The 71,062-nt window shown below is 37.7% G+C and overlaps 4 protein-coding genes and 1 long non-coding RNA gene across 18 annotated transcripts; 1 reads left to right on the forward strand and 4 right to left on the reverse strand.

Annotated features, from left to right (window-relative positions):
* Positions 1-1,930: 1,930 nt before the first annotated feature.
* On the reverse strand, positions 1,931-17,779 carry uacaa (uveal autoantigen with coiled-coil domains and ankyrin repeats a). 4 transcript variants are annotated; one of them, XM_060877922.1, is made up of 18 exons: positions 17,463-17,779; positions 16,560-16,687; positions 14,308-14,396; positions 14,102-14,166; positions 13,504-13,561; positions 11,849-11,919; positions 11,248-11,354; positions 9,440-9,621; positions 8,527-8,561; positions 8,136-8,186; positions 7,877-7,942; positions 7,699-7,726; positions 7,578-7,618; positions 6,136-7,257; positions 4,900-5,040; positions 4,061-4,251; positions 2,607-2,672; positions 1,931-2,287 (listed from the first exon to the last, which is right to left on the reverse strand). In XM_060877922.1, the coding sequence occupies exons 1-18, from the start codon at positions 17,508-17,510 to the stop codon at positions 2,236-2,238; spliced, it is 2,541 nt and encodes an 846-aa protein (XP_060733905.1). In that variant the 5' UTR covers positions 17,511-17,779; the 3' UTR covers positions 1,931-2,235. The 4 variants fall into 4 exon arrangements, with proteins under 4 accessions (XP_060733905.1, XP_060733906.1, XP_060733907.1 ...); XM_060877923.1 differs by lacking the exon at positions 4,061-4,251; XM_060877924.1 differs by lacking the exons at positions 1,931-2,287; positions 2,607-2,672; positions 4,061-4,251 and adding an exon at positions 4,261-4,726.
* A 1,290-nt stretch (positions 17,780-19,069) lies between these two features.
* Positions 19,070-25,137, reverse strand: morf4l1 (mortality factor 4 like 1). 2 transcript variants are annotated; one of them, XM_060877927.1, is made up of 13 exons: positions 24,973-25,121; positions 24,103-24,160; positions 23,948-23,994; positions 23,777-23,844; positions 23,472-23,558; positions 23,102-23,182; positions 22,959-22,984; positions 22,742-22,830; positions 22,297-22,398; positions 21,952-22,040; positions 21,414-21,586; positions 20,816-20,900; positions 19,070-19,487 (listed from the first exon to the last, which is right to left on the reverse strand). In XM_060877927.1, the coding sequence occupies exons 6-13, from the start codon at positions 23,158-23,160 to the stop codon at positions 19,403-19,405; spliced, it is 708 nt and encodes a 235-aa protein (XP_060733910.1). In that variant the 5' UTR covers positions 23,161-23,182; positions 23,472-23,558; positions 23,777-23,844; positions 23,948-23,994; positions 24,103-24,160; positions 24,973-25,121; the 3' UTR covers positions 19,070-19,402. The 2 variants fall into 2 exon arrangements, with proteins under 2 accessions (XP_060733910.1, XP_060733909.1); XM_060877926.1 differs by lacking the exon at positions 24,103-24,160 and having other exon boundaries at positions 24,973-25,137.
* Positions 25,138-27,549: 2,412 nt separating this feature from the next.
* Positions 27,550-53,983, reverse strand: pias1b (protein inhibitor of activated STAT, 1b). 10 transcript variants are annotated; one of them, XM_060877933.1, is made up of 18 exons: positions 53,887-53,927; positions 46,383-46,461; positions 46,226-46,280; positions 38,216-38,280; positions 35,819-36,266; positions 34,841-34,870; positions 34,483-34,567; positions 34,196-34,243; positions 33,723-33,813; positions 33,330-33,464; positions 33,072-33,177; positions 32,881-32,954; positions 32,242-32,402; positions 32,029-32,159; positions 31,516-31,705; positions 31,134-31,273; positions 30,887-30,927; positions 27,550-30,504 (listed from the first exon to the last, which is right to left on the reverse strand). In XM_060877933.1, the coding sequence occupies exons 5-18, from the start codon at positions 36,261-36,263 to the stop codon at positions 30,223-30,225; spliced, it is 1,959 nt and encodes a 652-aa protein (XP_060733916.1). In that variant the 5' UTR covers positions 36,264-36,266; positions 38,216-38,280; positions 46,226-46,280; positions 46,383-46,461; positions 53,887-53,927; the 3' UTR covers positions 27,550-30,222. The 10 variants fall into 10 exon arrangements, with proteins under 10 accessions (XP_060733916.1, XP_060733919.1, XP_060733914.1 ...); XM_060877936.1 differs by lacking the exons at positions 46,226-46,280; positions 46,383-46,461 and having other exon boundaries at positions 53,887-53,935; XM_060877931.1 differs by lacking the exons at positions 38,216-38,280; positions 46,226-46,280; positions 53,887-53,927 and adding an exon at positions 51,978-51,997.
* Positions 37,193-49,392, forward strand: LOC132851227 (uncharacterized). Its single transcript, XR_009649018.1, has 4 exons — positions 37,193-37,278; positions 37,512-37,583; positions 49,080-49,152; positions 49,276-49,392. It is a non-coding gene; the product is annotated as an uncharacterized LOC132851227 (long non-coding RNA).
* A 4,914-nt stretch (positions 53,984-58,897) lies between the features above and the next one.
* On the reverse strand, positions 58,898-63,596 carry skor1b (SKI family transcriptional corepressor 1b). The gene is made up of 8 exons (XM_060878620.1): positions 61,869-63,596; positions 61,402-61,489; positions 61,195-61,308; positions 61,003-61,074; positions 60,305-60,379; positions 60,035-60,109; positions 59,321-59,386; positions 58,898-58,995 (listed from the first exon to the last, which is right to left on the reverse strand). The coding sequence occupies exons 1-8, from the start codon at positions 63,594-63,596 to the stop codon at positions 58,898-58,900; spliced, it is 2,316 nt and encodes a 771-aa protein (XP_060734603.1).
* Positions 63,597-71,062: the final 7,466 nt, after the last annotated feature.

Here is a 71,062-nt window from a genome sequence, read left to right on the forward strand (position 1 = left end):
TAACACTGATGTGCTTCTGGCCTTCTTCCATTTTTTGATTCTGTCAGCACTTCTGTGCAGGTCCTGTTGCATTGTGGTATAACGTAGTGTCCACTGGCTCCATACTGCAGAATATCAGCGGAAGCAGCAGGTCATCCTGGTATTTCTCACCTACTGTTTTATAAATGCAGAGAATTCAGACATACTACCATTTTGTTCTACTGCTTTTCACCTACTGTATAGCAGAAGGGTTAGATTCAGGATAAATAATAATTTCAAATAATGCCTTCAATTTAAGTTGTGTTTCTTTCATGTTGAAATGGCTCCTAATTATTTTATAGTTCTGTATAATATCAAGTTGGGTGTAATTAATGAGATAATTAACAGGTACAGATAGGAAAGACAGCTACAGTTGACACTGATCTTGCATCAGGGAGCCCAGGCTTCCCACTACTTGTATACAGCACGGATCCGTCACCATTTGCGTATATACCTTCATACAGTTTAATCTGAGAAAACCAAAGCATTTCACAAGTGTCTCAATATACAACATGAAATGTCTGGAATGGTACGAGTGTGCTTGGTTTATGTGGTTTAAATCAGAGGGAAAATTGACCGCCTTTAAAGTGATCCGATTACAGCACAAGTTATGACACTGAAGGGACAGGCCTTGAGTAACGGGTGGAGCCACATGCAGCCAACACTTGTTAGGAGGCTGTTAAATGCCATGTTATGATCTTTAAGAGCACTAAAGAATATGAGCAAAACCAAACCAAATGCAGCCATCTGCTTCTGGTTACGGCACTGGAAATCTGATTAAAGGCAAATCTCCAGGCACACTGAAAAGCGTTCACCATAATTACTGAGAACAGCTTTGACAGATCAGACCGCAAAGAACTAAACTAGAAACCAATGTTGTGGTTTGTGCTCCTTTTAAATATAAACCAGAACTCACAATAATGGCCAGAGCATGGAAGTGGATTTCAACTGAACAAATTGAGGTGAAGGGGTGGAGGAGGGGAATGTGGCTGGCTTGCCTTCAAAGTTAAATGGCATATTAAGTTTCTTTCTCCTGCAGAAAATCTCCAGCCTTGGGTGGAAAAAACATAGTAATGCCAAAAGGTTTTTTTCTTTCACAACATAATACTGCTTTCACCAACTGCAGCTGCAGTACAGCCACCCAGGCAGAGAAAGTGAAGAAAACCACGCTGGTCACAATAACTCTGTTCAGCCACAGAATGGAAAACACAAATGTAGGTGTGAGTGTGAGCACTGGGATTAGAGCTATACTTAAAAGAATCAATCTTATTAATAGAAATAAAAAAGCAGATGGATGACTGTACTGGGGTGAACATAAGGCTACAAGGCTTCATTTCTCAGGTTACAGCTTAAACGAAGGCCATATGGGGAAAGGTTCTGGAGAATGTCTAAGAGGGTTCAAAACACAGGACCATGATGGGGAAAAAATACTAGCATGACTCAGACGTGATATAGAAAATACTGCGCATATATAAGAGGGTAGGATTTATTGACTGTGCAAATATTGTCTTTCCTGGAAAAACTGGACATAATTCTAATAAATATTGCTATAAATTTGTTGTGTGATTCCAGACTACACCTCACATTCAGACACCAGACGAGGTCCACCTAACACACTCAACTAGTCCATGAAGGTTAGTTTAACTGCGAAGCAATCATACAAAATGAGAATTTTTTTTTTTTTTTTTGGAGTCCTCCATGTTTCCTCACCCAAAATTAGTTTGCAGTAGAAACCACAAGAGGTCAGTGCTGTTCCTCCAACAATAACAGCTTCTTGAACACCTGAATCAAAAACAAAAGCTCAAAGCTCTATAATATAATAAGATGTTTAAAAAAGAACTTTAAGGAAACAAACCTGAAGATAAAGGACTGAAGATTTTCTTTAGAAGAAGCCATAGAAGGCAAAAACATATAAATCAATCAATTTCTGTTTATTAAAGAACAGTTAGCAACCTGTACATATTATACATTATATAAAATAATTGTTATTTTATATATTTAAATAATATTTTATAAAAGGCACATACATAGCTTAAAATAGATTTCAAATCTACTTCCAATCCTAATTACATCAGAAATACACTTACACCTCTCTCTCTCACACACACACACACACACACACACACATGCATGCATGCACACACACACTCAGAAAGAGAGAGAATAATGTAGACAGTCCAACAGAAACAGACAATGATCAATGTACACACTCTTGTCTCATTTGGGCAATCTGAAGCAGTGCCAATCTGGCCTCTTCATCCATGTAGCCCTGAAAGAAAAGAAATATGTCACTAACTATATTTAAAACTGTTTTGATCAAGCATTTAACCCCTTCAGCTCCAAGCATATTGTTTAATGATTCACCTTCAAGCATACAGTATAATACACACATTAAATAGTAATACATATACATATAATAGTATTTAGAATGATTCTCGAAAATATTTAGTAACTACTGTGAATCTAAAGGTTGGGTGTGAAGAAAAAAAACACATATGGAATGATATAGTACAAGATTTAATTCTATAGTTCTTTAATTCTTTAATTACTTTAATTCTTATTTAATTCTAAGATTTAAATAATTTTACCTGTGCTGCACTGAGAAGACGTGAACGATAGATACCAAGAACCTGCCTGTAATGTCTTTCGGAGGTCTATTGAGAGAGAGAAAGCAAGAACATGTAAGGATGTTTTTAATAGAACAATAAGCTTTTCCTAAATACTTTCTGCATGATCAATGATATTAGACTCTGTTGACTCTACAGCAGAAATTTACAGATAAGGCAAGAAAGCTTGACCTTGGCATGTACACACAGGAGAAGGAAGTGTTTGTGAAGATCGAGAGCCGGTGAGGTTCTGTTAGTCAGAGTTACAGGGTTGAAACAAGGAAGAAACCCCACTAATGTCTGTTAGACAAATATGACTGTGACAAACAAATAAGAATGGGATTTTAGCGTGATCTCTGCCTGGACATCACAATTGTGACATTTAGCAAAAATGTAAACTTCTTAAAAACTCTTGCTTCTTCGTGTAAGAAAACAAGCATTCGTACATGAAATCAACAAGAGACAAAGTCAAGTTCTTCCTTGTATCGTAATAAGAAATAAAGATCCAGTGTAAGGAAGTAAGTGCAAGACGATATTTAAGTGGGTTTTTGTCAGTCGTTTCAGCTCAATAAGCACTTGAAAATGTAATTCAGTTCAAGGCATCTCAATTCTCAACAATATGCGGCAAAATCAAGGAAAAACACCAGTATGTGAGTAAAATAACAAAATGCTTGTTAGGTAGGAATTTGTGTGCCATCAATTAGTGAGGGTCTGTGTAGACATCAGGCTCATGTGTACATGTGGGTGTGAGGTGGCTTCCATTTTCTGCCACTTGAATAAATCTAAGCTACTTTTGAAACACTGCTATTTAGCAGACATCCTTATCCAGAGTGACTTACATTTTTATTTTCCAGTTTATACAACTGAGCAATGGGGGTTAAGGGCCTTGCTCAGGGGCCCAGCAGTGTCAGATTGATGGGCCAGGGTTTTGAACTCATGACCTACCGATCAGAAGTCCAACACATTAGCCATTAGGCTGCCACATCCCCCAGCTCATGCCCATCATTGTAAAGCAAAATAAAAGATGTACTGGCATGCAGCAACAAAATGCATGTGTGTATCAAAATGATTTCCTATTAAAAGAATGGTTTGTGTTGAGAGTGTAATGATTTTGATTGACAGATTATGTGAAAATTTGAAGCAATGATCTGACATTTAGTGTTTTGTATCGGAAAGGTCAAACAACTTTCAATCCTGTAAGAAATTACAGATTGTATGCACCCAGATTCCACTCCAAGATACACATCAGAACGTGCTCATTAACAAAAAGGCTTAAGTATCATAAGGTAATACATTTAGAACTCTAAATAAATAAACTTGTTTAAATTGTTAGCACGGTGGTTTAGTGGTTAGCACGTTCGCCTCACACCTCCAAGGTCGGGGTTCGATTCCCGGCTCCACCTTGTGTGTGTGGAGTTTGCATGTTTTCCCCGTACCTCGGGGGTTTCCTCCGGGTACTCCGGTTTCCTCCCCTGGTCCAAAGACATGCATGGTAGGTTGATTGGCATCTCTGGAAAAATGTCCGTAGTGTGTGATCGCGTGAGTGAATGAGAGAGTGTGTGTGCCCTGCGATGGGTTGGCACTCCGTCCAGGGTGTATCCTGCCCAATGACGCCTGAGATAGGCTCCTCGTGACCCGAGGTAGTTCGGATAAGCGGTAGAAGATGAATGAAAATTGTTAGTAACGGAGCGGCAGCAGGACACGAAGGACCGCTAATAAACAAAGGGTCTATGTGACCACTTATCATTACGTACAAATTACCATTTAAAGTGACCATTTGGGTGATAACAACTGTACAAAACCAAGCCAAGGTGTACGTGACCATGATTAACATTTAAAGACATCTGGCTAGATAACAATGTGTATCCCAGCCTTTTGGGAGACACTCAGTTCTTACGCTCAATACACATTTAAATCGAAACCTCATTTAAACCACAAAGAGAAAAAAACATTATAACATGCTTAAGCAGGATTTGTCGTGTGTTCTTACTGAATCCGATGTACCCAAAGTACTTCATGTATTTTGTCACTGCTACGCTGGTATAAACTTCTTCTTCATTAAGATCTTCGCCCTCATCATTTTATTTTCTTACATTTATTTTCTTACAATCCAAAGAGTCAGACCATTCATTAGTAAACACTACAGAAAGTGTGGATGTAAAATATTGTGGATGAAATTCAAACAATCAAAGCAGGATTAGTGCCTGTATGTGCTGAGAACAGAGCAGAAGAGAGGTTTTTTAAACTACCCGGTTTGCAAGAGAAGGTGACTGACCTCTAGCTGTTGCTGTAGGCTGTTAATATGTGCCTGCAGGATGGTGCAGTCTGAGTGCACAAGGTTACAGACACTGCTGGGAGTTGATGAGCTGTTCTGAGCTGCCCTCTGGCCTTCAGTCTCCACTATTATATCTGAATCCTGAAATGGAAAAACAGTTCGAGAAAGAAAAAAAAATTGGTAGGGCTCAGAAATGCTGCTATAGCTATTACAAATGTAACACACTGTCCAGTAAAATAGGAACACCTTCACACCCTGCCCCAGTCCAATCAGAAATCATGTGGTAGCAGTGTGATGCATGAAATCATGCAGATACAGGTCGAGTTTACTGTACACATCAGAATATAGAAAAAGCATCTAATTGTCTGTCTGAGTGTCTGGTTTATTTCAGAAATTTCTGCTCTATTGGGATTTGGATACATTGGGACAACAGATAGTGAGCAACAGTTCTGGGGTGGAAACAGCCTTGTTAATAAGAGGTCAGAGGAACAATAGCCAGACTGATCTGTGCATACAGGTAGTCTATAGTAACTCAAATGAGCACTGTTTACAACCATGAAGAAGAGCAGAAGAACATCTCAGAATTCACACCAAAACTTGATGCAGATAAGCTTCATTATAGCAAGACCGGAACAAGAATCTAAGGATTGTTCTGTTTGGGTGAGTCTCTGTCCATGATGGCCTCAGATTGTCTTTGTTGACTGAAAGAACTGGAACCTGATGTGTATATCACCTCACGGTTCGATGTTTTGTGTATGCTGAGATGCTTCTTCTCACCATGTAGAGTATTATATTGGCATTACAGGACTACATATTTACTGGCAGCTGGAACAAATCTGGCCCATTTTTCTCTGACAGAAGTCATTTTTATCAACAAGACATTTCCACCCTCAGAGCTCATAAACTGTTGTGTGTGAAAATCCCAGGATACCAGCAGTATCTGAAATACTCACACTAGCCCAACTGGAACCAACACAACCATGTAATGTTTAAGGTCACTGTGAACACATTTTCCCTTGTTCCAAATATTTGATATTAATATGAACTGAAGTTCTGTATCTGCATGATTTTTGCACTGTGCTGCTGCCACATGTTTGGCCTATTGGATAACTGTGCAGGTGTTAAAAGTGCAGGTGTACAGGTGTTACAGATAATGGAATTAGTGAATAATGAGTGAATACTGCTATTAGAAATATATATTTAAATATAAAAATGGTTTGAATTTGTTCTTCAAACCTTATTTTTTCCTTCAGTAGCATTTAATAGCATGTTCTCCTCCTTACAGTTGATAGAGGTGGTGGTAGAATTTTCCCCCAGAGTTCCCTCAGTCTGTGTGTCTTTATTGCTCTGTGATGTTTGCTCAGCCTGAGTCTGCTTTTGTGATTCAGCACAACTTGCCGTCTTGCTTTCCTCCTCCCTCTCCTTGCTCTTCTCCATCTCCGTTAGTGCCAGCCTAAGCTGAGCTACTTCATTCTCCTTCATCTCCAGCATTGCCACTGGCACAAACCGGGCCTGAAGGGCCTCCTGCAAGGTGTCCAGCTCTGTCTTCTGCTCATGTAGTTCTCTAATGAGACTCTGATTTTCCTCATTGGTTTTCTGCTGCCTCAGCAGTGCTTCCTGAACCTGGCTTTGTGCCTGTTGAAGTGCATTACTGAGTGAGCTTCTTACAGACTCATGCTCTTCTAGGCTGATGTAGCTCTTCCTATCCATCTCTCGCTGAAGGATCTCAATCGTAAGATCTGTCATGGTGGTTTTTGGAGAACAAGGCTTCCATTCCGAAGGGGTTTGTGTTTCCTTGCAAGCCATTTCATTTCTTTGAGCCTCCTGACCTGCCAACCTTGCCTGCAGTGCATTTGTGTCCTCTTTCTTCAGCAGCTCCTCAGTGAGTTTGTGTACCTCCTGCAGGAGCTTGTCATTCCTCTCTTTTTGCTCCTCAGCTTCTTTCTTGCTTTGGCCAAGCTCCTCGTGTGCTTGATGTAGCTCTGCTCTGGTCTCAAGCAGTTGCACTCTCAGCTCCTCCACTAGGTTCTCACGCATGGCTACCAAATGTCCCTGCATTTGCCTCACCCTGGCCTCCGACCCAGCCATTCTACGCTGCACCTCCCCCAGCGCCTCCTCCAGCTCCCAAGCGCGACTATGAGCCTGCTGTAATGCTCGCTCACTGCTCCTCCTCAGTTCCTCATAGTCCTGAGTGCGCATGACCAGAGCTGCATCCAACCTGAGCAGCTCGTCCTGGACAGCATTATGCCTCCTCCTCATCTCCCACAGCTCCCTCTTAAGGAGCTCAGTTTCACCAGCCAGCACCTCCTTTGATTTGAATGAGACAGGAGCTGCTGAATGAGGGGCATGATGTCGAACCTGAAACAGATTTTTTTCAGGAATTGATAATGCAGTAATTCGTCTGGTGAAATATTCTTTCAGCAGATCTCTTTGAGCAGACAAGAGCTTAACTTCAGATTACATACTCATAGCTGAAACTGTGTAACATGTCTAAGAGAAAATGTTATGATTTGCCCACATTACAGAAATTTGCTTCCTGATCCTAATCAAATTGACAGATAAAGGTAGAGAGGGTATATAAAACGGAGTGGCTGAAAGTCATGTTCATCATGTCATAATGAATACAAAGATTTTTAAATATAAAGAAGACACAGTAGAACTAAGAAAAAGAGACGTACTTGTGCATAATCCACATGATAACTCTGCAGGTTTTCTTTTCCTTGAAGACACAGAAATTGAAGTTCAAAACAGCAGGCTGACCATGTTGTACTGATTACAATACTATAGTCCTACTCTTACCAATGTCTGAGTGGCTGCCATATTCGTTCTGTAATTAAGATAACAGTCGTTAATGAAAGGTTAATGTAACTAAATGCTACAGAAAAAAATGTCTGCAGGTTTAGTGGAGAAAAACTGTCTGGCTGGGTGCCAGGCTTAATCTCCATCAGCCACCATTCACCTATAGCTAGTTACTCACTGTACGCTGCTGTGGTGAAACCGTGTTAGGAAAGCTGACACCTGAAAACTGGCCTTTATCAGGAGCCTTTGAATAGAAATTGATCATTCAGTCAGTGAAAGTGTATATTATATATCAATGATACTATAATCTATTACACTAACATTTGAAATGAACAAGCACACTGTCCATACAGTAAATAAATAGCAGATATGAGCAGAAGAAATTATAGGATCATATCTGAATCACTATTGTTGTCAAAAGGCAATATTCTGCTTACCTGCACACTCTTCTTCCTCACAAGTGCATGAGTTTCATTATTCACTGACCTCTGCAGAAAAAAACAAGTCATTCATTTTTTATTACTGATTTTTACATGGCAGAGAATGAACATCGCCTATTCGCACACAGCTGAACAAAACTGGGTTGCGTCTTCAACTGGATTATTATTAGAGGTTTGGAAGTCTAGGTTGCAGTAAGATTAATAGACAGAAGGATGAGAACCAGGAGAAGAGCTTTTGTTCAGATTCTGTTTGTGAACCAAAGCAAAACCAAGCTGCAGAAAGGCAGGTGTGACATGTCAAATATTCAGCTTGTAACACCAGTAAATCATTTAAAAGAAGACCTATTAATAACAATTCAGCCCTTGGGATTTCCCATTCCATTCTTACCTGCTGCTGTAACTTTGGACCGGTCTTAGAAGCCTCTAAAGCAAAATAAAAAAATAAAAAATTAAAAAATAAAAAAAAAAAAGGAAAGAGAGAGAGAAAAAAAGCAAGAGCAATATATTTATAATTCTATTATATTATTCAATAATCTTATAATATTGTTCAATATTTTAGTACAAGGTCTATAACAATTTCATATATGTTTTTCTTTATTTAACTGAGCAACAATACTGAGGGCTAGTTCCAGAGCCAGAGTCATAACACAAGTCTTGTCATTTGTGGCTGTGGTTCAATTACCTCCACTGAGGTTTTGTTTTATGGTGTTGTAAATTTCACAGCAGTCAGCACTTGAAAAATACATCAGAATACTGATTCAGAAGAGAAACTACTTTAATGTACTCAGTAGGGGCCTACAACCAAAAGCCAGTCAGCTGAAATATTGATCCATCTCACACGTTTTTCTTTACTAAGCTCATTCATAGACATGTGCCAACAACATCTAACAAAACACAACATGCGCCAACACACACACCCATAAAGTCTTAAGGAAAGCAGGGCGAGTAGTAGGAGTGAATACCACTTCTCGTCAAATTCATTTATTTTTAGCTTAAAGTGCTGATGCACTGTCATTCAGTGTGAAAACCAACACCGAAGGTCATTGTGCTTTAAAAATTCCTGGCTTTAGGATCAACTGAGTACAGTTTCTTGATGATGTGTCCATATATATATCACCTAGCTCTGATATATCTCAGCAATGACTCTAATCAACAAAAGAATGTATTGTAAGTGCTACATGTACAGCCATGTTTCAGAGGAAGAGAAACGGGATGGATTAGAACAATATTATTCTTGCCAGATCTTGCCAGGTACAACTTTTTCCCTATAGTTAAGCTGCTGCTTGCTTTAGATGACTCGCCTTTGCTGGCTGCATCCCACGCTTGTTTGATCATCACGATCAAGGCTTGGTCTCCACTAAGCCGGGCATAGTGGCATAAGTCATGGCCATGCAGGTCTACAGCAGTGACATCTGGCTTATGCTTCAGCAAGACCTCCACTACTTCACGATAACCATGCTCACAGGCCAAGATGAGGGCGGTCCTACACACGCACACACACAAACACACACAAGAGAGAACAGAACTTTATATATACAGATAATGTTATTGAGACCTTAATGCCCATATCAGATCTTCAGAGCACATTTTGGCACCATGACCCATGGCTCATCTCCATGGGTGTGTTTCAATCAGCTCCTTAGTTCAGTAGTACAGTTCAAGCACGGATCAGGGTATAACCCATTTTAATCGTTTTAATTGCTGTCTTGATCACAAAAAAACTAGGGAGAATCAATGCTCTCTGTGTTGTATTACTGGAAATTATGTCGTATTTTCTGAAGCTTCTCAGCTCAAAAAAAAAAAATAGCAGATGACCTTTCAGCCAACTTCATCTACAAATGTAGGTAACTTGTTATCATTGTTGTAATAGTTAGAAATGTGCCAAGGTTATGTAACAGAGCAATCAAAGTGTTTTTCATAATGTACCTTAAATGAAAAACAAAAAAAAGTCAGAAAGATATCATTCCTGCCTGTTGATAAATGCCAGTGGGGAAGTTTTATACAACTTGAGAATGTAGTCATGTCAATGGAAATTGAGTCCTTATTGTCCGATGTGTAGTTAACCATGGTCCTTACGAGTGCCTGAACTCATGTACATGAGCTAGTAATTCAAGACTAAGGGAGCAAGTGCGCTGATGGAGACACTCCCTTTAACTTTTATATAAATGTGCACAAAAGTTTATTCGTTGCCTCTATGCCTTTGAGTCCCTTATTTAAAGGCACACCAGACAATGCCCTGAACTTGACCTTATTTATACAGATTCTGCATGTACTGTAAACACACTAACATAAAATTGCAGTGTTGTTTTATCTACAGTTCTGTTTTTATTTTCTCTGAAGCACAATTCAACACTTCACCAGCTGCTTCGCCCTGAGTGTAAATCTAATAAAACTACTTCTTCATGTTGATTGAACTCTATACTGATGGATGACCTCACAACAAACAAGTCTTCTTAAATAAGTATTCTTAATTAGTCAAACAGGAAACACAGCTATTATGGAAGAAGAGCAAATATTGATATTTCTCTTAGGTTTGGCCACCTGCCAATTCTCACCCACTAGCCAGCTCTTCCTATAAAAGGAGAGAGAGAGAGAGAGAGAGAGAGAGAGAGAGAGAGAGAGAGAGAGAGAAAGTATACCACTCCTCCCACCAAGAGAACACAGGCAATTTTTCTGTTTTGATATGTGAGCATTATTTATCATTATTATGTATTGTACTTGCATTTAATAATACAATTGGTTTTATTTCCCAAAATATAAATAAATGTAATTTCAAACAGTGACTCAGACCAAGATAAAGCTTGTATTGTGTGAGCACGCAAAACCCTCTTGTTAAAAAAAAAAACACACCCTTAATCAACCCTTTTCTTGCCAATCCCATAACCGTTAACCTGCAATATTTACAGTATACTTCAAACCTCCCTATGTGCCAAATGTTCTGTATTGGCTGCAACACAGACTAAAGCTACTCTATACAGTACAGTCATGTCAGCAGTCATTTAATGAGTTTAACTCTGCATGAGTGTAATGAAACCCTGCAACCACGCCGATCCTTATAGAGGTCCATCATTCAGAATGTAAATAAGAACAGTATAAATAAAGAGCATACTTATTTTGCTTGTCTCGCAGATTGACAGAAGCTCCACAGTTTAAAAGTTGTTGACAAGCTCGGCTGTGACCCATCTGTGCTGCTATTATCAAAGGAGTACGATCATCCTGATGGAAATACAAAATATTTTGGATAGATTTTTGGCTTAAAACCAGCATTAATAAAATGTAATCATGTTTTTCTCACTAGCGAAGGATTTGTGTAAACACTGAAATCTTTATTTTTGTTTTTAAAAGCAATTAGCAATTTCAGCAGCGACTAACTACATAAAATAGATGCTACAAACAGAAGTGGATTCTTCCATCCTTATGTTAATTAATCATTAATAAATTTTACAGTGTATCGTCAGTGTAAGGATGGTAGCAAATGTAAATAGATTCAAGCAGCCATCTGCTATGACTACAAGTGTTTGATATTAAGGTGCGGCAATTATGGGAGATATACATAGAGCTTCAAGGACCGGGAAAGTCACGGTGCAAGTAAAGGGGAATTTTTATTCTTGCTAAGGAAAGGCCAAGGTTTGGTTTAATTATTGCTGAGTTAAGTTAGTTAGTGAAGTTAGTGAAATGCTTAACCAAGCATTTCCAAGCTTTGTATTTACCTTGTCGACAGAATTGACCGCTGCACCGCTGCCACACAGCATTTTGATTATTGTAGTGTGTCCTGCAAAAGCTGAAAAAAAAAAAACAAGCTAATATGAACATCATGTGGAGTTATACATCATGCTGAGTGTATATTTATGTTTATCATGATCATAATCATACAAATTGGTTACATAGAGAAGCATTGTCATGTGTTACTGCATCCATTGAGTGCCAAATTGTTTTGATGCTCAAACTGAGCAGGGTTTTGAATAACTGAAAATACAATTCTAACAAAAAACAAAACAAAATAACTATGAACACCAAATTTAAAGCCTGGCTCACACTGTGCGATTTTGGCCACAATTTGATTGTCTGAGACAAACTTCTGGGGTAAAATCTGTAGTCTTGGATCGCTGGTATGATGTGGTCATCGACAGCCGTTGCAATCATTTTTTAACTCAGATGACGTTCTGGCAGTGTCGGAAGATTTCAGGCACTTACCTGTGGTGTGGCATCTTCTACGATGAGCATCACACCAAGGACCAACAGGAGCGCCGACCCGGCTGATGTACAATTTTAATCTACTTCATTAAAGATGTTTTTCTCATCAAGGATTGTCATAAAATTAACGCTACAGATTCTTTTCATTTGCTTCTACCTGCCATTTTAGCAAGAGAATGTGGGTTTGAGACTTTGGGTTTGAGGTTTTTCATGAACAAGATTTCTTGTGTGTGTCCGATTTTGCACCATTTTCACCGTCGTACAGTCTGGAATGATGACAACTGAGATCCTACAGTGTGACATTGGATCATGTGTGTACAGTCTGACAAGCAAATCACAGTGTGAGCCAGACTTAACACTGTCAAAGAAATCTGTGAATATATCTCAAACACAAGACAGTGATTACTGCAGGAAATAAACCAAAATATCATCCCAGACTAAGCTAAATTTCATTTAAGAAAAATATTACTTAGCAAACCTTAATGTTTGATCCGGTCTGCTAAGGATTTGTTAACGGGGCAAGCATTCATTAATATCCTCACCCGGTGCCCACTGGAGAGAGAATATATGTTTTGCTGCTATTACACTAGATTAAATCTAGAAATCACATGGAGGACACATCAGAGCGCTGCTCACCTTCACAATTCATCAATTCCTTTAAAAATCTTTGTTCTATTTGTAAACTGATCTACAGGTATCAACATAACACATTCCTCATCTACACTTTTGTGACTACCTGTCAGCTGTCTAATAAATACATTTCTTTAAATAAAGCACCTTTTGGATGTGGCATACCTGCAGCAAATATGTGACTCAACATGGACTAGGACTTCATGGAATTCATGCCATGAAGAATTGAGGTTGTTCTGAGAGAACAGCAAGTCCTACCCTGTATTAGTCTGATTTATAGTTCTTAAAAGTGGCTGTTAAATGTGTAAAGATTTATACTGGACCTGGTCAAAGTCACAAGGTAATATTGTATAGAATTAGTTCATGTATATTATTTTTCATTGCATAATTGATCTGGAAAATATGAAATGTAGCATTTGCTGTCTTTAGTTTGATGCAGAAATAATGTTTGGGGAACAAATGAATGAATAAAAGAGGAAAACATAAACAAAGCTGATGTCGGAAACAAAGACATCCAAGAGATGTTAGATGTTCTGCTCACCTGCTTCGTGTAAAGCTGTCCTCCCATGCAGATCTGTGCTGTCTACAGGACTTTTACACTGCAACGAAGTGTAATTACACACTCATATCTTTTATTTTTTTTACACCACAATCGTAAAAATAACTTTCTTATTATTTAAAGACACCAACGATGATTAAAAACTCATTGTGTTTTTGCATTACAATAACATTTTTGTCATGCCACTTTTGTTTCTTTAGTCAAGGCTATCGTGTTTCACTCAGAAAGGAACACCAACGTTATCTTCCTTAACCCCAAAGTAGCTTTTTATGATTCCTTACTGTTTACAGTACACTGAAGAGGTAGCGTTGCTATGGTTCAAAAACCTGCTCTAACCTTGCCTCAGCTAAAGTATTTAATGTGAGGGAACAAAAGCAGAAAAGCACAAAGGCTGTACACAACCAAGAAGAACAATACAGCTGCCACTAGGTCTTGTTCAGGCTTTTGAAAGTACATTTTTAGCAGGACTGTTTTTATTAACAGCAAACACAGTACAACCATAACTTGTCATACCGAGGCAGTTAGATCACAGACCATTCTTCCTGCAATTGTTAGTGATTGAAAGCAAAAGTTGGTATACCTGCACCAGTCGCTGCACGCAGGCAGAATGCCCACCTCTTGAAGAAAGATGCAATGCTGTTTTACCTGCAGAATAAGATGTTATTGTTGTATCAGACATGCTCTACATATGCTTGGTCACATATTGCAGAGCCAGAATCAGTGCAGAAGTAAAACATATCATGTATCAAGTACAATGCTTCATTTAGAGTAAAGAATGACTCTTACCAGCAGCATCTGCTGTGCGTAGGTTGACACCGTGGGCAAGGAAAACATTGAGGCTATTTATAAGGCCATTGCTTGCTGCGAGGTGAAGCCTGTGTTGAAATGAAAATTCTTAGATTTAAATAGATTATATTCCTCATTTCATGGCAAATGATTTATTATCAGAAGGTTTCAAAGATTAATCAAGCCAAGAAAAAGACAAGGGCCAAAAAGGAGAACAAACAGAAAAGAGACAGAAAAGGCACTACGTGATACAGATTGGATCAGTCCTTATTTTAATATTTGTTTAAAAACAATCTAATACATTAATAATAACATATGTCCTTGTGTGAAATAACTTATTTTGGCATGAACAGGATACTCGGCTGTATTCCTCCGTATTGTGAGCTCAAAACAAGCTTGAGCTAGCTCAGCATTTTCACTTGATGAGAGCAGGGAGGTGGAGACGAGGGTGGATGAAACATGTTATCATCATTCACTCAGTCATTCCTTTTCAGCTATGTGATTAATTAGCTATAACATTATGTCCAACTTTAGCCTAGAGAGGGCTGAGGTGGATCAGGAGCATATTCTGGGCCCACTAGCATTGACAAATATCAGTACATCGCACTGCACAATTTTAGCAATTTTAGAGTAGCTACACCACCTAGCAGAATCATTTTTTGGGTGATTGGAATAAACAGACAACGTTGCAGCTTTGAGGAGGCAACCCTTCCTGTTGTGCCCCTATTACTTCATGTTATTATCAGTTATTATAATTAGTTTCCACAGCCAGGCATGTACTGTATGTTGGTGTAATCAAGAAAGGAGGTGGTCTAAAGCTTTTGCTGTTTGCTTCAAACATAATGAGGGACATGACCTAATTCTTAAAGCCTTAAAATATTCCATTCAGTTCAGCTTCAGGCCAGAATCTTGTAAAACAGGTTGAGCCTAGTAATGGCATTAAAATACTGCCTTGTCGTTGATGATTTAATACTAAAAAGTCAATGCTTAAGAACGCTAAGCTGATGATCTTACTGTTTTTACTGATCTTGTTTCCAAAAAGAAAGTGAGGTTATGTATTGTATAATATTCAAAACTTTACATTGTTTAAATATTTTCCGTTTAAAAAAAGGTGCCACCACAAACCACCAGAACATTTTTAATGCATCTTAGCACTGATTCTACAGGTCTCTGAATTTATAGGATTAAGATGAATAATCAGAAAACTCTGTACTTATTTGCGGTGACCGTCCATTTCAGAACACAAACCAATACCCAAACCATGCCAGCAAAATGCCCCTTACACCAAAACACAAACCAAACCTGTAATTTGTCACCTGTCTGTATTTTAACTAACTAAATCTGCTAAAATATTTGCTGTCTTGCTGTGTTCCATAACAGCAGGAAACAGTTTGGTCCAATTCCTCCCTATTTAAAGCACACAAAAGATATTCATTACAGTGATACGGAGTAGTGTCAGGTACATTCTCACAAAAAACTCAAAAATAATGTTTAAATAATGTTAAAGAAAAGATTTTTAGGATGACCCACCCTCATTAATATTCCAAGCACAGTCAACTATTTGTTACAGAGACTTACCTGAGGTTTTGCAGATGAAGATATAGTTTAATAGTTTTTTTTATTGTCCTTTAATTGTAAAAAGAAGCACTATAAAACTCTGTACGGTGATATAAGACAGGGGTATGAAATCATGTCATTAAAAAATGACATAAGAACGTTTTAGCTAAAAACAGATCTCAATAAAAGCATGCGTGCTGTAGAAAGAGACACTTCCAGGAACCTCAAAGGTATCAGTCACTGAGCATCACAGAGGATACATCAGAAGCTAAATTCATCACTATATACTCATTAGACTTTATCTGTAATTAAAGGCAAATGTTGGTGCCAAGAAATGAGTGAGTAAGACATGAGAGAAAGTGAAAATACAAATGGTTAGCATGCTTGCATCACTTAGCAGACAAACTTATCCAGAGTGATTTACAACTGAGGGTTAAGGGCCTTGCTCAGAGGCCCAGAAGTGGCAGCTTGGTGGACCTGGGGTTCAAACTCATGACCTTCCGATCAGTAGTCCAACAAGTTAACCACTGAGATACCACATCCCATCTACACAATGAAGTTAGTAGCACATGTATTTAAGTAGTGTTTAATTCATTATACTGGATGACTTCTGTGAAATTCATGGCAGCCAAAGTAAAGAAATCGACCGTCTTTTATTTGATTAAAGGAGCTTTAGATTTAAAGCTGACACTTACGAAGAACGGCCCTCGGCGTCCAGTTTAGTGGCGACTGCTCCTTTCCTGAGTGTGCTGGTGACTTTTTGCACATCATCATCCTCCACTGCTTTCAACAGACGCTCATCATACTTGTTCCAGTCTGTCGTCTGTAACGTCAGGTAAACATGACAGCTAGATACTAAAGCAACAACAGCAAATAATGACCTGTCTTGAATTCCATCCACGTGACTCATGTCCAGAGACATCAGATTTTTAGGGTTGAATTTTATGAGAATGGGATTTATAGGGGAAAAACCTTAAAACCACTATGCACCATGCATGTGGTGTTGTTAAGGGGATTAATCTTTAAATACCCAGAATATCATCAGCCTAGCAGAACAATTTAAGGCAAGTTTTAAGGGTAATAATCTGTATACACTTCAGGCACTGCTGATTTTTAACACTAACACCTTCTAAAACACTCAAATACATATAGGGATGAAATACATTTAAAGGTTTAATATGAGATGTGAGATTTTTCCAGAATTTTCGGTTGGTTTCTACAGTTTAACGGTTATACGGTTTAACGGTTATACGGTTTAACGGTTATACAGTTTAACGGTTATACAGTTTAACGGTCAGGTTTGAACCTGACAGGCTTTTGACAGCCACCTTGATTACAAACAAATGCAGCTACAGGCTTTTAATATACATATTTCTTTAAAACGGTATCTTCTAAAGAAAACAACAACAACAACAAAATCTTAGAGTTTTAAATAAAATATACCAATTCGTCACTTTTTGAGGAACCCACACCCAATGTTCCTTCTGAAACCCCACCTCAGGATGCTAGCCAGTAGCCAAAGCTATTTCCTAAACTCCTCTCAGTGCCTAAAAAAGTACCCGATAACACTGAACCTGTTCAAAAGAAATCTTACTCACGCTGTTTGACGCTTCGTATTTCTTCAGTCTCTGTTTCAGACTTTTCATGGCTGGAGAACAGTGCTAGCTATCAGAAGCACGTAGCCGAGTCAGTACACTTGTTGTACAGAAGTTGTACAGGATCAGCGCTTTTTCCTGTGTAGTCACTGAGACTCCGCCGCTCACACTGGCGTGTTTCCAACACACACCAACAGAGGAATACAATCCAGCGTGCAGGTTAAAGTCCCAGTGCGAAGGTCGCAGACTATACACATTTCACATGATCTCCATTCTTACATCTACTACACAAAACCATGTGCATGGAAATCTCGAGTTGGTGTGTGTCGTGTGATTATTACTGTTGCACTGAGTCATATCCTGTATTATTGGGGGATGTGGTAGGCAATTCCTTTCGCCCTGGCTTTAACCTAGTGGTTAAGTTGTTGGACTATTGATCAGAAGGTCGTCAGTTCGAATCCCAGCTCCACCAAAGCAGCCACTTCTGGGTTTCTTAGCAAAGCTCTTAACACTTAATTACTCAGTTGTATAAATTGTAAGTCACTGTGGATAAGCGTGTCTGGTAAATTAGATATTTTGGAGAACTTTGTAGAACAGCAGTGTCCAATCTTATCTGGAAAGGGCCGGTATGGTGCAGGTTTTCATTCCAACCAAGCAGAAGCCACACCAGAGTCTACTAAAAGCCAAGAACAACTGATTAAACAGGCGAATCAGGTGTGGCTTCTGTTGGGTTGGAATGAAAACCTGCACCAACAAAAGGCCCTTTCCGGATAAGATTGGACACCGCTGTTGTAGACCATGAAAAAAATATATATACCCGCATTATTGTCTCATTTTAAACAAATACTAGACATTCTGCTTCAGGTTGTTTAAATGTCTACAATGAGTTTTGTTTTGTTGAAGTTATTATATTATTAGTAGTAGTATTCATACTGTAGTTCTAATATTTCTGAAGTTTTCCCCTCACATAAAAGCAGTTTTGTTCAAGCCTGGCATTAGTTTACATCTGACATCATTTAAATGCACTATAACTTTGATATTGGTGGGTTGTGATGTTCAGCCCCAAGAACCATGGATGTAGACCACTTGAAGAAGGAGAGAGAGAGAAAAAATAAAAAGTATTTGTCTTAATATTTGAAGGATATTAATGTCTAGGTCTTTTGTCAAACTGTAACAACAGGTAAACACTACTGAAAAAAAAATTGTAAGTGTACACAGTATTGCTAAAAGTATGTGCAAAACATGAATCATGTATTAGCATGGGCTACAACAGCATAAAACCACATTGTCATCCATTCCTGTCAGCCAACAAAATAGGAGAGCCTCAGATTCCTCAGATTCTTCCAGTCAGCGCCACTGCCACACGATCAGATTATATAACTGGTGTTCCTAATAAAAGTGGACAGTGATTGTGTATACACACATTTCCAAAAGGGAAATTTGTAAAATGTGCCTTTAAAAAAAACCCCACCTCTTCCTGCATAAAATATTAAAGTGTGTATACACATCAGCTTACCTTCGTAAATAAATTCTAAGTAGACAAACACTAGCATTATTTAATAATCAAAGAAAACTGCCAAAGAACAGCAAAGAAAAATGACAGAGCCATATTAGAGAAGGACAATTTATTAATAAACATACTATATATATTTAAAAAAAAATTCTTTTGCAGTATTAACCTTGATTCTGCTTCTCTCACACAGTATCAGTGTATACAAACCAAAATATTTCAACACCTGGACAGTGAGCAGCATTCCGATAAGCCTTAGTATTAGTCCTGTTCAATGGGCTGCTATCAGTCTTGATTCACCTTCTAGTCAACCAAACTGTGCTAGGGCTTTCACTGGATTCTGGGGTTTCCTTTAGAAAGGGGTTTTAAAAAGAAACAAAAATAAAATTCCGTAATGAAACTTCAGCACCACAGATCATCGTTGGCTTTGTGCTCACACAGCCTTGCGGTGGTACTCTGGTGGTGCAACCTCGTAGTCACTGGCATTGAAAAGAGACGATGAATTCTTTACCAAATACCTGCAAACAAATGGATCATAATTACAACTATTTTTTATTTTTATTTTTTTAAACCACAGTGCTGTTTTCTCTCCTGAATGATATTCAACAGCAGCTCCTAAAGTAGATTGGTTCAATGCAAATCAAAGAACTAAATGAATACACTCAATTATATAAGTTATCAATTCTAATAAATAATATGCATAAAAACAGATTGCAGACTAGCCACAAACATGTGTTATTGCTGATAACTGTGAAAGTTTCTGTGAGGAGATGTTTATGCAAGTGGCGTTTTTGGAAGATAGTCTCCAGTGTCAGCGTTTTCAGTTTCAGAAACGGGAAATAGTCGACTTTGTGGTTACTTGCTAACGTGATTGATGGCAGAGTTTTCGTCTTAATTTCAAGATAGAGAACAAGTAGAACTTGATATCAAACATGTTGCCAGGAATGCCAACAAGTCTAGTCCTTCTTGTTACTAATTTGTATACATAAAATACCCTTGAAACAAAAAGGAATCATCTGCTGGATACACCAAAAATTCCATACAAATCCTACAAACCTTCAACCGCATTTTCTCAAGAGATTGTGTTAATGAGAATCACACAAGACACACACACACACAGATGACAACTTTATGCCACCTAGTGGTGGCAGCAAAAAACAAGACATGCAGTGTACCGTGTAGCCGTTATAAGTAAAAGCATGTAGATGTTTTACAGCATTAAATATAAAAGACTGGATGTTCTTTGACCTTAAATGAAGTGTATGTGAGTGTCCACAAAACTCCAGAAAGTATCAAAGACTAATTTTACTTTTCTGGCTAGTCATAACTTAGGCTTCAACTTATGACTGATTTGTAAATGCGTATATTTATTATTATTATTTGAACAGATTTTTATGAAACCCAGATGTGCCAAAATCATATGATGCAATATTTCTAAACCACTTGTCTGGCTTCAGTTGGACTTCCATACAAATCATACAAGTTACATTTTAACTCAGATTTATCATAATCTTGTTTGCTTTGTGCAAGACTCTGGCCACATCCTCACTGTAACTCTGGAGGCCAACACAGATCCAAGAGTTATAAATGAATCTCCCTAAAGCACCAGAGGGGATCTCTTTCCAACTCAATAGTCAACCCAGAAATCTGTGATCCAATTAAAGTAACAATGCACTCACAGTGATGTATTCTCCAATGGCCCTCTAACTCAATATTCAATTACATTGTCCCCGCATCCCATTCATCTCTGTACTGCAAGTTAATCTCATTTTTAGCCAAGACAAAACACTGCAAATACGCTAAATAGGACATCTTAAAAGCTTCAGTAGTATTAATATATACTTACTTTAAGAAATCTTGCAGGTAGCTGAGCAGCAGAGCGAGGCTCTTCTCATCAAGAGGTGTGTAAGCCAACATGGCCCCAATCCTCACTGTCAGGCACAGGGGTGCAAGGAGCATGTGAGTAAGGTGTAAACACTGGTTTACCTACTATCTAACTTGTACATGTACACAGGTTAAAATATATTAACTGGATGCTTATAAAAACCTCAAGCACAAGTAAAAATCATCATCATCCCTCTTTTAAGAAGCTCTTCCCTGTCCCTTTAAATCTTGATTTATGGTCATTGCTTAAACTGTGGTTTCCTGCATGTTTATAAGGGTCAAACCTAAGGAAAGCTGATGCTTTAATGCTTGTTATGGAAGAACAGTGAACTTTTTACACACACACCTCCCCAGAATGCCCCATATATGAACCATTATCGAACACTGGCTGAACCTCACATATATCCACAGATGCCTCAGCAGTAATATTTTTCATGGGAAAAGACTGGCCTTATGGGACTCTGTTCTCCTGATTATCACAGCAACTATAAATCAAAGATAAGGGTGGAACTGTTCTACAAAGCATCATCACAGTAAAGAATTTGGCTAATAATGCATACCAAAAAGCCGCAGCAGGTGTGGTGCCCCATAAATCTGTGACATTGACGTGTCTGGATGATTAGCCAGGATCTCTGCGTATTGTGGCCTCTCAAACTTGTAAAGGAGCTGCGTGCCCAACATAACGTTGAAGTACTCGCGGATGCCAGCAACCACTTCGTTCACAGCGTATTCCCTAAATAAAGACACCGTTACAAACTTCATCACAAACAAAAAACATCGGAACACAGTAAATTTTATACAAAAACTTATTATAATTCGGATCAATTTATTATATTAGATCAGATTTTAAGATTATATAAACGTAATTATGCCCTTCCATCCATTTCCAGGACAGGTTTCCAAGGAAAACACACTGGCTGTCACAAACTGCTCAAAATAGTAATAATTAAAACTTACCAGAAACATACATTTAATGAAAACTTCTCTAAGGACAAAGGCCAGGCCAGATTCCTATTATTGAGAACCACAAAGATGTGGCTATTCCATTAACTACACGCTAACTAACTTCATGCCTTTCCGTTTATTAATTGTGCATACTTGTTATCAGAGGTTCCTCTTGATTTCTTGTAACTTGCATAGTCCTCCAGGATCATGTCTACATTCTTCTTTCCAGGCAGGTGGAATAGCTACAGACATAATATCACAGTCGCAATCATAAAGTGAACATTTACAACAAAGCTTCATTTTACGGTTACATCATCTACAGAATCACTATGATTTATCTTTAGTCTCACACACAATATCTAATACAGATCTTCTAAGATCAGAAGGTAGGGAAATTATATAGTGAACTTGTAAGAAACTGTAGAATTGATATTGCAAGATATTGCTAATCGCCAGAGCAGCTTTGGGTAAAATGATTGAGAGGCTTTTAACCAGCACCTGCTTTTGTCTAGTGATCAGGTCCCAGTCATCAACCAGCCATGGCTTTAACTCCTCAGGAATCTTCACCTTTACTTCCACACGATTGATAAAGGTCTCCTCCTAAACCAAAACAGGTCCCATTAACAGCCAGTTTTACCTTGTGGATTGCCAAAACCGTTGAACTGTTACAGACAAAATCCCAAGGTTTTATTTATTTTAAATTTTCTCAAAAGTGGAAAACATTTACAGGGAAAAATTTCAAAAAGGTTTGCACACTCCACAACTCTATACTGCCTAAGACTGCCAAGATGTTTCTATTGTTTTGTAAAGAAACTACAAGGCTAATTCAAGTAGTGTTTAGCAATAAGAAATGACATTCCCTATTGATCACACACACAAAAATTATAATTGAATGACTCCACACAAGTATGTGACCTAGTAGACAAAATAGGACTTAACATACACTCTCTACGGTTGGGTCAACGCGTGCCCTCTTCTTGCGTGGAGGGTGAGGAAGTTCTCCAGTGCTGGTCCCTTCTCCAGCTCCTGGTGCTAGATGTGAACCAAAAAACATCAGTGAACTTTGTTACAAATCAATTAAATTATATACAGTAACTCCTTCAGAAATAAGTAGAAATGTTGACCAAAATATTATATATTTTATATTATATTATACTTACTTTTTTGTTTGTTCTTTTTTGTTTTCCTTAAAAAAAACAAAAAACATTTTAGTTAACTTTATTTGTATTACGTCTGAGCGGTTGATTATTTTAAAAATGCCACTTGGGCTAAGAGACAAAAAAAATCAAGTAAAACAACTCACACATCAACATTTTTTTGCTGCACAGCAGCTATTTTCTTGTTCGGTGCAACTCCCCTCATCCTTCCCTCAACATAATGGTCTCTAGAAAATAGACATTTAATTTAAACCCATGATCCCATGATTAAAACATAATCATGGCTTTAAAATGTATTTCAGAGCAACATCAAGAAAGACTTGTATTGTACAGAACCTTTCATTCACACTGTAAACAGAGTGCATAAGAACTCCTCAAAAAATACATGATATTTAAAAAAGCAAAATGATCATAAATCAGGAGACAAAAACAAAAGTTAAGCACGAACAAGTAAAACTGTACACACCAAGGGTTTTTTCCAACCTCATTGGTTGAGCAGCAACTAAGAGAACTCACTGATTTGCCTTTTGAAGCTCTTTCTGTTTCTGCAGATTGCTGTCCACATATTTGAGTACACGGCTTTCAGGAACCCATTCGTCCCAACTAACAAGAACAGGAGACATTCGTGAAACATTTATACTGAAAAAAAAAAATAAACCAAAAATATAAAAATCACCAGTGAATAAGTCTTTCAATCAGTTATATTAAAGCTGTAACAAAATTATAGCAGAAGTCAAAAAAATGTACACAATGCTTTTCTCCTTTTAACTGGAACATCAGAAATGGAGAAGCATTTTAAAATGCAAGTGTGATAGTCTTACTTCTTATTCCATCCACTATAATGAATGAAGTATTTGACTTGCTTGTCCTTGATACTGATTTTTACACACTGCAAAAAATAAAAAAACAAAATAAACATGACAAATGAGTGTCAGATGAACGATGCAAGAACTCAACAGCATGAAGACATCTTAAAAAACAGATTTGGGTACCTTAGCTTCGTATAGCAGCGGCCCATGAAAACACAGCACTCGTTCACCTGAAAAACAGAACAATGGAAGAAAAAAAAGGTAAGATTGCTATCGCCAGTTCACAAGCATGCAACATGATGGACTTTTATATAAAAACTAACTCTGGTTAAATCTACCTTCACTTGCTTGTCCATGGAACTAACCAACAGTCTTTAATTTATCTCAAATCTGTTTCTATATGAAGGAAATCACACAGAAAAGAGTAAAGTAAAAACGTTATGTTCTGCCTCAGTCATTTACAGGTAAAGCCAAGCTCATGTTTGTCTACAATAAAAAAAATTAAAAATCCTGAAAATTTAATACTGTGTGGCTGCAAAGCTTCTTGCTGGAACTATGATTCATTCAGATTCATTCAAAGAATCTGGATAAACATGATGGAAGGTAAGAAATATTGTATCTTCATGTGACAGATGGCTTGAGCTGAGATGCATTAAGAAAGAAAAAGGCATGAATTATTACAGACATTTCTCTCTTGATCAGAAAATTCCTCCATCGTTCAAATAAACCATGAGTTTTGGCCAAATAAAACGCGCATGCGCAGAACCTAGCATTTAGGCTAATTTGTTAGAAGAGCAAAATGAACATGCAGTGGCAAAATATATAACCCAGAATCAGCAATAGCGCAGAAACTAAAGTGACATTTCACTACCATGGATTTAAGCTAGTTAATAGCACCAGATACGTGTTATTATCGTGGCTAAGCGCGTAGCTAACTAGCCTTCACGAGCTAGCGAGCTAAACGTATCCTCATACAGACGCCAGCAGGCTTTTTGGTCATATTTTTTAGCGATTCCTAACAAGGCTGTGCGAGATCATACACACTTGTTGTTTCAGGTGAAACAGTAGTTTGTCAGCTCTGATATTTTCTCCCCCTCCGGCTTTGTGTACACTGGGACTCGTTTGTGCGCGCGCGCCATTGTGCGAGCTGCAGCGGCGCGCTCGTGAGCTCGTTTCCATGGTTCATAAAGCTATCAAACACATCTTACCTTCTTGAAATTTAGGTTTAGGGTCCTGTTTAGGCGCCATTCACAGCTTAAGCACTAAAAATAGCTGGAAAATCAAATCCAGGCATCGCCAGCTCCGAGTCCGTTCAGATACGGTGAAGGCGCCGCTCTACGTCTCCTCTCCTGACGCATTAATTTGGCGCCCGTGTCACGTGACTTCATCTCAAACGCACTGTTCCACCGTGCACGCGCTGTTTTCCCACCCGTATTCGATACAATCTCTTAAATACAACCGTTTTCCAATTCGCGGATTTTTTTCTAAACCGGAACCTATTATAGATTTGTTTTTAGGCTAACACTAATGTGATAAACCTTTATAAACACTGCATATAAATACATCAGTTAGTTGAATTCATGTTATATAAAGCGTATAGAATGTAAACACACACACATGTATATATATATATATATATATATATATAAATGTGTGTGTGTGTGTGTGTGTGTGTGTGTGTGTGTGTGTGTAAACATATACTGTACTCAATATTACATGTATTATGTATATATGAAAATATGTCCTGTATATGTAACATAAGATATAAAACATAACACAACGAGTCCAGTAGGTGGCGGTAGTGCGCCTAATAATGGTGTATTTTATTTCTGACTCCATAATGATAAATGAGGGTTCGGACCTGATGAAACAACCATTAACGTATCTGCTGGAGGTCATTTAAAGAAATGTAAATTAAATAAAATCAATAAAATCTAGTTTGTCTAACAATAATAGCTTATTATTATTATTATTATTATTATTATTATTATTATTATTACTACTATTATAACATAATATATGTTATAATAATAGTAATAATAATAATAATAATAATAATAATATTGTTGTTGTTGTATTACTATTATTATTATCATTATTATTACTACTATTATTATTGTTGTTATTGTTGTTATTATTATTGTTGTTGTTGTTGTTATTGTTAATATTATTATGATATAATTATATTAGTAGTAGTATTATTGCTATTATTATTATAATAATATAATTATATTATATAAAATAATTATAATATTAATATTATTAGTAATAGTAGTATTACTATTATTATTTTTGTTGTTTTTGCTGTTGTTTTTATTTATGGTAGTTGATTTTTTGCCTTCTGTATTATATATTTGTATATAATAGTGCTGTAATACTGTTGTTGCCTGCACTATTACTTATTCTCGCTGTCACACCTTTATGTATAAGTAAAAGTGTGATTTCTCATGGGATTTTTTTTTAGAATAAGTATATTTTTATTGCTGTTATTGTTGTTTAATAATTGCATGTCGGAGCTGAACCACTATCACAGAGAACCACTAGATGGTGCTCAACAGTATGAGACTGAAGGCTTGAGAGTGAGACAGTTGACTAGAGACAAGTGATATTTCTGAAATATTTATAACAAAAAATGCAAAGCTAAATACTGATAGCGTTGTTAGTCAAAAAATCTAACCATTAATTAATGTATATTTTTCTTACATACAATACAATGTGTCAGTTACTACAGAATCTGCATGTTGTACTTTATCTCCCTTTGCCAACTTCAACATCCTCAAAATCTTCTATAATGAAAACCGATGAAAGTACAGAACAAGGAACCTGAGCCCACTTCTCAATACTGAATCTGTCCTCCTCCTGTGAACCCTGCACTTCAGCTCGTGTTCCACAGGGCTTAAGTCACTGGACTGGGATGGCCAGAACAAAAGCTTGATTCTGTAAGCATTGAAGCATTTTGTGTGGAGCTGGGCACGTTTTGGATCGTTATCCTGATTGAAGATCAACCCTGTTATAACTTCATGGCAAATATAGACAGATTCTGGCAGAACCTCCTGGCATGTATCCTAATGTGGTTCCCAAAGGCCTCTGGAGCAAAAAGAGCTCCACATTTTCACAGATCCTCTCCCATACTTAACCCTGGAGCTGAGGCTAAGTATTGAGGCTTAGTAAGCTAAGTATTTGTTGACAGAAAAAAGAACAATTTTTTTTGCCACTCTAATCCTTCAAACTGTGCACTTGGGGAAATTGCAATTGTGAATAGTTCCAGGACTATCATTACGGTTCTGAATGCTTTAAACATACTAAATATTGTTTAAACAGCACAGCTTCTAACCCCCACTCACCCCTACACCATGTTGTATTATAGCACTTTATAGCCTGATTTACAAAGAACTCATTTCATTTGTGTATTCTATCCTTTTGCCGTCACCTCACATTTATACCTCAGTGGAACGTGATGGACGCATTTCTTTTTGGCGCATCTTTACCAAAGGGTGCCAATAATTCTGAAGCTGAAAAGAATCATAGACTATACATTCAGTGAGTGGCCTATTTACACCTGCTGCCCTGGAGGAACTGACAACCTCCGCTGCTGTGCCGATTTCCTGTGGTTTGGATGTTGGCCGTTACTTTAATCAAAGGTATTTGTTTCTTCAGTGGTTTGTGCATATATTTACTGAGGGTAACAAACCTGAAAACAACTTATCCCAAACGTAGATCCACAAACAGTGCCATGTAAAAAAAAAATAAGAGCATATATTTAGAATAAAGACAGAAATAGTACATAGTTGCATGTGTTTTATTACAGCTAAACCACTCTCTACATAAACAATTAACATTCATTAGGTAAACAATGTATCCCAAATCAAATAATAAATAATTTGATGTTTTGTACAAACTGATAGTGGCTTGATGTACATAATGATTTCTTTCATGAGAAAAAAAAAAGAAAAAAGAATTTAAGGCAGAGAGATCTCATGCACACCAGTCTTACCAGTACAGCTAAAATGGGCCAAGTTACTTCTCTAGTGGTAGGAAACCTGGAAACGGTTTGAATGTCAGTTGATTACAGCACGGTCTGCGTCATTTCTTTAGAAAAATAAGAAGAAAAATAAAGAAAAAAAAAAAAGACAGTGCTTCTACCAGAACCTAGATATGGACTGCTTCATTTTCAGGGCTTCAGTTCAGTGTAATCTAATGCCTCACCAATATTCATTTTCCAGTGCAGACTTTTCTCTTGAAGAACAATTCTCAGAATCAAGTCGTGGTCCCTCAGTGCACAGTATCCTTTTATTCAAATATTTATTCATTTCAGTTGAATTAGCATGTACTACATGTATAAATGTTGGCCTACAGGAAACAGATGGGTTTTGATGAAAGCTTACACATTTATACAGGTAGTAACCTCTGTGCATAAGAAGTCAGTGGATAAACACAAAAATTACACATTTCTCAAGGGGTCCTAACAATTCAGCCAGAGTTTGTCCACACTCAGCTGGCTTTCATCTTTAAGTGTTTAATTTGCAACGAAATCGTCAAACCTGACACCAGCATAGATTGTGGAGATGGAATTAACGTACAGAACAGACAGAAATCAATAAGACAGAACAAGGAACACATAAAAAAAAAAAATAACAGGATGCTTGTTACAATGCAAAGCATGTGGCAAGGGCTCTTAAATAATTCATACTGAAATAAATGCATGATGACAGTAAAGCATAATTGTCAAACAAATACTAAAAATATAGATTAAAAATAAATAAGTTCAGTTTTTAACAAAGAGGAGTGAGGGGTGGAGGCGGCAAGGATGACGTGGCTGTGACGTCACCAGGAAAAATAAAACATTTAAATAAAACTCAAAGATCACTTAAAAATGATACTTAAGCATTCTGACAAATAAAATCCTTCTTTCTACATGGAAACATGAAGCTGAACACCAGGAAGAAGAAACCTATTTTCTTTCTGCTAGGTTTCTGCATGTCAAAGAAAGATCTATAGGACCAAGCGATATGACAAGGCACACTTTTCCAAAAGGTTTGAAAAACAAACTCCAAGCCAATTAAAATAAATAATAAAATGAAAATGTCTGCACCAGAATTTAAAAAACGTTAATTTGGTTGAAAATAGGTCTAACGGTCCAGTTCTTTTGTATGTACATGTAGAATTTTTGACCCAATCATCCAAGTATATATTTAACCAATGTGTAAAAAAACAATATATTAAATCGTCAAAATGTTATTCTATACCTTTAAAGAGTTGATTATCACAGTCTTGAAAACTTGAAAGCTTCATGCAGAGCAAATGCAGGAAACAGCAGGTTCCAACACAGAATGCAATGGGCGTTAACCATTTCCTGCTCCCAGTGTCATCGCTCTTAAACTCTGATCTCTGCAATAGTGTTTTTCACTATAATCTGCACAGACAACAGTATCTAACATTATTTGGGTTTCTCAATTTCTGGTGCATGATGGTTTGAATCAAGATCTGATTTTATTGTTTTGTAATAACTGAAGGTGGACAAACCACTTGACCTCAATTAGTCTTCTGACAGAAAATCCGTAATTTAAAAGACAAACTCGGATGGCAGGTCCTGGACAACCTTCTGGAGCTACATGTCGTCGTCTACATATACTTCTTAGGTTAACTGCTTCACTTCATAAATGTATCGCACTATAGTACCAAACCTTCAATTACAATTCTCCTCAGTTGATAAATTCTTCATAGCAAACTATGAAGATTCAAATAATTAGCATACTAATTAAAATATTTAGTTTCATAAGTTGGGAGATGTGTGCAACATGATCTCTGCATAAATATCTGGGGGAAAAAAAAACCTCTTTCACATACTTTATTGATTGTTAGATGGAGGTAAATGCAAAGCTGGAATAAGAGGTGTCTGGCGTTCTGAGCGTGCCTCATGGCTAGATCCTGTAATGGCATCAGGAAATGATTTTATACAGCATACAAACTACATAACTTAAAAGCATCATAAATTACCTGCACAACAAAGTGTCGTTAAATAACATACTGACCCCTCAAAAAAGATCAAAATAACTGGGACTGAAGTGTGTAAGTGTTTGAGGTGAAATAAAATAGCAAAAAGAGTATAAAAGATACAGAATAAGTTTAAGTCAAGGGACAGCACATGGACAAGTGAAAAAACACCTTCAGTATTCACACAAAAAATATATGAACTGAAGTCACTCACTGGGCGGGCAGCGTCCTATTGTTTATATACAAAAGTAAAACTGAAAATAGATATTTCTTCTCTGTACAGCGTTTTCTTTTTCATCATCATCTTTTTTTACAAAGTTATTTGTCCTCTTTTTCACCACCCCTCTTTTCCTTCTGAATCATTCATCTCGAAATCCTCAGGAAGCGCACCAGGATTCTCTAGTCTCCCATGGATGGTGCAGAGAGCCCACGTCGACAGTCTTTGGGTTGCTGTGCCTGTGTGCTCAATCGAGCGAGATGACGTCGGGGATGGAGCCGTATATGACTGAGGCAGCTGTGTCCGACCGTGAACGAGAAACACTGCTGTGCCCATGGCTGTCCCGCAGGCTGCTACTGCTGCCTGCGCTGCCATTGGGTGGTGCCAGTGAACTGCTCGGCGCGGTGCCTGCTTGCTCAAGGTACAGCGGTGAGGAGTTATAGGGCAAGAAGCGGAGAAGCTCGTGATCATCTGATGTCGACGCCGAGGCAGATGCTGCAGCTGCTGCTGCCATCACCATGCTGTAATGCTGGTGGTGGAAAAACAGAAGAGTTTTAATGTTAGTGTAAGTTCTAAAACTTTCTAACTGGTTCAAAAGGACCTGCATGTCGGACATACAATCATAAGGCAATATGGTTAAAAAACGTTATTTAAAAAAATGTAGCATTTAACATTTAGGAACAGAGTCTCCATTGTCAGTGTTTGGGAAATATCAAATGCTATATATTTTTGTCTTATACAACATCTTATATAAACAATACAGACTAGACTGCGCAGAAAATACAGTACCCTGCAGTACAGTAAACCCTAGACACCTAGATGAACCATGCAAACAGAAAAATGGTCTCATTCATTTACATGTTCCCTTACAGATAAACTTTAGAGCACAAGTTAGGTGGTATGGGGCTTACCGGATGATTTTCCCCTGGTAAAAATGAAAAGAAATTCAGATCTGTGGAAAAACAAAGAACATAAACAACAGAAATCAGGCACAAGTATGATTAGCTATCAGGCCAAAACTACTGGAGTAAGTAAAGATTACTATATAATAAGGTAGAGCAACAGGGAAAATCACCAAGCAGTGTTTACTGCTCTTTTATAAAACTGGGAACACAAAAAGCCCCTAAGCCACATACACTCATGCATCTGGCCTCATACCTGACAGGTCACTGGGTGTGTGGTAATAGTGGCGGTAGTCCTGAATGAGAGGTGGTGGAGGGGGAATGTAGTTCGTCTCCACTGCTGGCATGCTTGGAGCTCGCGTCACTGGCGATGCCTGATGGTGAAGATTCAACACGCTGTTGGGAAAAATAAACAAATAAACGATAAACTGTAAAACTGAGTTGTACAAATAAAAAAGAAAATTAATAAATTAATTAATTAATAAACAGCTAGTTAAACAATAAACATATAAACAAATGTTAGTGCCTTGTATGGAGGGGAAAGGAAAAGTTTCACACAGTTTATATCCATGTCACCAGGCCATTAAACGCCTCATCATTCAGTAAAAGTAAACGTGTGTGCTGTAACAAAGACTAACCCTTTAGTGACAGGTGGTGAAGCAGGCGAGAGTGAAGGACAGGGCCGTTTAGGCGGAGGCTCTTCATCGTTATCATCATCTTCTGAGGAGCTGTCCAGTGTAAGGTCAATCACTTCCACTTTTTTACTGTTGCTACCGCTGGTGTGGGATGAGCTGTTTTTGTGCTCAGACAGCACTGGTCGACATGAACCTGCTCAAAACACAGCCCAAAGATAATCAACAAGCTTAACTTATATTCTAGTAATAAAAGTTAAGTAATAATATTTACTTGTACATGCGAGTACTTTGGTGCTGCACACTGAACTACATTGAGTTTTAATAATATTTATCTTAACATATTGTCCCAGATTGCTAAAAATGTTCATCTATTTAAAATCCACAGCACTTCAGAACTACTCCAGAAATGAACAGTTGCTGTTATAAATGAGTAAAGCAGCAAAGTCAATATACGTTTTAAGTGTTGCCATATTAACTCATGTGAAGGACAGGAAAGTGAGCGTTAGCAGGGCATACCCTCTAAGCCGTTGGAGGAAGCAGACACCTCCTGCACCACCTTTTTGGATATCATAGGTGCCCAGCTTCCATCCTCCTTAAACTGGATCTCATCACAGTCTACACAGCTGTTTAAGATCTCCATGAACAATCTGCACATAACAAAACAATCAGCTTCCTGAATAACCTGAGTAACTCATTACTAATATTTACAGCGCAATTTGCAACACTGACCCATCGATGATGAGGTGTTCATATGGGGCCTTCTTGTCACAGACTGGACAAACCCAGGTGGGTTTTTTTTCGTTCATTTGGATGTAGAGTGTAGCGTCAAAGCACTGCAGATGTGAGCACGTCAGCGCTCGGCACGGAACCATCAGCCGCATCTTCCCCAGCTGTCACGTGTATTCAGATACATACACAAATCATAACCAAATCAGACAAGCATTAGAGTGGGCAGTCATAGATTTATGCTCAAGGCTCTGGGTTACTAATCAAAAGGTCAGATTTTCAAGCCCCAGCACTGAAGGGCTTATAACCCTCTGTGCTCCAAGGGCACCATATCATAGCTGACACTGAACTCTGAGCCCATCTTCCTAACAAGTTGGGATATGGGTGACCAATAAATTCTTCTTCCATCATCAATTTGTTTCATAATGTTTAAGAACGTGTCAGTATTGTGTAGCTGTTGCACAATTAACGAACTATGTGCCACGTTAAAGATGTAAGGCAGAAACAGGGCTGTTTCAAATTCAAAATCAAAGTCAAGATATTTCTTCATAGCTTGTCCACCATATACTTAGTATTTACATTTTCTTTTTATAGATGCTTATCTGTGCATCATTATCACTACAACAAATAGAGCTCGCATACCGGACAGAGAAGGGAGACTCTCAGACTAGTGGTAGCGATCTCACTGTCAGGGTCAGCCGTCAGCTTCTCTTTGACTGTTGAAATGTAAGAGAGCAATTTATGATTAACGACTGAGCACAAGTAATACAAATACACCAAGCGTAGCATGTTCAGCCATATATCATTCAAAATATTTCCACTACTGGACTCACTGAGTGCTCTTGAGTGGTCTGGGTTCCTGATGCCTTTCGACCGTAGTCTCTGTAGCAATACTGAAGAAGACTGCTGTCGGACGAGGTACACTGCCATGGAATAACTCTAAAGAAACAAGAGCCGACACCTTTCTTGAGATGCAGATTCAGTGCAATATAAAAAAAAAAAAATCAATGAGATTTCTCTGTATCGATCATAGACTTGAATAAAGCGATGCTGACTGGTAGCACCAACGCTCTAGCTGTCTCACTGCTTACCCTGCCTATTTCTGATGTCCAAGATACCACAATAGTGTTGGGGACTGTTGTGGATAATCGGACCAGAGAGGTAATGTTGATGGGTCTGCTTGGTCTTTTTGGCTCTACTCCGTTTTTAGTTGGAGGAAGATAGCCCTAAAGACAATCAGAAAGATTAATAACTGCATGACAAAACACGAACAGAAGCAGTATATACCTGTTCATTTTTTTTTTATTAAAAGAATCTAATCAAGCATGTTATTCACTGGCTGAAGAGCCAATAGGTATTGCATTGAATCTCATCTGAAGTTCAATTAAGAGCATTTTGTTCCTGAACTTGTGAAGTGAAAGCTTGGCTTTCTTCACAACCAGATGAAATGTTTTTGTACATGATTTTGACAAGCATAGACTCACAGGGAGGTTACAGGGCTTTCCGTTCACTTTCACACAGAGGTTTGGTGGGAAATGGTCTTCCTGAGGACAACTCGTCTCTGATAAGCAAAACCTGCGAAAGATAAAGCAGATGTGAACTGTGGGTGTGAGATATGGGGCCAACTAAGAAATGTGTGGGAACGATCTTTACTGGCTCACAAAAACCTAAACAGCAAAAGCATAGGAAAGTAAAAACAATCTAAACAGTTAGGAACTAATAAGAAACAAGCTGTAGCTTTCATGTGCATTGTAAAACTGAGCAATGCGTGTTTGTTTCCTATCTCATTCTTCTCACTCGCCGTTTAGGAAATAGGGAAAATAATAAAATAATGCAATTTATAATAGTAATAATATTAATATAATAATTTCGAATAAAAAGGCTACTTTTAGAAATTGTCTTTTGTGTTTCACTATAGATGAAAAAAAGTGTTAGGGTTACGAATTTGTCATCATACCTTAACTGAACTTGTACTGAAAAGTCACATTTGGTCCCAGAAATGTCCCTAAGAAACAGACAAGGGAAGGAGTGAGAGAAAAAAAGAGGAGAGAAAAACAGCATGTTTGAAACTACTAAAATGTGTAGAATAGGTATTAACAAATAAATAAATAAACAAAAATTCTGCTTTCCTACCCAGATTTCCCATCCACATTAAATAGTATTTACTATTCATATCCCTTCTGATTTACAAACTTGAACTCTTATGGTTTCTAACCATGGTAAGCAAATCAACTTACTACTTACATTGAGCTGCTGATCTGTTGGACTTGCTGTGGCGTCAATGCAAATGCAAAACATGTTTCCTGAAACCTCTGATTGTTGTCCGAGGCTGGAAAAAAAAACAATAATAACAGTGTGCGGTGGAATTAGGCAAATAAATCATGAGAATAAAACTGAAATAGAAGTTGATGTGCGAGGGACACGTGTTTTTTTGTTTTTTTTTACACTTATGTGAGGCAGTATGTTGATATTTTGAAAGCTTTTTTTTGAAGAACAGTATTTCTGACCAAAATTACAAAGACAAGAACCAATTTACTATTTTTCTTCGGTGACATACCACTGAAAATGCAATTCAAACTGTACATGTTCAAAAAGAACTTACTCAATTTAATCTGCTTATAGTAAGGAAGAACTTGAAGAAAAGAGAGAGAAAGAAAATTATTCATTCATACATTCATTCATTAAAGACTAAAATGTTAAATGTTTATTCCGTTTTTCCGAACCATTTATTTGCAACCAAAAGGTGTGGCAAATGCATGTTTGTAAAAAGGTACCTTTTGAGATTATATCAGTGATGAGGGACTAGAAATATTACTGACATGTGGACAAAAATTATGCTGAACGTCTCAGCTGGAACTGCTTTTGTATTAGAACTTGTGCTGAAAATCTCTTACAAGGTTTTGTTTTGAGATACGCCATCATCGGCAGGGATTTAAGTTTACTAATTGAAGGCTTGTGCGTAGTTTTGTTTGTGCTGGGTATTTTGCCTAAATCTGCTGAACCACAGGAACGTCCATAAACTACATTCTCACATGCATGTAGTTTTAATTTGTTAAAAAGTTTAATTTACTTTTAATTTAAGACATATTTATGACCACAAAAAGATTATTTAATTCTGAGGTTTTACTTTGTAGTATTTTTACAGAATGAGACACAGAAATATAGAACACAGTTATAGAGCAAGAATTTAGGCCAGTTTCAGTTCATGTAATGTCATGAGGTCATGTAATGTCATGAGGTCATGTAATGTCATGAGGTCATGTAATGTCATGTAGTTAAGGTTATGCCACATCCAAATTGTTCATACTTTTAAAGCTCAAACATTCAATAAGGTATCTTTAATCCTCTTTTATTTCCAACATGCACATGAACTCTGGCTTACTAAATCTGATAGCTTGTGAGTGGACCCAAATATGTACAACACTGTTTTTTTCCAATGATACCGCATCCGCTAATTTTAGCACGAGAGCTATATATAGCCTCACTGGATTTTATCCAGTAATAAATCATACAGAGAGCACCTTGAAGTCATGGACACCAAGTAGAAAAATATAGAATGGGTGGGGGGGAAGTTACTTACCCAGGCTGGTGGGCTTGATCAGTTCATCCAGCACGTCATAGAAAGGAAGCCTTTGAAGCTTGACGTCTGGATGAACAGGATGCAGGGCAGAGGGAAGGTGTGGAAGGCCCAGCTCATGCTTGGGCCCCAGTAGAGAGACAGGCAGCAGAGGCGAAGGTGCGCCGTGGCTGTCAAACCCGAGTTGGGTGAGGCTAGCAGGCAAACCTGCAGAAGCTACACCTGTTGTAGAGTGGACCCCAGAGAGAGAGAGGTCTGTCGGGGACACCATTTTTGTGGGGAAGCGGCGGCGGTACAGCTCCCTGATCTTCATCTGTACAGCAGGGCTGCAGCCAGCTTTCAGCAAGTGGAGTGCTTTGGTCAATAGTTCGTGCTTTCTCCCGTGCTTATTGCGACCAGCGTATCCTAGGAGTACTTGCAGTTCAGAGACACGCAGGCTCATCACCATTTGCTGTTATGCCAAAGGAGGGAACAGAAAAAAATTAACTTAACGGTCACTGTGCTCTGAACTATTGCAGCAGAAAAATTTGTTTTTCTTCCAACTTATGATCATGATTTAAAATGTACAGTACTGTGCAGGTTTGAAAAATGCTGTAAAGAAAAATGATTTAAAGAATAGAAATGTTTAGTTAAATAGTGTGTAAATCAATAAACAAAATAGAAGGTAAATGAACAGAAGCAAATCCAAATCAAATCAATATTTGGTGTGGTGAGGATCTCTGCAGGTAGCTTGTTCCAAAAATCTTGGAGAACTAACCACAGATCTTCTGTGGATGTAGGCTGCCTCAAATCCTTATGTCTCTTTATGTAATCCCAGACAGACTCAGTGATGTTAGATGAGGACTCTGTGGGGGGCCAAATCATCACATCCAGGACTCCTTGTTCTTCTCTATGCTGAAAATACTTCTTAATTAGATTGGCTGTATGTTTGGGGTTGTTGTCCTGCTGCAGAATAAATTTAGGGCCAGACACCTCCCTGATGGTATTGCATGATGGAAAAATATCCGTCTGTATTTCTCAGTATTGAGGACACCATTACTCCTGACCAAATCTCCATCTCCCTTTGCAGAAATGCAGTCTGAAGCAAGGAGCCTCCACCATGCTTTACTGTTACCTGCAGACACTCTAGCCCTTCAGCAAACAAACTAACTGCCAACAAACTGCAAATATTTTGACTCATGAGTCCAGAGTCCCTGCTGCCATTTTCAGCAGCCCAGTTCCTATGGTTTTCATGCATAGTTGAGGTGTTAGCCTATGTTGGAGGTATACATTTTTGGCTGCATTTCTTTCATGAACACCATTTCTGTCCAGACTTCTCCGTAGAGGAGTGTACCTGGGACCCACTGGTATCTGAAAGTTCTTTACTGATGGCTCTGCTGAACATCTACCGATATCAAAGGGAAGTAAGCATGATGTGTCTCATCTGCTGCATTAAGTTTCCATGGCTGACCACTGTGTCTACGGTAACCAACATTGGCTGTTTCTTTGTACTTTTTTTGAGAGTACTTGTTGATGCCGTATAACTAGCCTGTGTATTGTTGCTGTGCTCAGTCTCAGGAACAGTTTGGCTGTTCCTCACTCTGTTTTAAGCCTCCTACACAAGTCTTTCTGTTCCAAGTCAGTGGCTGTGTTACAACCTACATGTGAAATTGATGATCATTAACATGTTTGGTATTGTTGATTAATCAGACACCAGAAGCTGATTCTACAAAGTCCCTGATTTTGTGCAAGTGTACAAAGTGTGCAAGACGTTGGTTTGAAGACAAAGGTTAGTCACACCAAATATTGCTTTGATTTAGATTTCTTCTGTTTGCTCACTTCGCTTTTTGTAAATTGATCAAATTAAACATTTTAAAAATTTGATCAAATTAAACATTTTAAACAAATTAAAAACATTTTTAAGCCTTCTTACTTTACAGCATTTCTTCACACCTTCCTAAAACTTTGCATGGTACTGTACATGCCAAAACTTGAAAACATCCAAACCAATTTACTGAAAGTTTTGTACTGTTCAAGGTTATTCATAAACCCAACAGACAGCTTATCTCAGTTTAACTTTCAGGACTATTACAATGCAGTATATATTCTAAACAAGTCATACAAGCACAAGGTCATGTTTAATAAATCTAGGAAAATGCAAACATAAGAAATTCCTTTTGCAGGAACTTCAAAGACAAGAAAAAACATTTAACCAAAAAATCACTAAAGCGCTTACACTTCTTTGGCATTTTAACTAAACTTCCTAACACCCAACATTTGGTTTCTATTAAAAGTGGCCCAGGAGCGAGGAGAGATTGTGAGATATTGGGGGAGGGGAAGACTGAATCTAAACTCGAACCAGTGAGCTTTCATAACAAAAGCAGTGAAACAAACCTCCAATGAAAACAAAAAACTACAGACCTTAGCAGCTCACATTTCTCCATCTTTGCGACCACTCTCTTCTTGCCAGTTTATTGCCAGCAGGACTATTCATGTAAACATGAACACAAACACATTTTTATTAAAACCTCCCATCCCCCACAAGCACAAACATGTTGTCTAATAAAGTGAGGCTACACTCAGACACTCCTCCTCTAATCAGAATCAGAATCAGGTTTATTGGCCAAGTGTGTTGACACACACAAGGAATTTGGTTCCAGCTGTTTGTGACTCTCAAAAGTACAGACATAAATAACACTAAACTATACAAGTCAATGCAGACGATGAGATACAATATAGACAGAATGAGTATTAAATATGAATATAGAATATGACTGATCAGTTATGTACATAAAGTGTGGGAGTGCAAATAACAATATTGTGCAATATTGTGTCCAGGGTGCGAAGGGTCGGTGGTGATTTTTCCTGCCCGGTTTCTGGCTCGTGACGTACGTCTTGGGGAGTGGGCAGGGGTGCACCAATTATTTTTTCTGCTGTTTTAACTATGCGTTTCAGTCTGTTCCTGTCCTGTTTTGTTGCTGCTCCAAACCAGATGGTGATGGACGTGCACAGGACAGATTCAATGACTGCAGTGCAGAACAGCATCAACAGGCTCCTGTGGCAGACCAAACTTCCTTAATTGGTGTAGAAAGTACATCCTCTGCTGGGCCTTTTTGATGATGGGGTTCATGTTGCACTCCCATTTCAGGTCTTGGGAAATGGTAATGCCTAGAAACTTAAAGGCCTCCACAGATGACACTGGGCTGTTGGATATTGTGAGGGTTAGTAGTGTTGAGGGGTCTTTCCTAAAGTCCACTATCATCTCCACCTCCACAGCGGGTGTTTAGCTCTAGACTGTTCTGACTGCACCATAGCACCTGCCGCTTCACCTCCTGCCGGTATGCAGACTGACGGTACACCATCTTGGATGAGACCGATGAGCGTAGTATCATCTGCAAATTTCAGGAGTTTAACAGTTTGGTCACTCAGTCATTAGTGCAGTGATTAGTGTAGAGGGAGAATAGCAGTGGGGAGAGGACACATCCCTGTGGGGCGCCAGTGCTGATTGACCAAATGCTGGAGGTGACACTTCCCAGTCTCACCTGTTGTTTCCTGTCTGTCAGGAAGCTGGTGATCCACTGACAGATGGAATGGGGTATAGTGAGCCTTAGGAGTTTGGAGTGGAGAATTTCCAGAATTATTGTATTAAAAGCCGAACTGAAGTCGACGAACAGAATCCGGGCGTATGTCCGTGGGCAGTCCAGGTGTTGCAGAATGTAGTGCAGTCCAATATTGACTGCGTCGTCCACTGATCTGTTTGCATGATAAACAAACTGTAGGGGATCCAGCATCTGTCCTGTTTCAGTCTTTAGGCGGGCCAATACCAGCTGTTCAAAGGTCTTCATGACAACAGATGTCAGAGGGCCTTTTTACACTTGGTCACTTCATGTGTTTTCTCTGATTCGATAGCTATCTGATTTGTTAAAACTGTTCCATTTACATTAGGCCTCATAAATGCGTCTCCGCGAATCGGATATCAATCCGATCTTTCTTCTCCCACCCAAAATGCAAATATATTTTTCCTCATTACCGGGCTAATTGAAATGGAACACGCTTTGGTGTCTGCGGTTTTCTGAATGCAATCAAAAAGAAGACGAAAAAACTTGTTACAACGGTTATGCTACAAAAAACAGCATTTACTGTTTGCTGCATTTTGCCTGGTGGCAGCAGTGCATTTTAAGTCCCAACGAGACACCTGGGTGAAAGATCACTTGCGAGTGACGTACTTCCATTTGGGAGGAGTATAGCACTGACGTATGTGGCTTGAACAACCACATCTGAAATGCGTCCCAGACCACCTCCTGATGTGGTTTGAACGATCGGATTTATATCCATCTTGAAAATGTTTCAGAGGGCATTTACACCTGGTCTTTTATAGCTATCTAATCACAGAAAACGCATGAAGTGGCCAGGTGTAAAAAGCCCCAGAGCGACAGGCCTGTAATCATTCAGTCCAGTGATGGAGGGTTTCTTGGGGACCGGGATGATTGTGGAGAGTTTAAAGCAGGAGGGGACTTTACACAGCTCCAGTGATCTGGTTGAAGATATGGGTGAAGATAGGAGCCAGTTGATCAGCACATGCTTTAAGTCTGTCTCTGATGCCCCTTTTCCACCAGAAAGAACCGGGTGCTGGTTCAGAGCTAGTGCTGGTTCAAATTTGGTTCCACTGGTGAACCTTCTAAGAACCGGTTTGCCTTTCCATCAGCTAGAGAGCCATCACAGAGCCGAGTCTGACGTCACTGTATACGTGTCATGTTTCCCAGCAACGTTAGCGCAGCAGCAGCAAACACAAACACATCAACAATGGCGGATGTTGCTTTACTGTTAATGCTCATGGCTTTGTGAACCTACATTGGCATCCAAACAAGGCGAATCCAATGTGTATACAGCTCCATGTAATCTGTATAAACAGAGGATATATTCAAGAAAGTACATAACATTATTTTATCATTAACAGAGAAAAAAGGTAGCCTTATCATGTAGCTACTTACTATCATGTGTGCTGATAATTGATCATATTGCGGTAAAGTAAAAGTGTATTAAACTTTGGTATACTTAAGGTACATTATCAAAGGCGCTAACAGTAACCCCGCCTGATCCCCGTCCCCAGGCCCTGACGCAAGCAGTTCTTAAGTCTAAACCAGCAACTTTTTGGTGCTACTTGCTAAAACACTTTTCCTGGTTCAGAGCCGGTGCTTTGGCTGTCGAAAAAGAAAGAACTGGTTCTAAATTAGGCTCTGGCTCCGAACCAGCACTCAAACTGCCTCGGTGAAAAAGGGCCATGAAAGAGACGATTTACATCCTCTTCACAAATTGTGAGTGCAACTTGATTGCTGGGAGGAGTTGTTAATGGGGTTCCCAGAGTTGTGATGTCAGTCAGTGGGCTGGGTTGGATGGGAGGTGTGAAGATGTTGTTCTCAAACCTGCATTAGAAGGTGTTTAGGTCGGCCGCCAGGTCTTGGTTTGCTTCAGTGGGAGGGGGGGTTCGACTCTTGTAGTTTGTGAGGTCTTGCAGGCTTTTCCACACTGATGCAGGGTTGTTATCTGAAAACCTGCTTTTCAGTTTTTTCAGAGTAGCTTCTTTTGGCTATTCTTATCTCCTTTGTCAGTAGGTTCCTGGCCTGCTTATACAGAGTATTGTCCTCCCCTCTGTAGGCATCTTCCTTTGCTTGTCGAAGTTTTTTTGAGTTTGGCTGTGAACCATGGCTTGTTGTTACTGTATTTGCAGAAGGTTTTGGTTGGCACACACACGTCTTCACAAAAACTGATGTAGGATGTCACGGTGTCAGTCAGTTCATCCAGGCTGTCAATTCCAGCCTCAAAGATACTCCAATCAGTGCAGTCAATAGTCTTGTAGTTCCTGCTTTGCCTCACTGGTCCATCTCTTCACTGTTTTTACTACAAGCTTAGTAGATTTTAGTTTCTGCCTGTATGTTGGAATAAGATGGACCAAGCAGTGATCAGAGTTCCCCATGGCTGCCCTGGGTATCCAGTGTATTTTTCTCCCTTGTGGGACAATTTATATGCTGTCTGTATTTTGGAAGTTCAAGTGTTAGTTTTGCCCTGTTAAAGTCTCGAAGGATAATAAAAAGAGAATCCAGATTATTTTGCTCCAAGCCAGATATTTGGTTTGCCAGGTTTTGCAGTGCATCACTCATATTGGCCTGCGGTGGGATGTAAACTCCGGTGGGAATGAATGAGGAGAATTCCCGCAGTGAATAAAAGGGTTTACAGTTTATGAACAGTGATTCCAGGTTTGGGCTGCAGTATTTATTCAGCACTGTGCATCTGTGCACCAACGTTCGTTAATGTAGAAGCAGATTCTGCCGCCTTTCATTTTACCTGATAGCTCCGTTACGCGATCCGCGCGGTGTAAGTGGAAGCCCGAGAGAGGTAATCCACTGTCCGGGATCGAGTGACTGAGCCAAGTTTCAGTAAAACAGAGAGCAGAGGAGAGTGAAAAGTCCTTGTTTGTTTCGTTGAGAAGAAACGGTTCGTCCATTTTGTTCGGCAATGAGCGGAGGTTCGCCAGGTGAATCAATGGGAAACGAAAGCAAGAGACACGGGTTACATGCCAATCTATTCCAGTCAGCTGAGGTGACTACAGTCCCAATGCAGAAGATACTCCATGTCTAATCAGTTCCTAACCACAGTACATCCCTTATAACTCATAGAAAGTACAAGAGTTCTCTAACTTCCCCTGGTGCACACACAAAAAAAAACCTACACAAAACTCTGACAAACTAACCGAAGACTCTTAAAATAAATTAAATAAATAAATAAAAAGTAATGTATTCGGATAATATTAATGCATATCTGCATTTGCTAACAAACAGAAGACGTCAAAAGATTTTACCAATATAATGAAGTTGCTTCGCCATTGCCTTAGATTAAGATTTGTATGTTTTAACATCTAAATGCCAATATGAATAAAAAAAACAAAACACCAAATCAGTCAAAACAGAACAGAAGTAAACCTAGCAGTGTCCCAATGGTTAATACAAATCAGATTTAGTCCTGCTGCCACACACCACCACGTATCAGATCCGCAGCACACCTCAAGACACAGACAGGTAAAAAAAACACCACTGCTTATTATTCATCAAAATCTGCAGTCTATTAGAAAGGTGTTGAGGCACCACTGGGCAGTACAAAAAATACAAAAATAAAAACACATTCAAACAAAAATCCATAGCTTTCTTATGACTGTGGCATGTTCCTGCAAACAGGAACCTCAGGGGTAACATGCCTCGTTTATTTTCCTGGAGACCATATAAGTGTCATAGATCATTAAACTGGTCACTGCAGGGTGATGCTAGTATACTATATACTCAAATTTACATTGGCAAATGCCAATCGCCCATATAACAGAATACACATTGGTGATTTATGCTTATTGATGCCAACAAAATGCCATAAAATGTAATGCTCACAGAGTTAAAAACCTCAAAAGTAACCAGTGAAAGATTTCTCATATAGAATTTGAATACATACTTATAGAATAAATACGGTTTAACCTTACAAAACTGAATATGTTACTGAACTGACAAATCTGTGTTGTAGTAGAGACATCAAAAGACTCAGGAGGCCATAAGTTAAAAAAAATAATCTGCTCTTATGAGTGAATGGAAAAAAGTCATTAGTCTGTTCAATCTACTCATCTGCTAACCTTGGCATTAATTAAAACAACTAAAAAAAGCATTTTATCCTAAGGTCCTGTTTAGACTATTTGGACTTTCATAGAAAAAAAAAGCTAGCGCAAAGGATTTTTGTGAAACAAAAGTTATAGGTGGGAAAATGGCTAAAACATCATGTTCCTGAGATGCTCTGAATCATAATGTCTTCCCTGTAAAAGTAAATGGCAGTAACTCCGTCAGAGCTGTCAGGATTGAAATAGTTTGAGTTTTTTAAATTACAAGTCATATCGCAGCTCAAATATATTCCTACAAATAGTATGGCCAAAGAACCGTTCCCAAATTTCCAGTACAACAGAGAACCACAGAAATCATTACATAGAAGGCTTTTCCCTTCAACTGTCTTTTTTGCCAGACAGCTGACAATAACTCCAGAGCTCCACAGACAATTATTCACAACCTTCAGAATAATCTTCAACATAGAAAACATTGCAGCGCAACCCATGTTATTAAATGTTCTTCCTCGAGTAGCTTACAGCAGAATTTTTTTGTCAGAAGGCATCTTAAGATAATACCAAAATAATATATTTCCTATAATGGAAGGAGATACTGAAGAAGCCACAAATGGTTTCTGGCTAGCTAGCTCAGAATGATTGATGTGTTCCTGTTAAAAGGCCTGTTTCAACCAGTGAATTTGGCTTTCCTTCTTACTTTTCATTTTCATATGACAGGCTCTCACATTTTAAGTCAGAAGTCATTCATAAAAAATCTCTCGCTTGCCATGTGCTCAGACGTTGCTGCTAACTGTACTGTAGTAACGTTTTCAGTGGTACTATACTTTACATGACAAACACAGTGATGTGATGCACACAGTGTAACCTCTCAGTGTTTAACTAGTTAATATTAGCACTGTCTGAACACTGACCAATCAGATTAGCAAACTAGAACTAACTAATAAATAATCATGAGCATGTTATAGTGCAGCTGACCAAGATCTCAGTGGAAACAAAAGACATCTTAAATTTAACCAGTCAGTGCATCAAAAATAACTGAAATGAGCTTGGCGACTAACAAATGTTCTAATGATGGATTAAGCTGCCTAAAGACACAGCATATGATCGACAGCTCAGAAACCTGTGGTGGCTGGTTTAGGGACAAACGCACGTATTACATATTCGAACACTGAAGTAAAAGACAAAAATATGAAAAAGATGTGCCACGTCTGACAGTAGGTATATTTCAATGCAACGATCACCTTGTGCAAGTTAGAGCTTGGACTTGCAGCTTAAGTTAATTTTTCAGCCAAAGTGAATGTCTATGTGTTTATTGTGTTTGTTTGATATGTCTCTATTGTGTTTGAGCATATGTTTAACACACAAATACCTGTACTGACCAAAAGATAAATATTAACATGCGTGGCCATATTGTTTATCCAGTGAGACTTTAGAATTTAGTGTCTAGTCCTGGATCTCCTCTCCTTTTCTGTGGCAGTCAAATGAAATAAATTTCATTTTAACCTGGTAGACTATGTGCATTGTGCGAACAGTTCTGATACAGTTTGGCAAACCAACATGTGTAGTCTGGAAGCTGGCTCCAGCTAGCTAATTTGTGGTTTGCTGATCACTATAGGAGGAATGGTTAATTGCAGTGGGAAAATAATACTTGAGAACGCTGAGGCTAAACAGCTGCGAAGTATTAGTATTAATTAGGAGCTCTTACTCCACACTGACTGAATTTCATCCCTGCATCATAGTTTGCTGACTGGATTTCCCAAGTACACACTAAAAATGAAAGAAATAGGTTTGCTTGGAAGATTTTAAATGTTTGGAAAGATTTCAACCAAACAAGCATGAAAAAAGTTGCAGGCAAATAAAGCATGTTCATAGTTGGGCTTCAGATACTGACACCTCAGTTTTATCATAAAGTCACATGGAATACTGTATAAATACTGAAAGGCTAACCTCAAAATACATTTGAGAAAAACAAAGGAACTGGAATTAACTTTACACTTTGACCCCAGTGTTTAAAAACAGCTACTGATCTTGTGTAATGTTTAGTCTTATGTTAGAGTTCAACATGGGCCCTTAAACCTAAACTGTAAAGTGACTTCATTTATAAATGTGTTGAAATTATTGTTTAATAAAGATTCATGAGCATTTAACAAATTTAAAGGCCAAACATTCTTCTCTGCTATTCTTGCTTAAATGATAATTAACCTGTAGTTCTTGTTATGTCTAATTGTAACTTAGAAACTGAAACTGTGCTGCAGCAGTCTGTGCTATTTTCACACACACGACAATATTGTTTCCCAGAAATATTGTAAAGCTGCTTACAGTAACAGTAAACAGTTCCATTGAACTGATGTGCCAGAAGAAATAAATTTTCTACTGTAGCTACAAATCTGAAAGCACAAAATCACACAACCACCACATTAGCAAAGCAAAACAAACATAATTCAATAAGGAATAAACAATACACTTAGTCCACGGTTCAAAACTTAACTCTGCTTTTTGAGCACGGTTTTCGGTTCAGATGGCCCAGGTTGTCTGCTTTTTTTTTTTTTATTCCATTCTTAGCCGTTTTAGTACATGTACTCTAAACGGCACAGTAAATTCAATTTAATAATCCAAACTTTTTGTTTTTTCCATAAAGAAAAGATCACTTAAATTTATAGGCATTCCTGGTGCATTTTATGAAATAAACTAAAGGTACATAAATAAAAATAAACGTAAATAAAGCATATATATATATATATATATATAGATAGATATAGATAGATATAGATATATACACTTACAAAAGAATAAGTGCATCTTATCCATGGCAGCTCAGAGCTGCTGGTAGCCCATATACTGGGGAAAACATGAATTCAAAAATTTCAATAAACATAAATATACTAATTTAAATTGGCATTAGGCATTAGTGAGGGACTGTTGCTTTTTGGATGATGTTACCTGCTCGACTCTCCTGCTTCCAGACAGTGATATAGCTGAGTGATGGCACCACAGATGTGCCGTCATGTTGGACGTGTTTCTGTAACATGTAAAACAGTGCTTGCAAACAGTCATTTTTTGTGTTTTCTGCTTTCTCTACTTGATTATACTTCACACTGAAACGTCCCCACTACAGATTTGAAAGACAGCGGTGTTTCCTCATATTGCCTCCCTTTACTGCTGAATGTGTGAAATCTGACACTTCACAATTTCCATAATTTTTGACCATAGTCATTAGATGTTTACTCACAGAAAAGCATTTCCTCATCCCAGAGCATAGACTCACAGTCACAAGCAGAGAGAGATTTTAGAGAGAAATATAATGCACTGAAACTATATGCAAAAAATTATTTTTTTGTATTGTATTTTTTTGTATTATACCATGGATGCCATTTCGAACGGTTCAATATTATATTAAGGATTCTATATTAAGGATTAAGGACTGTGGCATCCCTAATGTACAACACAACACAATTTAGGCAAACACAACAAAATGCTTCCTCACTACAACATCTGACCAATCAGATTTAAAATCATCTGTACAGTTGCATAAATTACGTTTAATCAGCAGTGTCACCAAATAATGATTGCATTCTTGCAAAAAAGGGTATATAATGTTTCATGAGGTTCTATTTGGGTCTCCATCTGAAACAAATGTCTGAAGAAACACAGAATTTCCACAGTTCTATTTATAATCTTCCATAAAAAGAGAAGCTGTACAACCAAACAAGTGTGAGCCTTGTGACATCAACATACATCTCCCACAACTATTTATCTTAAAGCCTCTGGTAACACATTCAGAATTTTCAAATAAAAATAGATTTAAGATATTAAAGATAGTTTAAAATACGAAAATTAACTGTAATCTGTAATAAGCAAGCCAGAGGAAATAAGTGGCAAGATATAATACTGAGAAGAAATATCCTCAGTATGGGTGTCAGCTGAATTATAAATCATTTCCTTTCAGTAGCTTTTAAGCAACTTATTTGAGCACCAGCAAAACTTCTGAATTCATTATAGAGTTAACAAATTCTTTCCTGGTGAAGCCAACAAATATTCAATAATGAGGACCAAGGCAACAGTAGTTTAAAGCCACTGCCATGGTCTCCAACTGTTACTATCCACCATCATAACTAAAAACAACAGTATATAGCAAGTTCAAGTTCATTTCTAGAGACAGGAAATTAGTGTGTTTGTGTGTGTCAGGTTAGTTATTGTTAATGACAGCAGCTTCACCACTTGTGAACGGACCTAGTGTTAAAAAAAGCAAGCAGGAACGATAAGACTACAGCTTCTGCCATCAACAAAGAGAAATTTAAGCTTCACTCAAAAAAGTACAAGTGTGTTACAATGCAGTATCACAAATCAGAGATACCTTTTATAGCATCACATCAATGATGCATGAACCTTTAAAACGAAAGCACAGAATGCTCCTTCTTGGGGAGTCAAATATACTAAACAGGTCATATTTTGGCATAATTTTATATCATTATTCCATTTAAAGAGCTTGAATTTTTGTTTTATTCTGCTGTAAAGTATACACAGCAATTTCATAGTTTAATGAGGGCTGTTACGTTAAGCCGGTATGATTTGGGTTTGGTTTTTGTTTTCTGTTGCTTCATTGTTAATCTTAAAGAAAACAAAACTGGCTGTGCTCTCTGAATGGGAGGGAGGCATATTCTCTCTCTCTCTCGTGTTAATCTCACACTACCAGAAACTGTGTGACAGTGTTATGTTAGACTGTGGTGCGGCAGTTGCAGTTTGTAAAAGTGCATTGGCTAGCTTTAGTGTCTTATCACATACCAGCTTTCCCTCTCCCTGGTTGACAGACATGATAGGGAAGACCTAACTAGATGCATGATGTATAAATGATTTCACCAACCAGACAACAGAGACCCTAGGTTTATTTTCAGAAGTAAATCACTCCTACAGCAAAGGAAAGTTTCAGATCCTAGATCAAGGTGTCAATTTAAACAAGCCAACCACAAAAACTGTGCATGAACTTAAATGAATGGATTGGAAAAAATAACATCAAATAGACTCGACAGCAGACATACAAATTGTCTAGATTAGTTACCTGCCAATAACTATTACATATTGGCAGTTCACATTTTTCTTCCATTCGTTATTTTCCATTATTAACATGCTAAATGCCGTATTTGTTTTGTTCCCAGAAACCTTACAGCGTTTGCACACTCAGTTCCTGATTTAAAAAGTTCCTTGATTTTTTTGTGGTCACTGGGAGTCACAACATTCTGACATACGAAAACAGTCAGATGAACAATTAAACAAGAGGAAGTAGCTCTAAGGGGATGTTATTTTCATATGTTAGTTTCCTTTCTACAAGAAAACAAGGCGGCAATAACACGCATACTTGACCTGAAGTCAAGTATTTTAGTTTTCTGATGAACCTGTTTCCAGAGTGACAGAACAAATCCGTCCTAAATGTTTTACAGGTATTAAACATGCAAAGGTTTGTAATACTGAATAGACAACCAAATGATCACAAGCAATCCCTGAACTGGCCAATAGTAAACAGCACGAGTTTGTCCATGTCCACTTACGCGTGTTGTCTAACGTGTTTTGCATGACCTAACCATTTTTCCATAAACATAGACAGTATTTAATTAAATAATTTTTTTCTATGCCAAACATCAGTTTTACAGAAAATGGAGCCAGTGAGAAATTATACATAGGAGCTTGAGATCTCTTCTGTACTCAACCCCTCCAGGTACACCTGCTTTATCCTTCCTGACTGCAGGAGACTTTGCTTCTTTTTACCACAAAAAGATTGAGAAAATATGCAAGACCTTCACTGACGATACACAACTTATCTTCTCTTTACCACCATCAGATACCACAGCTTCTGTTCGGAGCATGCCTGGCAGTCAGATCAATGTGGATGAGGGCTCATCAGTTGAAGCTCAATTCTAGCAAAACTGAACTGCTGATCTTCCCAGGTGATTCATCCCCAGGTCAGGATCTTGCAATATCCCTGCACAAGGATCTGATCTCCCCTTCGGTCACAGCTTGAAACCTTTTGGTATCCATGGACACTCAACTATCCTTTTCCTCACATGTTGCTAACGTGACATACTCATGTCAGTTCCTTCTCTACAACATCAGAAGGATTCAGCCATTTTTGTCCACACAGGCTGCTCAAGTACCTGTTCAGTCTCTTGTCATTTCAATACTGGATTACTGCAACACATTGCTGGCAGGTCTACCTATGAAAGTAATTCGTCCTCTGTAAATTATCCAAAATGCAGCTGCTTGTTTTCAATATGCCTAAATTCTCACACACTTCCCCTAGGGGTCCGGACAATCACTGGCTATCTTTAAACAACCTACTACTTCATGAAATACTTGAACTAGCACCTTCTCCCTGTTTGTTGTATGTGGGTATTAAAAAAAATAAATAAATACATACATACATAAATAAATAAAAAAAACTTTGAACAGTGTTTTAGGCTCATGGTATCTTTAAGTCTGTAACCTGTAACCAACCAACTGACCTGTGTAGTTGCTGTAGCCAAAAAATATACAGCACTGTGAGTCTGTCTGAAAATCACACTGGCCAGTAAAACTAGTCTAATGAATAAAGATGATGCTATAGAGATGAAAGAAACTGCTTCTCATAGCTTTGTTCATCGTCTCATCTCCTGTTGCTCTAGTCAACATGTGAGTTACAGTCAAGTCAACAGTAAGAAATATGTCTAGCTGCATCATACACAATACTTCAGGAATATAAAGATTTTTCTCCCCCTGCACATTCATCAATCCCATGCACACAGCAATTCGCCTACTGCAGGGCTATTAATGCCATACCTGTGGTATGCACTGTGCATTTTTCCATAACACCACAAATCATTTCTTGAATCCTGCACACAAATAATGTCAAAAAAGTATTTAAAAAAAAAAGTCCATATTGATGAGAATTTACATAAAGTATTTACATATTACATAAAGTTAGATTTAAAATTCCCTTGTGCTATTGTGCAAAGAAAATATACCACTGTAAATACAAATACACTGACTGTGCAGCGATTTAGGCTAAATAATAAAAAACTGTCTAAAAAGACACTCTCCCACAATCAATCCCCTTACTCACCCCCTGCCCACCACAGAAATATTCATTCCACAGGTTTCCGAGGATTACATCAATTCCAGTAAGTTTTGATATTACTTTGGTGAATATATTTTATCTATGGTATTATCTATTACAGTTTATTTAGCAATTACAAAATGTGTTTATACAGCCAGTAAATCAGACATGCTAAACGTAAGCTAGCACTATTTCATTGACAATTTTTGAGACTAGCTAGTTCAAGCTGTTATGCTCTTTCTTTTTTCTTTATATTTGATCAAATAAATCAGGCTTAAATGAACATAAGATTCTTTTTTCAAAAAGATAAATTGTAATTGTCCAAACATTTGACTAAACTATTGTATATACTAGTTTTTGTTTCAGCATGCATGCTAATTGAGATTTATTCATCTTGACTATTTCTATTCATTTGCATCAACTGTAAAATGTTTTTTATTCCAAAATATTCCAATTGTTCAACTAATTATTTATCTGTGCATAAGTGTTTTACAAGCTTTTTTCCAATCTTATTCTATGCAACTATGCCACGCACACCGTCTCATGTGTGGATACATTTCACCTCGGCCAGTGTTATAAAATGTCTTTTTGTTTTTAATCTGTCAGCTTGTCTCCAAATAAAATGTTTATGTTTGTATATTAAATTATTTATATAAATTTCCCCAAATTTATAATTAATTTCTATAAATTCCCAGTAAGTTTCCAACTTGGAATATTTCCAAAATTCCCCAGATGAAGTTCCTGGAAATTTACTGAAAATGTTCCACCCCTATGCAACCCTAGTCAATCAACATATTAATCTGGACTAGTGTGTGAACGCTTCAATATTAACCAACACCCAGGAAGCCCAACTCAATACTCAAATCTCACAGGCCCTTGACGTATAACTGCCCTCATTCATGTCATGGAAAAATAGAGAATGTTTCAGTTCTTTAGTATGGTATTAAATCTTTCAGGGCTAACATTAGAGAAGAACATTAGATCAGTTCACTTATATATTAAAGACAATCCCAAATTTCAGCCAGAAATGGTGCTACATATTAAACAGGCCAACTAACAGGCTTAGAATGAAGTGACAAATACAACAAAGTACCAATATATTTCTAATAGTGATGATAATTAGTAAATGATTAAAAATGATGTATTTTTGCTGTTCTTGTGAGGAACCCCTCTTAGCAGGCATGCAGGTTACAGATTAAACACATTAATGCTGCATAGTTATTGTTAACGACTTTCTATTTCTGTATTAGTAGTTAAATTGCTAAATTACAATTCCCTGGCAGAATCCATCTCCCCAGCAGGTACATGTCTGCTGCACTGTAGTCTATACCATACATCAAACATCAAATATTATGCCTAGTCTGTTACAGACATGTAAGCGCCACATGCATTTAAACACATTGAAGACAAATAGTAAAAGGATTATGTTGAAAATAAACTATAACGTTTACAGCATGCAGATTCAACTCCTTTCATATGAGGTTTCAAGATTACTGCTGCCAGTAAGCAGTTCCAAACTTCCCAGGTAATATACATCTCCCCTACACTCCTGACTTGACTTTTTAAAAAGGCTTTTTTATCAGTTCTGAAGGAATAAAAAGTTTACTGCCGTTTTGTGAATGCTAAGTTTGCAAGCAGCAGAAGAAAAAAAAAAACAACAATCACACAAGCCTAGTAAATGTGAGTTGGAGTCAAACAGTAAGGAGAACAAAAAACAGAAAAATAATAATAAATTTTCTATCGCAGTATCCATACTGCTTGGGCACTACAGACATTAGCAAACACTCGCACTCTGTCTCCATCTTACTTGTTTACTCTTACCTCCAAAGTTCTTTCATTAATCAGCCACTGATCTAATTAAAGTTTTATAGAGAAAAAAGTTGTTTAAATGTATTTGATTAGGAGGGAAAAGATAATGATTAAAGTCTGCACATTACAGCATTTAATCACTTTTATACTCATTGCTCATTACTGCAACATACTGATCTCTATAAGAAATTGTCTCATTCAGAAATAGGTAAACGCCACAAATTTGTTTATTTATTGCCTAATTGTTGTTTTGTTTGTGTTTTTACAGTAATGTACCACAAGTGAATGTAGATCAAAATACATTCTCTGTCTTCATTGTTAAATTGCTTTTAGATCAATCCTGCATATATACCATAAAAATGCATATGAATTTCAAATGCACACAGCTTTAAACCTGTGCGTAAACTCTCATCAAATCAAACTGAATTTTAACATTAACCTGAAGTTGAAAAAATGTCACCCAGACCTCATTTTCAAGTAAATCATTTCCAAAGACAAATAAAAAACTTAAGAGTGTGATCATGTGTGTTAGTGAAAAGTGCAACATGTGGGTGAGTTAATACATTAAACAATTAATATCATAACATCTTAGGTCAAGTATTTATTAGCTGTCTATCACACACTGATCAGTAATTACATATTGTAAAACTGACAGCAATAATAATAATTTAAATATTACATGCTCAAAGTCTGAGCTAAATTCTCGCACAAACCACACAAGCTGATCAAACATTTTTCCAGAACACACTTAATCACACCAACCAAAACATATCTCTGCAGACACATTTAAACATTATGTATGCGAGTATTTGTTTTCACAACACACAAGAGAGCTCATGGTGAGCACTTCGTCAGCAGATCCACCATGGCAGGCTGAGTTAGCCGTCAGGATTTAAACACAAATAGGTTCGAGTCTCTCGGTTATGAAAGTAAACAAACACCTGAATCACTTTTGTTTTCAATTAGTTTGGATCGTTTCAACATTTAAACCGTAGCCCAGTGTTTCGCTGCAATACATTATGTCGAGATACAGACAGTTAATAATGTACAGCTCGCTAGCCGGCTGGAAAAGACACACACAGAGTAACCAAGCTAACCCAGCTAAGCTAACCCAGCTAAGCTAACTACAGCCTGCTGCTCATAATTATACACAGTTTCAACCACAATACTACAGCGTCGCAGATTTAAAAAAGTGGAACAAAATAATTTACTCTGAATCTACAACCCATGTCACGTCTATAGCAAGGTTTCGGCTGAGGTTTAGCATCCAGTTTGGCTAATTAAAACAGAAGAGGAAGCTGTTAGCTAGCTGCGATGAGACTAACTAGCTCCGTTAGCTCTCAGCCACCCAGGTGACACAAACCAAGTCTGAACATCACAACAATAACAACCTTCCTCCATCCTGCAACAAAGCCGCCGATGTAGTTAGACCGCTTAAGACACATTTGGCACACCGCCTCATATAAACAGAACACACCCAAACACTACTACGCGGTCAAGAATACTTCAATTAGAGATGATATCAATAGTAAATTTTTGGCTACGCTTTACCTTCAATTCCGCACTCTCCGCCATCTTGTTTCTCTGGCGCATGCGCGGTAGGCCCTCGGCACGTGAGCGAGCCGCGTTACTAATAACGTTCCTCAGATTCAAAATTAGCGCCCAGTTTTTCAACCGAACCATCGGTTTACAGATAGGACAGATCTGTGCAGCCGAACTAATGAGAACGGGTTATTTATCGGAGTAAGAAACACCCAATTAAACAAAGGGATGAGAAGAGCGTGATAAAAGAAACACCTAATGAAAAACACCATGATCCCTAGTGAAGGGACAAGCTACAAGCTATCAAAACAAAACACAAGCTAGCTGCTAATAAATACTAAAATAAATCTCAAAAGAGGTTTTCTCTGTGTTTTATTCCATTTTAAGAAAATAATAAATAAAAAAAAATTAAATCAGTTAGAAAATCTCCAACAATAATTAATTAATTTGGTCAGCAAAAAAAATTAAAAGGGAGAATAACTAAAATAACTTAGCAGCTGTTAAACAGGGTCTTTCAGATAATGGTGGATTTTCAGCAGGGATTTCAGGTCATTTGTGCTTACATTAGAACATATTAGCTCAATAATAATCTGGATTTGGGCAATTATTAAGTCATTTTAGTGGCTTTTATTGTCATTTCAACCATATTTAGCTGTTGCAGTACACAGTAAAATGAGACCTTTCTCCAGGACCATAATGCTACATAAACACAGAGCTAAGGAGTTAAAGGTGGGGTCTCCGTTGTTTGAGAAATGCTTCAGAAAATTGCGTTGGGCCGCCAAACAAAACAAAAACAAAACTAACCTGTAGCCAATGAGCAGAAAGGGGCGTGTCTTGTCAATATGGGCGGAGAGAGTGTTCAGTGCGCATGTGTGACATTAGCAGAAAGCAGTTTTAACATTGACATGGCGGATAAAAACAAAGAAAGAAAGTGAAGAAAGGCTTACGATAAGGCAAGAAGTAGGACCCGTGTTAATATAGGATCAGCTTTCCAGCACTGGAGAGAACTGAAGGAGCGGGAAGGCCTGCGATGGGACGCAGAGGTTGCTTTTTTCCTTCTCGATAGGTGAGTAACGTTGGTTTTGCTTTGTTTCACAGAACTAATATATGCAGTCATTTGCATGATTATGCTTGTGTGTCATTTTTGCTTGTTTGTTTATCTGCAATCGTTGTTCTTCCCTTCAGCTATGATAAAGACACATTTCTTTCCATTAGTTGCCTGGATTATGCATGTATGTGTAGGCGGATCTATCAATACAGGGGGTGGGACCCATTCGGGTTAGAGGCATGTTTGTTTTGGTGATTTCAAATGTCAACATTGGCTTTCAAACAACGGAGACCCCACCTTTAAGTAAGTTAGTTGAGGACTTAATTGCTGCATTATCTGTCTAGATATTGTTGTTTAAGCTATAATAAAAACCTTTTGTTTTTCTCATGCCTTTTTCACTTTTTCTGCCTGTAAAGTAAGATACTGCAAACTCAATCCCTAAAAGCTTTAAGCTCTACAGCTCAAATGAAAAACAGCTCAAATTGCATTTGTACTGGCAGTTGTTTCTACAATATAATATTACTCAACAGCCATCCATCTTATCCTACACAGGGTCACTGGGAGACTGGAGAGTGTCCCATGCCCCCGATAAACAATTATGATATTTATTTTTTCACATTATAGAAACTATGGCACATATTGCAGGTAATTCTTATATATACAATAAGTTAAAAGTGTTATCATTAATTTTCTCACACGATAATTCTATGGTTTTGAACCCAATACAGTGGAAACATGGTAGTCTTTTTAATGTTTGCATGTAAGTATCAGCTTATGTCAACCTTGTAGCTGCTTACATCAAATTATAGTCCAGTATACTTAACACATCCAGGCCATAGCCTGTAAAGAACCAGCATCACAAACCTGAAAGTGAAGGTACACCATATGCATATTATTATGGCAAGTGTACGTTGTTTTACTCTTCATTTAGCCAACTCTGGAAAGTTTTTTTGTTTGTTATTTATACCACTTTAGGCTGCTTAAAATGATTTGCAGTCAAGTTTCACTTCCAGCATAAAATACATTACATTTGGCAGACATTCTTATCCAGACAGAACGACTTTCATCTTATCTCTTTCCTACAACTGAGCAATCGAGGGCACAAGGAATTTAAATCATAACCATCTGATCAGCAGACTAGCGTCTTAAACAGTGAGCTACCTAAAATAAATAAATAAATAAAATTACATAAAATAATTATTTAAGCCATTGGAGCTTCATAAAATTTCCACTCACTTTTTTTTTATTACTGCTTTAGATTTTTTCAATTTAATTAACCAAACAAGTCCAATTATATTAAGTAAATAACCCTAACATCCAAAATCCCATGCCATCTTCCCATGGCTATTATAATCTTGCTTATATTATAATCATTCTCATTCTAAAAACTGTATATACTATGGTTAAAGATATTTGTGTGCGTATATGTGTGTTTGTGTATGTTATGCAGGTCTCTCAAGTTTTGAAGACAGGCAAGAGTGACATATTTTAAATATGTCAAAATAAATTATGACATAAAACATTCCAAAACTTAATATTTGAATTAAACAAAACATATCAAATTATACAATGTAGTGCTGGTGGTTAGTAGCCTTATTTGTCTGAGATTTAATTTATGATAAATTCATTATTTTATAAAATGGCATAAAGCCGGGGCCCCCTGGCACCATCTCAGGGCCCCCAGTTTGAGAACCACCGGCCTAGACTACATGTTCTGAGCAGGTGTTGTCAGTGAACAGGCTGTAAAACTGTTGGCTAAGTTACAGACACTCATGAAAAACTGATGCTGATTATCTTGGAAACATCTCTAACAGCAGTCAAAATGTCATTGTTTGTGTCAGACAAGTTGTGAATTTGTTGTAACATTACAACAGGAGATCATGACTTACTCTCTGCTCAAAGTGATGCTCGCAGCTCCAGTGGTTTTCTCTGTGGGTGAACGAGGATGATGCTGAACAATTCCAGGATATGTTTTTTTTTCATTGGTTGTTGCGTTAAATCTTACCCAGATAGTGCTATTTTCTGATTGGCTATTGTGTAGCTTCTTTTTTTTGATTGGCTGATAAGTGTCAGGTTCGACTAAGAACTCCAGGGGAGACGCGCTTGATTCCTGCACGTTTCCATAGAGACAGCGGTGCGGACTGATACATTTTGGGCGCTGCGGCTTATTAAATATATGATAAATAGTACGTTTTTCTGCGTGACAAATACAATGTTTGGCGGGAGAGCGTGATAAAAGACCCAAATGCGTGACTGTCACTCTCAATGCGTGACACTTGATAGCCCTGGTTATGTATTGTGTCTAGCAGAATCGTCTAGATTATTGCCTTCTCATTTATTTCTTAATGGATTGTACTAGTATATATTTAGTAGACCTCTAAAGTCAGTTGTTTAACTTACTTGTGCATTGAGTAGTATAATGTGTTGTTTTTGTTCTTTAAACTGCTCCCTGTATGGGATTGGTCGACACAGTGGATCATCCGGTCCACAGATTTGATCTGGCGCAGGAAGGCCAGGGATCCTGCTGCTGGATGGATGACTCGATCACCACTGGTTTGGAAAAAGAATCCATAAGATGGCGCTATGAGACCAACTATTACAAACGATTTCCTTCATTGAAACGCAGACCAAAGGTTTATAAACAAGGAATGTTAGTCTTTTGCAGCAACACAGATACCAAAAGAAACAAAGAGAACTGAATCTAGTATATTTATTTATGTGTTAGTATGTATATAAGTTTAATGAGTTTCTATCAATTAAGATCTACTAGTTCTGTTAGGTGATCCTCACATCTTCAGTTCAATTCAATTCAATTCAAGATTTATATTAGACTTAAGTTGTTTGTATTTATCCCCAATGAGCCTGAGCCTGTGGTGACTGAGGTGACTGTGGCAAGGAAAAACTCCTTTAGATGGAAAGGAAGAAACCTTGAGAGGAATCAGACTCAAAAGGGAACCCATCCTCATTTGGGATATTTAACACATAAGCAGCAGACAGACTACTTGGGTATCTGCATGTAGATATATTCAGAATAGTTCTACACATATACTGAGTATGAAGGAGGGTGTAATATTGTGCTAGTTTTCTGCGGTTGTGCTTTCACTTTGTCATCTGACTACTGTGTATGCAATGATCTTTAAATGAAAACACTATTGTTCTAATGACTTATAGAGTATTGCTTATTATTATCCACATGCATTTATAAATGATCATTATTTAAGTTCTGAAAATGTGTGTTCATGTGTGTGTCAAAATTTGCATACTATGTCCATGTCTTAAAATTTCAATAATATGTTAATGTCCATGAACTTAATTTGCTGTTTCATACTTTAAAACAGTCTTATGTTCCGTTACACACAACTCTTTCTACAAGATTGCTATATATTCTCACAGCAAGTAATAAGACAATAGTCTTCATATAGTTTAACAAGATATTTTAATACACATTTTAGTCATCAGGTTTGCCATCAGCGCTGTCTATTTAAAGTGCTTTACATCAATTGTACATTGTTTACATATGAGAACAAACAACATTGATGAACAACATGGGTTAAATAAAACTGGTAAAAATACCTTAATAAATTAGCGTAGGATCTAACATAAGAAAGTGCCCTAACAGTTCACCAACAGAAAGAGTATCACAATAAATAAAATATATTACATACTATATGCATTGCACAAAGCCACCTATTACGATTTTTTTCTTAACAGTTTATAAGTTTTTCAGTGAAACATGTCAGAGTTTTTTATTGAGCTAGATTTTATAGAAATGATACAGTTCATACAATAATCCTTTTTTATTTTGTAATAATTACAGTTTGAGAGCTAGGATACTACCATACACAATTGCTCATTGCAGGACTGAGGAATTCTGTTGGTTGTGAATGTTGTTTTTAAGGGTATATCACTGTCCATGTCTTGACACTGTCCATGTCTTGAGCAGTCAAATTTGTGAAGGACAAGCTGAAGGCATCATGGTGGTAGTAGAGGAGGCTTGAATGTACAGGTCCCAGAGCAATGACGAGGGGTCAGCATCTTACACGAGAAATGATGAAGTGCGTCGTGAGCTTCTGGGAAAAAAGGGTATGGATCGCTTAAAACAACAATGTCTGTGTGCACACACGTGTGTGTGTGTGTGTATGTGTGTGTGTGTGTCAGAGACAGAGAGTGGACAGAAGGTCAAAGGGGATGTAGGCCATAAAGAAATACTCCCCTCATAAAGTCTTATGTTATGATGCAAGCAAAACCTTCTAAGCTAAATATAAAATATAAATATCTGTGAGCTGAGGGCAAATGTCTGCAAAAGTACAAAAACTGTACATAAGTACTTCATCAAGCAAGATGTTTCCTGTATGCCTAGCTTGATTTTTATTATTTGCTAGAATCACTGATTACCTTTTAACTTCTGTTGAATAGCATAATGAGCCTTTCTTTCATGGTCCAACTCCCTGCACAATGTGTCTGAGCAGGAGGGACAAGGAATGACTCAGATATGAAAGACTAATATCCTACCTCATCTACTCATCTTCAGATTCAGCTATTCAGATTCATGGGTTTTATAATACTGAGACAATGCAGGAAAACAGCTTATAACCTAAGGATCTGCAGTAGGAGTTCCCTTAAACTGGACACCTTTCTCACCTCACTGTAATATTAAACAAAGTAAAAACAAAAAGGAAACACCCTAATGGCTTCTTAGGTAAACTCTAAACCTCAGGAGGTTCAAAACATAATTATCAAGAACAAAGTAATCAAGATTATACATTTGAATTCCTCTAAATTTCCTGTGATGTAGTAAATACACATTAAATTTAAGAAAAGGACAGTAATTACTGTAAATAATCATTTTAGTAAACTTAACCAAATGAACTTGTATTTTATTTGTAAGACATTGTATATGGATTTGAAAAAACTGCTGGTCATTTGTTGGTCATTTGTTGGTACTTTTAACTGTTGGTAACTTAAACACCTTTATTAATTTATTAATTGTGTTAGTTTATTATTACAATTTTGTTAATATATCTATGTCTCTTTTGTGCATGTGCTGTAAAATATTTTTAAAAAATTATTGCATGTGAGTTAATATATTTTGGAAAATTAGGACCTTACCTCGAACTATCTGCAGTTGCTGGACCATTTCTTCTCGGTATGACAGCTCTCTTTTCATTTGGTCTTGAAAGTTGTCTGGGAAGCAATCATTAATTTACAGAAATTAACATTATTTTTGTTGGCTAAATGGGAAAAGTCTAATCATACCACACTGTAACTCTTGCATAACTGTCCACATAAAGGCTTGAGGATGAGGATAACATAACTGAGCCTTAATAAAGAAAAGGAAATTCAAAAGAATAAATACATTACATGCCTATGAGAAAATACCTTTCAAACTTTGGAATTCCCGTTCCAGCTTCTTTCTCAGCTCCACTTGTTCCACTAGCTGTTTTTGGAGCTCTTCTGTTGAAGAAAAAAATTTGAACAGTTTTTTCAACAACACAGTTATTACAAGATGGTTATTTAAAAGCAGTGTGTAAAGTCTCAGGATAAATAATCCTGGATAAATAATTAAGCAGTTCTTATGAGAATATATAATAATAATAATAATAATAATAATAATAATAATAATAATAATATTATATATATATATATATATATATATATATATATATATATATATATATATATATATATATATATATATATATATATAAATAATTATGGATATATTTTAGTACAATATGAATTCTAGCCCATTAAGCTCCATTAACGAAGCAAGCTTTTCCTTTCTATAGTTCCTTTTGGCTGTATTTCTAAAAATGACACAAAGGTGCAACCGTGTAACCGTTTATTACATCTAAAAATGCAGACTATAGTCGGCTAAAATTTACAATCTTCTGCTAGTTCGTTAGATACCATTTGCAATTTATATAACAAATACAATACATCCCTGTTTATCACTGTTTAAGACTCAACTACTATATTTTCAGTAAAGAAAATGTTAATTAGCGAGCACGTACGAATTATTATTATTATTATTATTATTATTATTATTATTATTATTATTATTATTATTATTATACCTTTCGCCATGTTTTCGATGTTTATTTCAATCCGTGACACTCTGCCTGCTTCACTGCGCATAGCTTCCATATCTGGACACAGAGAAAATAACATTTGATGTTGTTGTTGTTGTTATTATTATTATTATTATTATTATTATTATTATTATTATTATTATTATTAACACTAATCTTTGACATAACGAATCTGACCTTCGGGTTCTCTCGAGCCTCCTTCGGGAGCGCTAGTTTGTTCGTGCAATGTTTTCGGTGCAGTTATTTCCTCTACTGTGGATGACGGCTCCTCCTCGTGCGCATCTTTAACTGCTGGAAACAAACAAAGTAAATAATAAAAAAAAAAATCTCCGTACAAAGCGAAAGGCTGTAGACAGGATGAGACGAACTGAAAGAGGAGCCTACCACTGGAGTCTCGCTGATAAGAGGTTGTCGAGCCGAAACATGGCGCACTCATCTGATACAGGGGCGCAATCCTTTCATGTGCATACACCTGTAGAATTAACCAGGCAATTAGTCGTAATTATTTTCAATTACACTCTTTTTTGCACCCCTCTTGAGACTGCAAAAAAAGCAGACTATTTTCATAAAGTCCCACTGATGAACCCAATGTGCATAATCACTATTTAGAGAAAATGAAGGATCCACAATTGAAGAACAATAGCCATGACCTCTCACCAAAGTATGTTGAATTACTCAGAGATTCAGAAACAATTAAATAATAAATAATAAATTCAGAGACAATTACAATTCTCACCGTATTAACATTACAATGAATGTTCATTTTAAATGGAAGGCTGATGCATTGTGGATAGATTTGCACTGCGAATGGCAGTTTAATACACAGATATTTTAATAAACTTTATACTCACTTCAAAGCGCGTTGCGGGTTTGTGGCTCTCCAACAGCGGCTTGTTCTGCTTCTCTGCTTCACTCGTGTGTGTTGTGTGTGGATCAGACATTCGGCTGTTTTCCTCCCCTTGGCTTTTCCCTCCCTCGCCGTGCACGTGAACAGATAAAGTGGCTGGAGGGCTGTGATGGTCGTCCACTGAAAGTTGAAGGCGTTCTTCATCTTCCTGTACTTTGTGAGACTCCACGTCCACATCCGGGTCCTCTGCGCTGTCGTCCACGTCCGGAGATGCAGACCTGTAACTTGAACTTTCGCTAAGGAAATCAGGTGACAGGTAACCGGGCCTGGTTCCCGAATACGAGCCTCTGTTGACGTAGAGTTTTGCTATACTTTCTGTGTCCTTAACTACAGGCCTGAAGGCCGACACATAGCTCGGTTTTCTTGGCAGGCTTTCCGTGGGTCTGGTCTCATCACCGGATTTGTCCTCGTCATTGCGGCTGGACTGCGTGCTGGAGCAGCGCTCGTTCTCTATCAGGCTGTCTTTGGGCGTGCTGGCGCTTCTCTCACTCGCCTCTGATGCATCGAATTCGTGCTGCCGTGCGCAAAGGACCTCGGGAGGCGGTTTCGGTGGCGCGTGGTGATAAGGAGCCATAGGCAGGCCACCTGCCGTGGGCCAAAACATGGGAAATGAAGGGTAAGCAGTATCCTTCGTGCCTGGCCAGAATACACCAGGCAAGTTAGTTTTGTTCTGATCCCCTACCACACCGTCGTCTTTCTTTTGACACAGTCCGAATGCCTGGAAGCCGTAAGGATGAGGAAAGAGGGGTGGCGGAATCTTCTGCAGCATCCCAAAACTCTTGCTAGGTACCGGGATTACAGGGTAACTGCGGATGCCACTCGGTATGGGCACGGAGGCTCTGTCGTCTTCACAGCGAAGGGTTTTAAGCGGGACCTCGGATGAACTCCGCTGGACTTGATTCACTGGGCCTTGTGATTTCAGTGGGGACGAACTTTCAGACCCATGTCCAGGTAGTGTCCGCTTCCGGCTGCCTCCGTTAAACATGGCCTTCACGTCCTCCCAAGCGTGGGTCACATCTTCCGAAGAGCTTTTTTCCGTCAGCTTTAGGTGCCGTCTCCATGAGTTGAAGTTTGCTGCGTCGGGCTGCATGTATTTGGACTCGGGCGTGCGATGAGAATGAAATATAAATTTGTTTGGTGAAAAATACATGTTACAGAACGAACACTTTATGCATTTCGCTCTCGAGCTGTTGTACCGGGCCGGTATAAAGCTGCCACGGCAGCCCCACGCGCACTCGTGTGACACGTCGAAAGCGAAATTTTCGGGCAGTTTGGGCGGGTTGTGTTCGCCAAGGAAGGACTTGCAGAGGCGCTCTGCTTCGCGCTTGGTGATCATTCCGCAGCGCCGTGAGGAGATGGGCATGGCGCCTGCGCGCCTAAGGATCTCCAGCTGTACTGGCGTGCACTGCACACAGGTGATGCCCAAAGCCACACGTCGGTTGTGGATTTCGTTATAGCTATAGTTCTTCAATAGGGTGTTGGAGATCTGGGCCAGACACAGTCGTTCTTGGCCATCGATGACCAAAGAAACGATGGGTATTCCGTACAGAGAGGTCTCGCTGACTTGATTGGGTTTGAGTGAAGTGCCGGTGTAGGACTGCAGCTCCTGCTTCGAGTTTGGTGAACAGGTGGAATCTCTTCCGGCTGATATCTGGCTCGATATAGATTCCATTCCTGGAAATCTACGGACACCAAATACTTGTTACAAAAGGGAAGGGTTAAAACACATAAGCCTAATATCATTAACAAGTGTGAAAAAAGTGTGAAATAAGTGTGATTTTTTTTTCCAGATTACTTTCAATTAAAAACACAATTTAAACTTATTGCCTAAGAAACAACTTTGCCTCAAAAATCGTTAACAAACACGATAAAATATCTGTTCAAACGAGGTACAATTAATTAAAATAATCAAAACCACCAACAACAATAACAATAATAATAATAATAATAATAATAATAATAATAATCATCATCATCATTGAATAGTTTTAAGAGCCACGACACTAAAACATAAATGAGTTAATAAGCAGAAAAACAGCTGTTCCTCAAAAAATACATACAAAAACAAATAAAAAGATAAAGTAAAAATAACAAGCAACTTTAATAAACTATAGTAACACTGAAGTTTAAGCACACAAAATGTTTGTAGACTATATATTGGGCATTTAATGTTCATCAGCAGCACATCCATAGGCTTCATTAATTCAAATGAAAAGAATCTGGGTGAAGAGATTATATTACTGAGAGATTATTCTTACTGAACTCGGTTTTGATGTATTAAATTGCATACGTCCCATAATAGGTGTTTAAATAATATAATAGTAGTTTTTGGTTTTTAAAGGCTATTGTGCGGTATTTTTATCTTATAGTTCTTGTGAGAGTGATAGAGTTTGTTCTAAAGCGACTGTGTCAGTGTAATTGTGTCAGAACACGGATGAAGGCGAAGGATAAAAATCCTGAGCCATGCAAAAGATCTTCACCAAAAAAAAAAAAAGGAACTTCAAGGCCGATTTTATCGCTGTTCGATTATTTGGCTGTGAAATTTCTATTAATTTTTGAACGATCCCATAAAAAAATAAACATATCATGGAAATAAAGACTTCAAAGAAGAAGTTTTGGAAATACGAATTGAATTAGAATAAGATTATGTTGTTATGAGGATCATAACTTACCTTATCTGAAGAAAAGCTCTGAGTCTTATATGTAGAGATCTCGCCAGCCACCTCCTCTAAGAAACCTGCGTTTATTAATTTATTATTTTCGGTGGTTTCCTTCTTGTTTTGGTTAGAGTCTGGGACTCCAGCTGCATGCAGTCTGCTCTGTGGAGTCTCAGTGTCCGTGTTTAAAGCGCGTCGCTCTGCATTCTGCAGTCCGCGCACAGTGTCCGCGTGCCAGCGCGCGCCTTTATCACATAAAAGCAGTGTAGATCGCGCGCGCCGGAGATCGACTGACAGCTAAACTAATGGTGAGGCACTCCCACTTAGCGCCGGCGTATTTACATTAAGCATCCGCCTCCGGGACCAATGGAAACGACGGACGCTTCTGTCACAGAGGCCCGAGACGATTTCTAAGGTTCACCACGTGATCTTTTAGTCTACCATGCGAAAGGAACGTGCATGTGTTTTTGCGCGTGTGGTGTGAGCGCTGGGCTCTTTGACAGAATCTACATGTTACCATGCTTACTTGTTTGATTGGATAAACTAGCAGAGTTTAGCTGAGACTCATCCGTATAACATTGACTGAGATTTTTAAGTCATCGTCATATGGTGGAGTAAGCGGAGTAAGCATCTCTCTCTCTCTCTCTCTCTCTCTCTCTCTCTCTCTCTCTCTCTCTCTCTCTCTCTCACACACACACACACACACACACACACACACACGCGCGCGCGCGCGCGCGCGCACGCACACACACACACACTCTCTCTCTCTCACACACACGCACACGCACTCTCTCTCTCTCTCTCTCTCTCTCACACACACACACACACACACACACACGCGCGCACGCACACACACACACACACACACACTCTCTCACACACACGCAGACGCACTCTCTCTCTCTCTCACACACACACACACTAACGCACACGCTCTCGCTCTCTCTCTCTCTCTCTCTCTCTCTCTCTCTCTCTCTCTCTCTCTCTCTCACACACACACGCACACGCACACGCACACACACACACACACACACACACACTCTTGCTCTCTCTACTTTACATTGCTTTTAAAAGCCTAAAGTTTAGCTTTAAATCAGAAACGCATTTCTGCCAAAAAGTGTTGATCAACAGATAACAGATTGCTTTCAACAGACATAAATAAAATCCTATTTTAATGTTAATTCTTTTTAATTTTTACATGTCGGGTTACTAGACAAATAACATCAGCAAATGCCTAAGTGTAAAATATATGATTTAGCTCAGTAGTGAAGTGGTTTAGTTATTACAGGCGTATTCATTATTTATAAGTATTTATAGTGCGATCAATGCGCAGTGCCTCACTACAAAGCCCAGCTCAGGGATATCAGTGGTCGGTGTTATACTATTGCTCACTGTCATCTAAACTTCCCAAAAGCTCACAGACCAGTTTAAATATTAAAGTAGCAAATAAATAAATAAATGAACAAATTAATGAATGAATAAATAAATAAATAAATAAATAAATAAATAAGCAATCAAAGGCAGCTTTTTAAAAACGTTTTCATAATCGTAATTTGTCTTTGCCATGCGTCGTTAATCAATAGAATATCTACTGTTTCAATTAAATGCGAACAAATGATAAATGAGTTAGGCTAAAAAAAAAAGAAAAAAAAAAAAGAATGACACCATCGCCTTGAGCCTTTCCATCTGCATTCGTTTAAGAGTAAAACATTGTTATTGAAATGATGTGCGCCGCAGGACTCGGGAAAAGGTGAGTGTCTCCAGAAGCGATTTGGAACGGTGTGGTGTGGGGGCTCTCTTTCTCTTTCTCTTTCTCTCCTTTATACACATATGGTCCTTTTCCCAGGACATAAGCAAACTTTAAGCTATACACGTAGACGTTATGAGGCTTGAATTCATTTTAATACGTGAGATTTAGCACAGAAACGATTTAAATTAACTATGTTAGTATTAAAGAAGACTCGGGCATGTAGAGAGAAGAATAAATGCCCTGTGTTGAGAGTTCAGTGTATAAAATCACCTTTGGTAAAAGTAAATAAGTTTCTTTTTGCTGCGTCTCTTTCTTTATGGCTTTCTGCAATATTGATGATGGCAGAGGGAGAAATCCGACCTGGTGTCACACTATTGACTTTCACAAACAAGAGACTTTCTTATGCGCCGATAGTAATTACCATCTTGGACTGTAATTATTCACTTCTTTTAAATTTTTCAGCAGTAAGTCGAATGCCACAATGATCTCGTCTTTTTGTTACACACACGTCAAGACGCATTGCGTGCAGGATCACAAGCCCTAAAACAAGGGACACGACCCACAGATCCAGATCAGACTGACGCTGTATTTCAAAGGGCAGATTATTGTTAAAAATGCCTTTGTGGTTTGGGGTTAATTTAACAGAACGTGGCATAAATAAAATGAATAAAACTCACAAACAGGTGCAGCAGCAAATGTTTGGTGGTGTTTATTGGCATAAATGTTTAACCAATGACGGAAAGAAAGGAGTTGACAAAGTAATGGTTCCTCTAATTGCATTAAGGAGTTAATAGATTATTATGCTACATTTTGCAGATTTAAGCTGTACACCAAAATAATCAATAATGTGGTTAAGATCAACTTAAGACCTGTTTTCTTTAAATTATTTTTAAGGAAACGTCTTAGTAACTGACTTTCAGACCTCTTTAGCCATTATAGCTACGTTACTTTCGTTTTTTTTTTAGCTTCTTCTTCTTCTTCTTCTTCTTATAAAAATAATAATAATAATAATTATTATTATTATTAAAAAATAAAAACAGCAATAACAATAATAATAACAATAATAATAATTATTATTATTATTATTGTTATTATTATTATTATTATTATTATTATTATTATTATTATTATTATTATTGTACATTTTAGAATTTTCTAAATGTACTGGTGTCTGTGTCTATACCTTGTATACGTGGGTACCGCATAGCCTCATGGGTAATAAGAAGTTGTTGAAGACACCTCCATCCCAGTGGCTGCTGAGCTCTGGGTGACTGTGATCTCTCAGGTGGAGTCCTGATGATGGACACCACAGTAAAATAGCCTGATGTTACAATATAACGGAGTGGTTCACTGCACTGACCGGTATTACATTTTAATTACATAGGTTCATTTTATGGAATATAACAACAACGATATTATTAATAATATAATATGTTGTTTACAAAAGGACGAAACGTAACTAGAAATCTCTGGGTAAGAAATGTGTATATTTAAAATAGTGTTAATAAAAGGTCTAAAAACAAACAGACGTGTTAACTAGTTTATTTATGACAATGCGCTGCCGAATTGTCGAATGTGATTGGTCAGAAAGTGTTGATTAAAATTTACAACAGGTTTGTCTATAGTTCCGTCTGGATGTTCAATTACAGGCGAATATTTACACACTGGTTTAATACATTATTATTATTATTGTTATTGTTGTTGTTATTATTATTATTTATAATAATAACAACAACAATAACAATAATAATAATAACAATAATAATAATAATAATAATAATAATAATAATAATAAAAATAATAAATATTATCAGTATTATTATTTTATTTTATTATATTTTTATCATAATAAGAATAAGAATAAGCAATATTATTATTATTATTATTATTATTATTATTATTTATTTATTTATTTATTTATTTATTTTATTTGTATTTCTTTTTTTTAAGCCTGCTGATTTCTACACTCCGTCTGAGCTGCAAAAAATGATTAGTAAAAATATCATAAATACATTCGTTTAATACAACCGATAAATACAGTCGTGTAAATAAAAGCCTAATGTGAAACACTACAGAAGTATCAGAGATAGATTGGAGTCATGAGCGCCAACAGGCCTTAAACAGAAAGGCTTTAACTAACGCAGTTGTAGGAAACAAATTGTCATGACAAGACCATAACACCGTGAACCCAACACATTTCTTTCTAGCGGCCCAACAAGCGCTTGCTTATTGATTTACCCGCTCGTCACTGGATCCGCATCTCGTAGGTTCTTTTGTTTCACTTGAAAATAGCGTTTCGATTAGACCCTTTATTAAGGAAAGATTGCTCGAAAAGAAGCAGCGTGGCGACAATTTAATTACTGGACATTGACAGATGAAGATGTGCTGGTAATAGCCTAACTCGTTGGGCTGCTCTCGGGCTTGCCCTTGTGCACTAACCCTGTTCACACTGGTCAAAGGAGACAGCCAGAGATCTACAAGCTCTGTGGGGAAACGTGACTGAGTGGAGATACAATCAGCCAATCAGATGCGCGACCCATGACGCAACTCACCATGACTTCAAAATAGTACAACGAATTAATAGACAAAAATGGACAAACTATATATACACAACTGTCCCATACTCCCATACATGATTTAATAAGAAAGGATCTACCAAATGCTTTGCAGTAGTTTGTACAATTTTTGTTTGTTGCTTTCCAAACAAAATGTCAATTTTAAACACAGAATTTCTCATCCTTGTCCATGGCTTAAGTAGGAGCTGAACTGCACAAATCAGTTAAACAAAATGAGCTTAGCATATTATTAGTTCAATTAATAAAGAAAAAAAAACTGCTCCCATAAATGACAAACTTAGAAACACATCCAAAACAAACCTATAAACACAAACTGCTGCTAATTATTAATCTCACAATTAAAAAGGTTAAAATTGCTTTTAAATATAAGATTTTCAACAAACTGCAGACACTTTCATCAAACTCAACCTGTAACAGTCAATAGGAATAAAGGCATGGGGGCTGTGGATTTAACTACACAACCCCAGAGCTGAAATCTATCTGCAGCTATGGTTTGGAGGAATGCCAAATTGTTTAAAATGTGTTAGAGGAGAGTCACTGTTAGAGGAGAGTCACTGAAGAGCCTTGCCAGGTTTTGTGAGTGACAGTGAAGCTAATTCTACACACCAAGTCAGTTAAGTCACATAGCAGAGATTCTTGGTTCTCCTGACAAGGTTTCATGAAGCTGTGGGTCTAATGGAGCTGTCTGTGGTGGATGCACTAATAGGCAATAGCTCTTTTGCTTAAAAGATTTGGTTAATTATACAATTATATAATTCATTTTGATGAATAGTAATCATTTTATGCTTTTTATTTCTGCTCTACATAATGGAAATATTTTAAAGAATCATTATTAACATTTTAAATGGATTTACAAATCTTTAGCATAAATTCATATGTAATTTATTAGGTGGTTATAAGTGTACAAAGGTAGTCACACCTACTGACAAGTGTACAAAAGGTTGTCACAGCTACTGACAAGTGTACAAAAGGTTGTCACAGCTACTGACAAGTGTACAAAAGGTTGTCACAGCTACTGACAAGTGTACAAAAGGTTGTCACAGCTACTGACAAGTGTACAAAAGGTTGTCACAGCTACTGACAAGTGTACAAAAGGTTGTCACAGCTACTGACAAGTGTACAAAAGGTTGTCACAGCTACTGACAAGTGTACAAAAGGTTGCCTTTTTAAACCAGTTCAGCACAGTGAGTTCTACTGAAGACCAAACCATAAGGGAGGACTTTAAATGTAAATTAAAATTTTCCAATTAGCCAAAAATGTTAATGGTGCTAATAAGAATTAAACTCAGACATTAATATTATGAAAATCAAGTTAGTCTCAAGTCATAACACCAGTGCTGAGGACAATTTTGAACAGCACCTGATGCTTGAATTGGGTGGAGAAAAGCTATTCAGTCCTAAAGTTGGGAGGTCATTGTGTAGCTCATGCTAACCTTTTGTAAGAAAGAGGGAAAAAAATCCATTTAGTGCCCCTACATTAATCACAGGCTGCATATTAAAGTGTGATAATCACCTGAACACTCCATTAAAATAAAACTGGCAGCCCTGGGGAAATCTCACCTTACACTTTAATTGTTTTGAGGCTTTGATCAGCTTTTTAATTCAAGATTAATTTATGCAATTTTAAATAACTCTACATATGATTAATAAGCTTGAAAATTAAAAGTAGACTGAAGCAATTATAACAAGTGGTTGGTCATCACCTCATTAGATGATGTTAAGAAGTTGCAGTATGTGTGTATTTATGACAGCTAGAGAGAGAGAAAGAGTGAGAGCAAGAGCAAGAGAGAGAGAGAGAGAGAGAGAGAGAGAGAGAGAGAGACAGAGAGAGACAGAGAGAGACAGAGAGAGACATAGAGAGAGAGAGCAGCTTGGCTGGGAAGCCACTATTTACTGCAGCCATGTTAATCTTCATAAAGTCCTCTTCTCATTGCATACATTTAACAATCTGCTGAAATACTAATTACCTACTTTGTAGTCACCAGACATGAAAAAAGCTAGCTATTTAACAGATTTAAGCCAATATTCTGTTGGTTTCTTTGCCTTTCTAGCAGCCATGAGCAGCCATGAGCAGCCATGGGCCAACGTAACCATTTATCTTTGTAGAATTATTATTGCACCTAGTGGTCAAAAATGGGGACTTTAACAAGTGCTAA

This window comes from Tachysurus vachellii, chromosome 9 (genome assembly GCF_030014155.1).
Source record: "Tachysurus vachellii isolate PV-2020 chromosome 9, HZAU_Pvac_v1, whole genome shotgun sequence".
NCBI classification, from domain to species: Eukaryota; Metazoa; Chordata; class Actinopteri; order Siluriformes; family Bagridae; genus Tachysurus; species Tachysurus vachellii.

Coding starts and splice junctions, on each gene's coding strand:
- skor1b (XM_060878620.1), bottom strand. CDS start 63,596: ATGGAATCTATATCGAGCCAGATATCAGCCGGAAGAGATTCCACCTGT. Junction 61,309..61,401: donor TTATCAGCGAGACTCCAGTG/GTAGGCTCCTCT, acceptor GTTTGTTTCCAG/CAGTTAAAGATGCGCACGAG. Junction 59,387..60,034: donor GCAACTGCAGATAGTTCGAG/GTAAGGTCCTAA, acceptor CCTCCTGCTCAG/ACACATTGTGCAGGGAGTTG.
- uacaa (XM_060877922.1), bottom strand. CDS start 17,510: ATGAAAAGTCTGAAACAGAGACTGAAGAAATACGAAGCGTCAAACAGC. Junction 7,619..7,698: donor TGGCAGCCACTCAGACATTG/GTAAGAGTAGGA, acceptor TGTGTCTTCAAG/GAAAAGAAAACCTGCAGAGT. Junction 7,258..7,577: donor ATCATGTGGATTATGCACAA/GTACGTCTCTTT, acceptor AATCTGTTTCAG/GTTCGACATCATGCCCCTCA.
- morf4l1 (XM_060877926.1), bottom strand. CDS start 25,012: ATGGCGCCTAAACAGGACCCTAAACCTAAATTTCAAGAAG. Junction 23,183..23,471: donor GAGCTTCAAAAGGCAAATCA/GTGAGTTCTCTT, acceptor TCTATTTTCTAG/AGACCATTATGTTGAGGGAA. Junction 22,399..22,741: donor TTGACCCAACCGTAGAGAGT/GTATGTTAAGTC, acceptor GTTTTGGTTTAG/GAGGAGACCTTTATCAATCG.
- pias1b (XM_060877928.1), bottom strand. CDS start 46,496: ATGACTGTTTGCAAGCACTGTTTTACATGTTACAGAAACACGTCCAAC. Junction 36,267..46,382: donor GAAGCAGGAGAGTCGAGCAG/GTAACATCATCC, acceptor TTGGCATAACAG/CAAATGGTGATGAGCCTGCG. Junction 32,403..32,880: donor GAGTCTCCCTTCTCTGTCCG/GTATGCGAGCTC, acceptor TACACGTGACAG/CTGGGGAAGATGCGGCTGAT.